The 57,252-nt window shown below is 47.9% G+C and overlaps 1 protein-coding gene across 2 annotated transcripts; it reads left to right on the forward strand.

Moving 5' to 3' along the window:
* The first annotated feature begins 20,076 nt into the window (after window positions 1–20,076).
* Gcsaml (germinal center associated signaling and motility like) lies at window positions 20,077–40,012 on the forward strand. 2 transcript variants are annotated; one of them, XM_087181022.1, is made up of 5 exons: window positions 20,077–20,224; window positions 27,618–27,677; window positions 33,054–33,103; window positions 38,076–38,104; window positions 38,959–40,012. In XM_087181022.1, the coding sequence occupies exons 1-5, from the start codon at window positions 20,196–20,198 to the stop codon at window positions 39,193–39,195; spliced, it is 405 nt and encodes a 134-aa protein (XP_087037148.1). In that variant the 5' UTR covers window positions 20,077–20,195; the 3' UTR covers window positions 39,196–40,012. The 2 variants fall into 2 exon arrangements, with proteins under 2 accessions (XP_087037148.1, XP_004841986.2); XM_004841929.3 differs by having other exon boundaries at window positions 20,084–20,224; window positions 33,054–33,094.
* Window positions 40,013–57,252: the final 17,240 nt, after the last annotated feature.

Here is a 57,252-nt window from a genome sequence, read left to right on the forward strand (position 1 = left end):
TCTCCTGAGTTCCTGGTTACAATTCACACTGTAGTTCTCATGAGTGGTCTACATTCTGCTGGTAACATCACCTACTCACTTTAACCTCTGACCCTGAAGTGACCATGGCAGGTGGGGAGACATGGACAACCTCACCGTCTTCACAGAATTCCTCCTCATGGGTGTCACAGGCTCCTGGGAGCTCCAGGTTCTGCAAGGTGTGGTGTTCTTAGTGATTTATCTGGGAGCACTAACAGGGAATCTTGTGACTGTCACTGTCATCATGACAGACACACGTCTGCACTCTCCCATGTACTTTTTTATAAGCAATGTGGCCCTCCTGGACCTCGGCAGCATCTCAGTTATTGTTCCCAGAGCCGTAGTGAATTCCATGACTGGTCATACATCAATCTCCCTGGCAGAGTGTGCTGCACAGAGTTTTCTGTTTTCCTTTTTTGCATCTGTAGAATTTGCTCTCCTGGTAGTCATGTCCTATGACCGCTACATGGCCATTTGCCACCCTCTGCACTACGGGCTCATCATCACCCCAAGTCTGTGCTTCCAGGCCGCAGCTGGCTCCTGGGCCTCTGGTCTGGTCTACTCTGCTATCCACACAGGCTGTATGTTCAGGCTTCCCTTCACCAGGACCAATGTCATCCAGCAATATTTCTGTGATATTCCTCAAATTCTGAGGATTTCATCTTCAGATGTCCAGTTTTCTGAATTTGTACTCCTTACTGTAAGTGTTTGCTTTATGTCAGTGTGTTTTGCCTTTATGTTTGTGTCATATGTTAATATATTTTCAACTGTGCTTAAGACCTGTTCAGGGGAAGCCCGTAACAAAGCCATGTCCACCTGTACCCCGCAGCTGGCCATTCTCCTTTTGTTTCTCATCTCTGGGTCAGTGGCTGTCTTAGGTCCTATTGCAAAGAAAGCATCCCTTAAGAATCTGCTGACAGCCATGTTCTACACCACGGTGCCCCCATTCGTGAACCCCATCATCTACTGTCTACGCAACAGAGAGATGAATGCTGCTCTGCGAAGAATGTTCAGTAGATATTGTCAGTTCCAAATCAATGTTTTTCTTGACTAAAACAAGAATCTCAACTCTCATTTAAAGTTGTTTATTTCATATTTGATGTATGTTCTTAAATTGGGATCTACACCTGTGGATTATGCCTTTCTAGTTGTCTGTATATTTTTGTTGTCTATACTTGTTATGATTGAGTACAAGTCTATGTCTCAAATATCTTGTACAGTTCTTGTGTATCTTATACAAGAAACCTGAAATACTACACATCTGGTACACTTTGGTAAAACGCTTTGAAAATATTTGAGATTATTTTGAGCTAAAAATAGTCTGACAACATGAAGAGCAGGGCATGATTATTTATTCCACCTTAACAGATGTCTGTGCTGTTGAGAAAACTGCAGGTCTTGATCTGACCAACCTGGAGAAGCGCAATGAGCGGTCCCCTGAGAAGACCCTGCTGTCTGCACTGTGTCTGTGCACTCACTCTTCCACTCAGGCTGGGATAAGGGACAAGGGGATTAGACAGGGACAACTCAGGCCTGAGGGGACAATGGGGCAATCACCACTGTGATCCCTTGCTCCATCTGCTAAAACCCTTTCCACATTCATTGAAAATCAAGACACAAAAAAGCTGACTTTCCAAAGACTGTAACGGGGAAGTGTTGGTTTCTCCCTGTAATCCAGATGAAAACATGCAGACCATGCTTGATCCATTCAAACTTTATGGCATGAAGAGCATGAATCAGAGTGAAGCATGGAGAAAGATAGGTATTGGCTACTGGAATTTCCCTGGAGAGCAACAGATAACGCTTATACTGTGGGGTGCATTTTTCTCATCAAACAGCACATCAACCACTGGAAATTTTCAATTTCCTTTCCCAAAATCAAATAGGGGTTATTAGAAGCCTGGCCCCCTCCATCTCCTCTGATGACTGTGTTTCCCCCTCAGTGGAACAAATTCTCCAGCCTCCCTGTGCTGATTTACATTTCACTTCTATTCCTCATCGCTTATCTCGGTTCTAAAAATTGATTCACTCAAAATGGGGTGTATTACTTTTCTGTCTCTCATGACCTAAATCTGAATGCTGGTGGATAAAACACATTAACAACAATTATGTTTCTCATAACTGAATCCCAAATTTCTGTCCTTTTCATGTAGAAGCCCTGTCTGGGAAAAATCTCAGCTTGAGGTGCCAGTGCCCATGTAGCCCCAGTCCTGCACTGGAACAACAGGCACATCTGGCTCCCTGCATCTGCATACTTACTGCTCCTCCAAGAAGCAAGTGGTGTTTGGCACCATGGACCTCCTGTCATCCAGAGCTCATATCCTGGTGAAGATTTAGATGTGTCTCACCCTCCTCTGATGCCTGAGAATCCTCAACTTTCAATGTTTCATCCCTGCTGAGCCTGCATCTGTTCTCCAGCTTTATCTAGGCATATGTGACATTGAAAATTGTGTAGTGTAAGGTTCAAATCTTGATTTGATTTCTGCATTTGTTGTGAAATATTTGCCCCAAACAACCTAACATGTCCACCTACCCGTGTTTTCAACATATATCTCTACCTGGGTCATCTGCATAACTGTTTTCAAAGAAAAGAATCACTCTCTATATCACATATAAATAAGAGTGCTATAAAGGTACACGGTTAGCATTTCTGAACCTTTGAATATTTTTGTATGAGCTCATTTTGCCATATTGTTCATTTCTACCTAAATTTACATGTAAACCTTCAGTCCTGGTTTATTTTCCTGAAGATATTTGAGTGAATAAGTAGTAGACTGATTTCTAATTTCCATGATTATTTGATAAGGTTATGACAGTCCAGTTCTTACTTGTTTTGAATTTACCTAGAACACATTATTATTATTAGGGAATTCATAAATTCTATATTGTATTTTGTCTGTATATTTTTTAGGTAATGTACTATTACCAGTTAGACGTTTTCAATTTTGAAAATCAAATCTTTTCTCTGGAGTAGTTTTTATTTCTAGAATATTTTATTTTTTGTAATTTTATGTGTTTAGTTATTGACAAAAAACAATTGTATGTATGTATGGGAAGCAGTGAGTGAGCTTCTTTGATATTATTCATACAAAGTGGATAGTTTAAATGAGATGACTTAACTGTATCACTCATTATCCTTATCATTTTGGGTGTGAAACATTTGAAATCTACTGTTTTTAGCAGTTGAAAAATATATAATGCATTATTACTGTGGTCACACTTGTGTGAAAATACATCCCTGAAGCTTGTTCTTTCTATTTAACTGAAATGTATACCTTGATCAATATTTACCCATGACCCATCAATCCCTTCTGCCTCGATCTGATAACATTAATTTTTACTCTACAGATCTATGAATTCAATGTAGTTAGCTTCCACATACAAGTGAATCAAGGAGTGTTTGTCTTTTTGAGCCTGGGTGATTTCCCATAGCAGAGTCCTCCAGGAGCAGCCATGTTGGGGCACAGGAAAGGCCCTCTGCCATTTCACCTCATTACCTTAACCCCTCATCTGATGAGGGAACCTAGGTTGCTTCTGATCTTAGCTACGTGAACAATGCCACAGTGAGGAGGGAGTGCAGACTTTCTTTCAGTAGAAGGATTTCAGTGCTTTTGGAAACACACCCACAGATGGGATTCTTCTGTCAGGTAGTAACTGTCTTTATGGTGTTATGATTTTATGTTTTGAAGGATCTTCATGCTGTTCTCTATGCAGGTTGTGCTAATTCACAATGAGGCCCAGGGTGATTTTATTCTACACTTCACCCACACTGCCATGTTCCATCTTTTTGGCAGTAGCCATCTTAAGAAAAATGAGGTGTTGTCTCCTCCTAGTTTTAACTGCATTTCCGGATGACTAATAGCAATGAGACTTTTTTGTGTATTTATGGCAACTTATATCCCCTTTTGAGAAATGTCTGTGTAGCTGCTCTGCGCATTCCAGGATTAAATTATTTGTTTTCTTCGTATTGAGTTGTTTCGGTCCCTAACAAATGTACATATTAGTCAAGTATCAGGATATTTTTTGCAAACCTTTGTCCCATTTTGTGAGTTGTCTCATTGGTCTGCATTTTTTTCTGTACTAAAAACTTTTTAGTTCAATGCAATCTCCTGTGAATTTTGCTTGTCTGGTTTCCATTTGTTTTGTGTTCTTTAGGAGTCACATCAAAGAGATTTTTGCCCAGCTGAATAATGGAGTGCAATTCTCCTATATTCTCTTTCATTTTTTACACTATAAGCTCTTAGGTGAAGTTCTTTGGTTCATTTTTGCATATCATATCAAATAAGGATGTGTTTCATTCTTCTAGTTGTGACTATTAAATGTTTCACTACCATTCTTTTTGTTTTCCTTAAATTCTTGTATTGGTACATTTTAGGTATAGAATACATTTACATTTATCATTGGGAACTTGTATCTTTACATGATGTATCTTGGTTCTTATTTTTTCCCGATTCCATGCCCTGTCTTCACCCCCTCCACCCTTCCCTATTTACAAAGACTTTATTTCCATTTTGCCCATTTCTCATCATTTTTCCTTTCCCTTCTTTCCTTTCCCCTGCCTCTCCCACTACCCCTACCCCTTTGGACCTTCTCTTCCTATTTTGCATTATCAATTATTCATTCTAATCATTGGTACACTTTAGGTATACAATATAATGACATTCATCATTGGAAATTTGCACCTTTACATAATCTCTCTTGGTTATATTTCCCCATTCCACTGCCCTCCCTTCAAGCCCTCCATTCCTCCCCCTATTTACAAAGACTTTGTTTCCATTTTTTCATTTTCTCATATTAATCCTATTCCCTTCTATCTTTTCCCCTAGCCCTCCCACTTCCTTCCTCTTTGCCCCTTTTCTTCCTATTTCACCTTACCTATTATACCTTTTAGTCCTTATTTACACTTTCAGTTTCTCACACTAGAGAAACTATTTGGTATTTATACATGTGTGTCCTATTTATTTCACTTGAGAGTATCACCTCAATGTGCACCCATTTAGCTATAAATGTCTCTAATTTCTCATTTTTTATGGCTGAGTGATACTCCATTTTATAAAAAAACAAACAAACACATTTTCTTTATCCAGACTCCAGTTGATGGGCATTTCGGCTACTTCCAAGCTTTAGCTATTACAAACTGTGCTGCTATGAACATGGGTGCACATGTATCACTGTGGTATGATTCATTTAATTCTTTGGGGAAGATACCCAGCAGGGGAATGGCTGGGTCAAATGGGACTTCCAATCCTAGTTCTTTGAGGTATCTCCATACTGATTTCCACAGTGGTTGCACCAGTCTACACTTATCAAAGATTAAAACTAGACCTATATCTTTCACCATGCAATAAACTAAAATTGAAATGGATTAAAGATCTAAATATTAAAATAGAAATACTGAATTGGCTGGAACAGAGGTTAGGTAGAACTCTTAAAGACATTGTTGTAGGAAAAGATTTTATGAACAAAAACTCAGTTGCCCATGAACTAGCACAAACAATAAACAAGTGGAATCTCTTCTTATTCACTATGATTCTTGAAGAGACCATCTTTTCTTTCTCTGTCCTCTGTCCTCAGCACTTTATATTGGATCAATTGGTTTTGAATGAGGGTTTATTTCTGGGCTCTCTCTCCTCAATTATGTACCAATGTGTCTGTCTTCTATGCTACTATCAGGGTAATTTGATCACAAAAAATTTGTGCAAGGCTTAAAAGTCAAGTAATATGATGATCATAGTTCTGCCATTTTTCTTTGATTGCTTTGAATAATTGCAACTTTTAATTGATACATAGAAATCTTAGCATTTTTTCATGAGAAATTGTTGAAATTTTGAAAAGAATTGTATTGAATCTGTAGATAGTTTTGACATGATAGACATCTTAACAATATTGATGTAGGGAACAGGGGAAGGGGATATTACCAGGACCTCTGCAGTGAGTCCTAGTCTCCTGTGAGCCACGGCAGCACACGGCGAATTACAGGAAAGGTAGACAAATGAGACTGAGAAGAAGCTGAGCTTTGGGTCTGATCAGTGCTGCTCTGGGCAGCAAAGACAAGAAGCCCTAGCTTGCCACACCTTTTATTTAGTACATCCAAAGAAACAAATGTAACAAATGAATAATGTAGATTTCAGTATCATATTGGGATGAACAAGGTGTAACAAAAGACTGGGTGGGGGCGGCAGAAATCTAAGAACAATGAGGAACTATGCAGATGAAGATTTAGTTCCTCGCAGGAACTACACAGATGAAGATTTGGTTCCTCCCAGGGCGGCTCCCACAGGTGTGGTCTTGTCCTGGAGGATTAGAGCATCATGGGATCATTGAGATCTCCCTTGTGACCTGAGGCCAAAATGGAAGTATGTCTTGGAGTGTTATTGCTGGCCTGTAGGCAGGAGAACTAGGCCTACTCAAATGATTTTTTCCTAGAATTTTGTAGCATTGCTCCCAACATATTGATTCTTCCAATCTAGGAACTCAGATACCTTTTCATGTATTCATGTCATCTATTTCTTTAAATGATATTTTACTGGCGGCCATTCCACCTTTCCTAGGGCAGAGGAGGTGAGCCAATCACAACACCCAGGAGGAGGCTCCCTGCCACCATTCCACTGCTCCTAGGGCAGAGGAGGTGAGCCGTGCAGATGCCAGCAGCACCCGCCACCCTCCCCCCCCCCACCGTGGAAATGAGAAGACACGTAAACAAGCCTCAAAAACAGACTTCCAGATCACCTACAGCAACCCCAAAGGGATGCAGCCCTCTGATGCTCAACCACCTGGACTCCCTGAACTGGCACCCAAAGAGGATCTGGAAAAAATGAAATCAGAAATAATTTCTCAGATAACAGAAAAGATTGTGCTAGTAGTGCAAGATATGATTAATAAATCTAGAGAGGACACAGATAAAAAAAGAGAGGACCTGAAGAACATGATAAAATCCCAACATAGGAAAAACATGGAATCCATAAAACAGATACAAAGAGATTTCCACCAGATTAAAAACTCCATTGAAAGTCTACGGAGCAGAATGAACCAATGTGCGGACAAAATTTCAGATATAGAAAATAAGATTGCAATTAATGACCAGGAAAAGAAAAATTGCTTTAAAATTTTAAGGGAACAGAGAAAGCAATCCAGCAGCCGCTAGACAATCCAAAGAAGAATAACGTAAGACTGATTGGAGTCAATGAACAAACAGGAGAGAGTGCAGATGACAAAAAAAAAAACTGTTCACAGAAGTGATGGCAGAAAACTTCCCAAGCAGGGGAAAAGTACTTGACATACAGATAAGGGAGGCATATAGAACTCCAAATAGCCTTAATCGAAAAAAATCTACACATAGGCGTATAATAGTTAGGATTCCAGAAATCCAACAGAAGAACACAATTCTACAAGCAGTGAGAGAAAAGAAATAAATCACATACAAAGGAAAGCCCATCAGAATCACAACAGACTTCTCAATGAAAACCCTCAAGGCAAGAAGAGCTTGGAGTGTTGTATTTCAAGCCCTAAAGGAAAACAGTCTCCAACCCAGATTGATGCACCCTGCAAAACTATCTTTCAAAACTGATGGAGAAATAAGATACTTTCATGATAAAGAGCACCTCAGGAACTTCATGAATACCAAACAGGCACTCCAAAAAATTTTAGACAATATCCTAGGAAAAGACAATGAGGATCACAACCCCAGGAAGCCCAGCAGAATGAATCGGTTGGGCATGACAAATTAAATGCAAAGGGGGAGAATCCAACAAAAAGAAAAAGTCATGCCAAGGCTTTTAAAACTTTTAACTTCATCACCCTAATGAGTGTATAATTCAATCTTGTTATTGTATTGATTAGTATTTTTCTGATTCTAGTGTTGCACACCTTTCCTTGTGCTGTACTGGATATTTATCATCGTCTTGTGTTTATTTTTCAGTTGGGTTGTCTATTAATGAGCTCTAAGAATTCGTTATATATTCTGGTCATAGGTTATATGCATTGTAAATATGGTCTGTTTAAGGACTACTTTTCATTTTCTTAATGATGTCATTTAAAGTTCTAAATTTGGATGGAATCTCATTTATCAATTATTTTCTTTTATACATCTTTTTTTTGTATACTAGGAAGTTCTTACCTACCCTAAATTCATAAACATTTTCCCTTATAATTTCTTCTTAAAGTTTCATAGTTTTAGTCTTTCATATTTAGGTTCATAGATCCTTTCAAGTTATTTTTATGTATGGAAATAAAGGGATGAGGTTAATTTTTAATATATGGACACCAGGTGTTCTAGTGCCATTTGCCAAAAACACTAACTTTTCCTCTGCTCTTGAATTGAGTTTATATTGTATAAAATGTTAATGTTAAATAATCTTTCATAACTCAGTGGACCATATATATGTGGTTCTATTTCTAGATTCTCTGTTTTATTCAAATGATCTATATGTCTTTTCTTACACCAACACTGCCTTGATTACTGTAGCTTTAAAGGAAGTCTAAAAATTAGGTACTAAATGTCTTCCAACACTGTTTTTTTTCTTTTTACTTTTCTAGGTCCTTTGTACTCCTACATAACTTTTAAATTTCAATATCCAATTCTTCATTTATAGCAAGTATATACAGACCTGAATTTTTATATATGCCTTGTGTTTTCTAATCCTGCTAAATTCAAGTACAAGTTCTAGGGGCTCCTAGAGATTTCTTAGTATTATCTCTGTAGATGATCATTTCATCTACATATAAAGATTTTGCTTCTACCTTGCCAATCCTATCCTAATTGTGTCATTTTATTGCCAGACTATTTTGGTTTAAGCTTATGTTTCAAAGCTTAATGGACAGATGAAGAGTGGGCATATCTGCCCTTGTTCCCCACCTTAGGGAGAAAGTATTGTATCTTCTCCATTCATATAAGGCTTTTTTGCTGGAAGTATGGAGTACATGTCTTTAATCTGTTGAGAAGATTCTGTTCTACCTCTAGTCTCCTGATAGCTTTTACCATGAACAGCTGTAGAATTTAGTCCAATACTTTTTCTCCAACTACTGACAGGATCATATGGCTTTTTCCTTGCCTCTGTTAAAATGATGACTTTTTGGAGGTGGATCTTCCAATGCTGAACCAATGCTGCCATCCCTATAGTAAAACCACTTTCCACCTACTGCCAGATCTGACTTCTAATAGTTTGTTTTGTTAGACAAATTTCTATCTATGTTCATATTTTTTCTTCTATTATCTTTATCCAGTTTTAGTATTAGCACAATGTTGTTTTCCTAAAATGAGGGGAGAAGTGTTCCTTCTTTCTTCTGCTTTAAATGTTTGATATAATTTATCAGTTAAAATGTATATGAGCCTGCTGTTGTCATATAGGTAGGTTTTCAAGCTAGAAATATACTTTCTTTAATAGGTGCTATTCAAATTTTATATTTCCTCCAGAGTTAGTTTCATTAATCTGTCTTCCAAGGTACTTCTTAGAAGTTGTCAAATTTATTTCAAAACAGATTTTTGTAATATGCTTTCTATATCCTTTTAAATTCTGTAAAATCTGTGGTTATGTCTCCTAGATCTTGATATTGTAATTTTAAAAATGTATAATTGATATTGTGTAATAGGAAGTAAAGGTCTAAAGGGAAGTGGGAAGGGTAGGGGAAAGGAAAGAAGGGAAAAGAAAAAATATGAGAAGAGGAAAAAAATGGAAACAAAATCTTTGCAAATAGGGAAGGGTGGAGGGGGTAAAGGGAGGGCGGGGGAAGGCGAAAAAAATAAGAACCAAGAGACTCATGTAGTGGTACAAGATCCCAATGATGAATGTGACTGTATTTTACACCTAAAATGTACCAATAAACTTAATGGGGAAAAAATAAATGATATTTTACTGCTTTCAGTATTCACATCTTTCACTACTTTGTTTACAATTATACATGAATGTTCTATTTTATGCTGTATCTATAGGATTTATATGTAATTTCTGTTAAGATAGTTTTCATTAGTGTACAAAAATACAACTGTTTTTTTCTGTTTATTTTAGAACTCTATAAAATCTATCATTCGTAACAGTCTCCTCATGTACTCTTTGGGATGTGCTCCATCAGAGCACGTCGTCAGCAAACAAAGAATTTCACTTCTTCCTTTCTTTACTTGAATGGCTCTTACTCCATTTTCCAGGCACTTTCATAGGGTTCCAGGGCTGCGCTGACTGGAAGAGAAGCGTGCACGTCATCCCCTTTCTCCAGATCTTGATGACAACTTTCCAGGTTTTCACTGTTGACTGGAGGTTTGCTGTGAACTTTCATGGGTATGTTTGTTGCACTGAGGTAAACTCCTCCTATGCCAAAATTGTTGAGAGTTCTTATCCTGAAAGGGTGTTGAACTGTGTCCAATGACTTTCTGAGTCTCTTGAGATTATCTATGAACTGTCCTTCCTATTGCTAATTTGTGCATTACACATTGCGTTGCATTAATTCAACCAAATTTGCAGCCCAAGGGTAAGTCCCCCTTCATCATGGTGAATGTTGTCTTGAATTCAGTTGGAATTCAGTTTGGTAGTATTTTGTTGAAGAGATGTCTATCTATGTTCATGAGTGATACTATCTGGCAACAGGATGTAAGCGTTCACTGCACATGTGCCCATCAGTGCTCCCACTGGTGCCTAAAGCAGCTTTGCTTTGACAGTGGCCACTAATGCTGGACACAGTGACCCATGGCCTTCTCTTGTGCTGGAGTCAATGCTACCCCATTTGTTCTATTTTTTTCACATAGCTTTTAATTCAGTCTATTTTGCATTTTCCACCTCTATCTATTTTTACATTTCTATCACTACCTTCTCTTTTGAAAAAGAAAACAAATAAAACATTCTTGCCCATAACTTAAATTCATGTAGAAAGGAATCCTAAACTTATCCATTGAGTAAGTCATGAGTATTTCAGGATCTTTCACTCTCTCAAGAGGACCCAAATCAATTGAAACAAAATTCACGAAATCACTTTGAAAACCACCAGCTAAATAGATATTTGAAGAAGAAATATCATATGAACAGTACTTGAATGGATTCCAAGTATTTGAAATACTATCTCATATCTATCACAGCTACCTCTGAATAAATATAGACATTATTAAATTGCTGAGTAAATTTAAAGTGTTTGTCTTTCACATGCCAACCACATCTCCAGAGAAGAAGGGGCAGCTCTTGAAGATGCAAATGTATCTTCACAAACAATGAATGAATGGCTTTTCTAATCTTAAATGGCTTTTCTAGGTTTGGAGACTTATGTGTAGAAGCATCCAGAAGAAGGAGAAATGAGAATGAAATAATCAAAACGAAAACAAGAACATAGAGCCACACAGGGGTGGGATGGAGCTGGGGCAAGGCTGGGGCCTGGACATCTCCAAGGGAGAAGCCCAGGGGCCACCAAGATCAGAGCCATGCACAGAAGCAGCAGCAGGAAGAAACTGTCCTGAGCCCACTCGCCAGACCCCAAGCTGCAAGCTGTGGGCCACTGCTGAGTGATGCACCAGGGCTCTTCCTGTCACTGTTGGGTGCCTTAGTGAGAGTCTAAATCCCTCTTTCATCTGCAGCAGTATTGTAAGAGAATTTGCCAAGGCCACACAGAGCCAGGGAGGGGAGGCTGAGATTACTGTGCAGCGGCCGGCAGGGCATTGCCCATCCTGGGTCCCTGCACCCCATGCCTGGAGCGTTGGGGCCCCTGGAATCCCATTCAGTCCCTTGTTGTGAAGGCCATGGGCAGCAAGACAGGATCTCTTAGACACTGCTGGTATCTGACACTCTAGAGTAAAATAGAGAGATAAAAATGACCACCTAATGGGAAACTGTCTTGTTGCCATGCCCACCGTGGAAAATTCACAATAGGTAACAGCTCAATTCTCCTGAAATTGATCTGTAGCATTACTATAATCCTAAATAAAACACCATAACACTTATTGGATGAATTGACAAGCAGGCTTTAAAAACCACTTGGAAAATCACCAGCTGCAGAATAACCAAGATAAAACATATCTTCTATCTAAGACCAAGGCTTGTTGGAAAGCCATAGTTTTCCTGTTAGGGTGGCATCAGCAAAAGCAGTGACATATATTTAAAGACATATGACAGTCAAGAACTTGATGTGTACATACACAAACATATTGACAAGAGCAACCAATCAATACAGAAAAAAATCAAATGAACAAAGTGTTGTAATTGGAAATCCATATCAAAAGAGAATTTTGAAATCTCATATAAAATTTAATTGTACATATATTATCATAAAATAGTGTAACTCTACACATGCATAATAGCCCTACAAGGGTAAGTAGTGTTTTCTAGGAGAAAGCATAAATGTCTCTGTAACTTTGACATAAGCAAATTCAGAGAAAATAGAGAAAGTGTTAAAAATTATACGTTGGACTTCACTCAATTAAAATACCTGGATTAGCTAGGATACCTTCATGCAGATTAATAGCTTCATTGAACTCTGGTTTTTACATTTAAAAAAATGTAGGAGTCTCAGCCTCCTGGGTGCTGAGGTTTTAGGTGGGCACTACCACACCCAGTGCAGAAGCTTTTTAGTTTAATGTAATCCTATTTGTCTGCTTTTGCTTTGGTTCCTGTATTTTGGGGGTCTCATCAAAAAAATCTTTGCCGGGCCCAGGATTTAGCTCAGTGGTTCCGCCGCCTGCCTTGCAAGCCAAGGACCCGAGTTCAATCCCCGGTACCAAAAACCAAAAAACAAAAATAAATCTTTGCCCATTTCACTATTCTGAAGCATTTATCCTATGTTCTCTTCTTCTTACATTTAAGTCTTTAATCCGCTCCTCTTTGATGTTTGTAACTGGTGAAAGATAGCTGTCCAGTAGCATTCTTTACATCTAGATATCTAGTTTTCCCAGAAACATGGATTGAGATCTTCTTTTCCTGACTCATGTTCTAGCACCTGATCACAGATAGGTTAGCTATAGATGTGTGGCTGTCCTTCTAGGCTTTCATTCTCAATGGCCATGAAATGTGAGCAAACTAAGTGTCCATTAATCAATGAATGAACAAAGGAAATGTGGTATTTACACACAATGCAATATGGTTCATCACACAAAAGATCAAATCCTGCATTTGTGACAGTGTGTATGGAGTGGGAAATCATGCTAAATGGAACAAATCAGTCACAGAAAGAAAAATACTGCATGACTCCACTCTTCTGTCGAATCTAAGAATGGTGAGTTCCCAGAAGATGACAGTGTACTAGCTGAAATCAGAGGTGGGGAAAGTGGAGGCAAGAGGCTCTGGAAAATTTGCTCAATGGATTCTGAGTCATATAGGAGAAATAAATTCTGGTTTTGCAATGTGTAGTAGAGTGAAAATATATATGATAATAATATATATGATAATATTTATATATATACTGTATCTTTCAAAAATGAAAAAGAAAACTTGAATATTTTAATCACAGTGAAATAATGAATGTTTATAGAGATAGACATGCACACCCTGATTTGACTATTACACAGCATTGTTATGTACAAAACATCACATGGTACCCGATAAATATTATTATTTTATGTCACGTAAAATAATTCTATAAAATGAAGTTATTTTAAAAATCTAAACACAAAGACAGACTCTTGGGAAGATGGTGGGCGCATCAGTGGAGGAGCCACTGGTTGGTGTTTTCTCGTTTGATAACTGCCACGGAAATGCCATCTTGGAAGGCAGTTTTGCAAAGAAGGGGTTCACACTTCCAAAAGCCTGGAAAACTGGCACTACCATTTCGAGGCTGGTCTACAAGGATGGCATAGTTCAGGAGGTGTAGATAGGAGAACACCTTGCAGAGAAGGGGGCAGCTGTGGACTTTGGGGGAGCAGTCCCTGCTGTGTTCAGGTTTGTCAGACACTCGGTCCCTGCCATGTGCAGGCCTGGTGTGTGCAGCCCCTGTAGGAAAAGTGCTCTTTGCTTCCCTGGCCCACTTGTGATTCCACTCCTGAGATCGGTGAGGGGCATCGCACATTGACTGTCGGGGTGCACAGGACAGGAGACCCATCTGTGTGTCCATTGTCACAGCAGCACATGGCTGAGCAGTCACCAAGCCTGACTCTGGTGCTCCTGACTCTTGGACAAGACTGTGTCTGCACCAGGTGCCACTTTGGGTGTGGTGCGTGCTTCCTGGGTGTGCAGAGTCTTTTCCTCATGGGCCCAGGGCACCATGGTCACACTCAGAATTCCAAGTCTTCCCCAGCTGGGTTCTCTGAGTGTGTGATCTGTTGTGTTTTTTCACTTTAAGATGTCTGTGTGTTGAATGTAGAGATTTTTAAAGTCATAGTATCAATACTTATACTCTGAATTTATTTTATTTTATTCTCTGTAGTTAAGACCTCTACCTTGAATTTTATGTCTATAATTATGTCTTTAAATTTTATATCTGCCTTTTGGGTTTCTGCTAAGAAAAATGTCCAAGCTCACTTCTCTTTATTTGTCAGGGGCTCTTTTTTTTTTTTTTTGCACCTGTTGAGATGATCTTGTGATTTTTGTCCTTGCTTTAGTTTATGTAATAGATTACACGTATTGATTTGCTAGTATTTTGTTGAGGAGTTTTGAATCTATGTGCAATAGGGATTGGCCTATGGTTTTCTTTTTAGTCTGCTCCTTGTCTGGTGTTGGAATCAGGGAGTTGCTAGCCCAGGGGATGACTGTGGACCTACTTCTCCTCTGTCACTTTCACTAGAGTGTGAGGAGGACTGGTGTTACATCCTCCCCGCAGGCCTTGTAGGATTCAGCACCGCATCCTGGGCCTTTCTTAGTTGCTAGGGCTGTGATTACAGCCTCAATTTCATCTCCTGTTATTTCCAGTTATTGTTTAGCATCTTTACATCTTCTGGATTCAATTTTGCTAATTCATATGTGTCTAGAAATCTGTCCGTTTGTCAAGATTCTCCAGTTTGTGGGAGTAGTTTTCATACCAGTTGTCAATGATTTTCTGGATTTCAGCGGTGTCTGTTGTGATTTCCCCGTTTTCACTCTAGATGCGTTGAGGTGGGTCTGTTCTAACTTTGGTGATTTGGGCTAAGGGTTTTCTATTTTGTTTATTCTCTGGAATAACCGGCTCTGGGATCTATTCATTCTTTATATTGTCTTTTTAGCTTCAGTTTTACTATTTTCTGCTCTGATCTTTGTTTTCCCTCCTTGGACTAGGTTTGGGTTTGGACTGTTCTCCTTATTCCTGAGGTACCTTCACAGTCACCTAGTTCCAGAACTTTTCATGGCCCCTAATAGAAAAACCTACCTATATGGATTGTGACAGCCACTGCCGTTGGCCTGCTCTCTTCAGTCCCCAGCCACCCCTCTCTGCTTTCTGCCCCTGTGGATCTCCCCACTTTAGATAGTCCACGTAAATGGAACCACACCACACGTGGCTTTGGTGTCTGGTTTCTTTCTCTCCGCACACGTTTTCCAGGTTCCACACAGTGTGGTCCACATCAGGGGTTCGCTCTGACTTTCAGCTGAGCATTTCACACTGGACAGCTCTGCCTCCTTGAGTTTGTTCCCCTCTTTGGGGGCATCATGCTGTTCCCACCTTTCTGCCTCTGTAAATGCAGCGACTCCAAATGCTCCCCCGCCGCCATGGCTTGAGTGCTTCTCTTCAGTGGTCTGGTGCACACCCAGGGCAGGGCAGCTGGGCTGTGCAGTCCTGAGCCCCGTTACTGCCACAGATTCCTCTGCAGCAGCACCATTCACCCCCACAGGCCACATGTGGTCGCCTTCCCCACATCGCCACCAGCACTTGTGACTTCCTGTTTCAATTTTCTCTCATGGCCATCCACAGACACACTGAGAAGCGCCCTGTCTCAGCCACATTCCCAGCAGTGGGACAAAATACCTGCCACCTGCATCGTAAAGGAAGAGGCTTTTTTTGTGCCTCATGGCTTCAGTGGGTTCAATCCATGGTTGGTTGGCTTCAAGGCAGAAATGGCCTGGCGGGAAAAGGCTGCTCCCATCAGGGTTAGCAGAAGCAGAGGGAGAAGTGAGGAGCCATGGTCAGTCCCAGTGACCACTGCAACAGGGTCCCACGCCCTCATGGCTCATTCAGCCAGGAACTCATCCATGGATGCCTCCAGGATGGGTACTGTGCCCGCGAGGATCTTAGGGAACATCTTCGATGGGAATCATGAGAGACCTCCAACTCAGACCCATCATGATGCTGGGTGGGCTGTCTGGAGTGATCCCATGAATCTTGAATCGTGTCTGTGGGATTCAGCTCAGGGGTTGACCCTCCTGGCCCCAGCTGGGGAGGCGCTAGGTGCCCCACTGGTCAAGCTCCCTGTCTGTGGCCTACTGTCCTTTGCCCTGGGCACCATCACTGTGTATAATGCTTCCCCAAGGGCAGTGTGAGAGGCACAGGGCCTGGCCTTCCCCGGGAGAGATTGTCTTTGCCAGTGGATGAAGCAGGAAGGAACACAGGCATGTTCACACACACAAGGACATGGTCAAAGTCATGAGCAAGCCCACCACATTCTCCACCTGTCTGGTGAAAGATTCCACATGCTCCTGGCTCGCTTCTCGAGATACACATCACGTTGTTGTCGACCACGACACCAACCTGACAGTGCAGACCTGGGACTCCCTCCTGTGTCTAAGGACAGCGCTGCTCCCCTGCCTCACGCTGTGTCCCTGTCTCCTCCGTCCTCCCCAGGATCTCTGACCCCCCATCTGTCCTCCCCAGCCGCTGCTGACTGCTTTCCAGTCTCAGCTTCTAGGAGGCCAACTTTCAGTATCGCATGCCAATCAAAAACAACATTAAATTTTAAAAAATAAAGGAGTTTTGCATACTTCTATTGTAAAGAACATGGAAGGGCTGGGTATTCAGCTTAGTGGCACTGTGTCTGCCTTGCAAGTGCAAGGTCCTGAGTTCAATCCCCAGTACTGGAAAAAAAAGAAAAAAGAACATGGAGACATTGCTGCATGGGAAGTAGGTGGTACTAATGAGGCAGGGTAGTTACAGCACTTTGATTCTGTGTCAAAATTGCCTACTCTTGAAGCCGAGCCAAATGAATAACTGAGGTTGATCCAATCAGAGGTGAAGGCACCTCCAGGCCTTTCTTACAATGTCATGTCCACTTAGTAAATGTCATTTCCTACATCATTTGATTTTCATGTAACACAAGTAGATATTAAGAAAGAAAATATAAAAACCACTATTTATACTTCTATGAAAAATAAAACAAAATTTCGTACCAAAATAATTAAAGAGGAAGTAGTTAATACAGTGACTGCTGATGAGAAGTGAACGCATCCTGGCCACGCAGCAGTGGAGTACATCCTACTGATGCTCACACGTGTGAAAAACTAAAAGCCAAATACAATTTAACTCAGTTCACATATTTACCTCAAGCCCTTCCTAAGCAGTGGGTATGGAGTACAAAACCACTTCTGAGGCGCAGCCCTGCTGCAGGGAGGGCATCCTGTGAGCCCCAGGGAAGGGCGGGTCCCAGGGTGCCAGGGTGGCCCACTCAGGCTCACAGCTGGAGCCAGGGACTGGAAACGGGGCAGAGGGAAGGGCGTCCTCAGGCCTACCCAGACCCTGTCTTCAGCCAGAAGTGTCCATGCGCACAGAGTGCCCCGGGTCTCTTGCTTGGGCCAGTGCAGGGGATCAAACCCCGGGCCTGGCAAGTGTCCAGCACCGGCCACAGCCCTGGCTTCAGTGTCACGGGGAGCTGGTGGGAAGGGTCACTGATTTAGCAGCGCTACATTAATTACTGAGCATAACGTAAGAGAAAAGAGCAGGTTCTGACAGTGTTCGAATGATAGGAACTTCCACCGTCACTTCAGAGAAGAACACCAAATTAAGATTACTAAACTCTACAGGAATTATTTTTTCTACTTACTGTTGAACTGAAACCACCTGCTTCTCAGTAGAGAATAATTTGTTGTAATAACTTGTTAATTTCAGCCTGTCAACCTGCAATCTTACTAGCATGTTATGGTTTCTACCTAATTAATTTGAATTAATCTTTAATAGACACATAATAAACCCTACATGTTTGTACAGTGTGACACCACAGTGCGTGCAATGGACTGATTCTCATCACTGATAGCGCTTACCATTTCTGTGTGGTAAGAACGTTCAGAATCCTCTCTTCCGGCGATTTTGAAACATAAAACATTACCATTCTTGGCGATCTCCCTGTGCAGCGGGACACCACACTCAGCCTCCTGACCCCAGTGAGTGTGGTGCCCCCTGGCCAGCTCCCTGCCCCGTCCCCAGCCACTGGGACCCCCACTGTCTCCCCGTGTGTGACATCCACTTCTTCGGTCAGCACACGAGCGACGCCGTGCGGATCCGGATCCGTCCTTCCGGGTCTCGCATGTCCCACTCCGCACCATGCCCTCCGGTGTGGATTTCCCTGGTCACCTGTGACGTCCAGCCTCTTTCTGTGCCCTGTTGGGTGTTTGATGACTTCCTGTAGCAGCATCCTTTCAAGTCCTTTCCCATCTCAAAAACTGAGATTTATTTATGTATTGAGCTATTGGGTTATATGAGTTTTTTTTGGTGGGGGGGTTTGCATATTTTGGAAATTAGCCCCTTCTCTGAGGCATGGTCCCAAACACTTTCTCCTGTGCGGTAAGTTGCCTTTTGGCTGCGTGGTGCCTGCAGTTCATAAGGTAGGATGCACTTACCATTTGTTAAGAGGGCAGATCTCTCCTTAAACTTACCAGAGAAAGCAAAAGCAAAAAGACGGAAAGAGGCACAGAAGGCCGTTGGAAGTGGTGGGTGTGTGCACTACCCGGACCTGGGGATATCGGCAAGAGTGTGTGCACATGTGCACACTCACAGGACTGCGCACATTAACTGTAGCATCCTCACAGGCCCAATTATACCTCACTAGTCCCGGGAAAACAAGAGGGGTCCTTGAAAACATCTTTGACACTTGGAAGGACAAGTGTGCAAGGGGCGACCTCCCTTCGGCACATTTGTAAGCCAAAGGGGACGTGTAGGGTTCTGGTGCTTAAAATATTTTTATTTTTCTTATTTTAACTGTCTAGATTTTTCTCCTCCAAGCACAGAATAGTCTAACACGCCAAAGCGCATGAGGTCAGACATGGGGTACTGGGGCCGGGGGAGCCCAGCTGGCTTAATTATCAGGGAAAATGCAAAGTGCTCTGCTTCCCAGGCTAACCAGGCCGAACTTGCCCAGGCAGGAGGGGAGGAGGAGGGCCCCGCGGGAGGCGTCACCGAGCCGGCTCAGGTCTGCGTGGGCCCGGCTGCCCCCTCCTCTGTGGCCTGGGCCAGCAGCGATGTCCCCCGAGGGCAGCAGGTTCTCAGCTCCGCTTTGCGAGCAGCACAGGCCGGAGCTCGCGCCTGGGGACCGGGAGGAAGCCTGGTCCTCCTCCAGCTCGGTTCCCGCGCGCGGCAGAGGGACACAGCCAGGAGCAGGAGTCGCGATCCCCGCAGGACCCGCCTGGGACTGAGGAGCCCTGGGGACTGAGGGGCTCGTTCCTGAGACGGGGCCTGAGGCCAGGCGCTCCTCCGGGGACCCAGCGGGATCTTGGATGCGACCCGCAGTGTGCTCCGGTCCCCAGGGGTCGGATCGTCCACAGAATGACCTCAAGTCCGAGCCGCTCCCAGGACAGCCGAGCCGCGCAGCCCCAGGAGCTGCAGGGAGGCGCAGGCCCCGGCTCTTCTGGTCCCTGCCGCCCGCGGGCGGAGGCGCCTTATCGGGGCGCCCAGCTGGGCTGCGGCCGGGGCGGGAGGCAGGGGGCCCCGGGCCGCGGGCTTCCTCCCCACAGCCGCCTGGGTGGACGCGGGACAGCGCCGCCGCCCCTCGGAGGCCCCGACCTCCTGCCGCCCTCTCCTTTCCCTCCCGGCCGGGAAGCCCAACCTCCCGGAGGAGGACGCTGCGCGCTTTGACTGCTGCACGGCCAGAGACAGTTTCTGCTGGTTCTGTCTCGTCCTGAGAAGAGGCTCTGTGTGCATCTGGACAGGAACAGTGCGCGGAGGAGCAGGGTGCCCCATCGGCCAGCCGTGCAGCCCCGGGAGGGTCCGAGCATCCTCCTGTCTCGGCCTGCTTTTCCCCAAGCGGGGCGGGCTCGCGCATGCGCGCTCTGGCCCCCGCGCCAGGCCCTCCCCTCAGCGCGCCCGGCCCCGCCTCTGACCCGGGCGGGCTCGGGGCTGCGGGGCACCGCGGCGAACCGAGGCAGCGCCTGAGCGGGTCGGAGACAATGGGCAACGCGCCGCTGCGGGCGCTCTGGTGAGCCCGGGCGGCCGGGAGGGGCGGGCCCAGGGGCGGCCTCGGGGCCGCCTTCCCTTCCCGGGCTCCCGGCCGGCCCGGCGCGTGTGTGCGGCTCACGCGTGCCCCGCTCGGCGCTCTCCTGCAGCCGCAGCTGCCTGCCCGGGCCCGGGCTCCGCTCCCCTGACCTCAGCGCCCGCGGGCCTCTGCAGCAGGAGAGGCGCAGCCGCCCAGCGCCGCGTCCCGCGCCCTCTCCGAGGCGCCTGCACGGGGCGCAGCGCTCCTGAGACCCCAGACCCGGGCACCCGCGGAACCGGGCTCCGAACGCGCGTCTGGTGGCGTGGAGCAGCCGGGGCCGCTGGGACAAATCGGTTGGCCTGGAGCACTGGCTGTCGAGGGGGGTCCTTCCCCTTCTCCCTGTGTTAGAACGGCTCCTGCCGACCCCCGGACGACCCGGGACCGCGCAGACTGCTCCTTCCGCGGATTGCTAGGATTTTTATTAGACCGCGTGCGGTCCCTAGCGAGTGAGCTCACCGTGGGGAGTGGGTGCCTGCAGGCGAGAACGTTACTGGGTAAAAGTCAGCGCGGCAGGAAGACATGCTCTGCCCGGCCCGGGAGTGGGAGTGGGGACCCGTGGCCGGGACTGGGCGACGCGTCACGTGGGGCCTCCGTGGCCGTGGCAGCAGCCCCCTCCCTGCGCTTCCCCGCGCCCCACCTGCTGTCCGGGCTTCTAGGCCAAGCGCTCTCCAGCGCGCGGGAAGCCTGCGGGCCGGGCCGGCGGCCTCTCTCTTAGTTTTTATTTTACATCCGTCCATGTGTGCAGCACATCGCCGCTGCGGTCTGGGTCTGGGTGTCCCTCAAAGGTTGCTGTGGTCGCAGGCTGGATCTGGAGGGTGTGAAGCTGGAAGTGATTCGGGATGCGATGCGGGGCCCAAGGCCCTGGGGTTAAGGGTGTGAGTGCTGTCGCCCTAAGCGGTCTGAAGGAGACCGAAGGACAGCAGAGGCCGGTGACTCCCGCTGCCTCCTGCGCACCGTGCTGTTTCTCCTCTGACGCTCCTTTGCCCTCCCAGCCTGGAGCCAGCTGGTTATGGACTGAAACCTCTGGGAACCGTAAGCTACACAAACCCTTCCCCTTCCCCTTTGGGTGTCCCGGGGCCGGGAGAAAGGTAACAAGACAGTCACCGTCCCGTTCCCGAGGGAGCTGGTGCGCGGACACAGCACTGTCTTCCCTCCTGGTCACCCTCTTCGGTCCTTAGCCCTTCTTATGTGCAAAGGCCTGTCTCCTTGCTTCCTGTTACCTCTCTTGTCCTTTGCTCTTTGTTTATTTACACTCTGGCTTCCCATCTAAGAGAAACCATGTGAGGGCGATGTCGAGGCTTGTGTGTCCGATTTCCCTTCGCATCCTGGTCTCCAGGCGCACGCACGCATCTCCCTGTAAGTGCCCTTCTTTATGGCACAGGAGTACTCCACGGTGTGGGAATACCACATTCTTCATCCTGTCACCTCCCGGAGGGCACACAGGCCTCCTGCTAGCTCTCACAGCCGTGCTGCCGTCCACGCCGGTGTGCATGTGTCACTGTGATAGGATGCCTCACGCCTCCGGAAGAGTCCCAGAAGGGGAGCAGCTGGCCAGGTGATGGTTTGACTCCAAGATGCCAGTTGGGGAGGGGGCTGTGAAGCAGATCAAACACTGCAGAGGCCGCTAGGAAACCTGAGCTTCGTCGTGCTGCTGAGGCTGTGAAGGAAGCAGAGGCTGCTGGGCTGACCCGGGAAGCTGCAGGGACGGGACCCAGGGTCACCGGCCGTGAAAGGAGAGCGCCGAGGCCACTCAGCTGTCAGCCCCCCGCCCCTGGGGCCTGGGAAGGTGCACGTGGGCTCTGGGGAGTGCGGAGCCACTGGCAGCAGAGAGCACCAGAGGAGCCAGGCTGTGGGGAGCGGCACACGCTCTCGGGTATCAGGTACTGGGCAGGGCCTGGCAGGTGAGAGACGCACCGCACGCCCTGGGCCCGGCCCACCTGGGCGGACCGGGCCCAGGGCAGAGCAGACAGGGAGGCCCGGCCACACCTGCCCGGCCACCTGTCACCCACCTTCTTCTTTTCCAGTACTGAGGATTGAACCCAGGGCCTTTGCATTGAGCTGCATGCCCAGCCCATTTATTCTTTATTTCTTGAGACAGGGTCTCCCTAAGTCATTAGGTTGCCCAGGCTGGGCAGGATCTGGCGATCCTCCCGCCTCAGCCTCCAGTTTGCCTGGTTTACAGGCGTGGAGTGTGCTGCCACACCCAGCTGTGTTAGCAGGTGTGCTGCTGAGGACCTGTCCTTGGATTCTGGGGTGAACCCCGTCGGGCTGCGGTGTGTATTGTTTTACTGTGCTTTCAGATTAGTAGCTCACCTTTCACTGGTGACTCTTGTGTCCATTTTCATCAGTGAATTGGACTTGTGATTATTGTTCTGCTTATTTAATTTTGGAATAAAACTATGTTAATTTCAGTAAGTGGCTTTGGCATCATTTTACATTTTTCCACTCTTGGAAATATCTCGTACAAGAGAGGGGGTATTTGTCACTCAAACTTTGGCAAAATTATGTACGGACCTACAGACCTTAACTTTTCTGAGTTACCACGTGTTTGCCGTCTGGCACGGCCATTACACCTGCTGCCGGGTCACAGGTCTGGAAGTCTGCAGCGCCCACTCCGCCTCATCCTCTCGTGGTCCCTTCCCTTCTCCCTCCTTGGACCCGGGCCAGCTGCCGCATCTCACCGGCCTTTCTGACATGTGGTTCTCAACCGCGCTCATTTCTGCCTGCAGTTTGTTTCCCTTCTCTTTCTCAACTCCTGGAGATAAACACTTACTTTGTCATTATTAATCAGTTGTGTTTTCTTTAGCAACTCAATTTCTTCAGAGTTTACTTTATCCTTAACGGAGTCTCACACAGCTTTGATTACTATTTCACTGTTAGTAATATTATGGTTCTTTCTTTAATGTAAAGGATTACAAATCCTCAGACAGGTTTATTTGTGGTTAAATTTTTATTATTGATCTGTAACTTTACTATTGATAGTTGGAAAAATAGTGTACAAATTATTGATTTAAGGAGCTGTTTATTTAAACTTCTATTGTGGAGTTATGACGTCATAAGTTAACATCAAACACATAAAAAAGAGAAAAACAAAGTAAGGAAAAATTCCCATAATCTCAGTACAGTGTCCTGGATAATTTTAACATTGAAATTAGTGTATTTCTACCATGATATACTATAAGCTAAATCATGGTGGCAGTCAACAAAATTTGTAGGCGACCTATTTCTCAGCATTATCTGAATTCCCCTTAATAACAATGAGACTGCATGTATGGTGGAGTTCAGTGTCCAGTTGTGTTCAGTGATATTTTATTGCAGGGGAATTCCAGCCAGGTTCCTACTAAGGTTAGGCATTGTCGAGTCCTGTTTTTGATTTAAAATACCAAAATCCCTCGGATGGGTAAGTCAGTGAATCTCTTATGGCTAAGGAGAATTATGTTATAAAATTCTTTCTTTGTGGATCAGCATAGTAAGGTGTAATCCTGAGAAAGCTGGACTCCAGAGGAGCGAGGAAGATGAGCTGGCCAGGGGTGTTTACGTTACATTTGGGTAGATTCACACTCTACACTGTAAATGGACATTGCATCCAGATTGGCCACGACTGTGACTCTTACACAGAAATCTCCTTCAGAACTCATCCTGCCAGCAGATGGGGTCCACGGAGGTGCCCCAAGAGGATATGGGGACCTTGACTCACCACCACCCCAGGAGCAGGTTCTTAGTTCACGATAGGAAAGAAGTGAGGGACTCATCGGTGAGAGGTGTGGGTAGATTTACTAGGCATAATCCAGGAAGGCCACGCTCGGGAGGAGCATGGGAGCTCCAGGGCAGATGTGCTACACCTGGGTCAGGGCTTTGATGTGGCCTTGGGGGGGGGTCTCAGGATGGTACTCTAGGGTCCACACTGTCAGCGTGCTGTTAGTGGGCTGTGTTACCATGCACACCACTGGCGCGTGCTGGATGTTTCCAGACTTGGTACCTGGTTAAGAGTGCTGTTCCCTTGAAAGTAGAAGTCTGTGGGGCTTTCGATGTATGCAGTGTACTTTGATCATATCCATCCCCCATTGTCTTCCCTTACACCTCCCCCCCGCTCCCCTTTATTCCTTTCCTCTTGTCTAATAATGGTCTCCTTTCTATTTTCTTATGGTTGCTTTTAGATTCCACATATTAGAGATAACATGCAATATTTGTCTTTCCGAATCTGGCTTCTTTAGCTCAACATGATGATCTTCAGATCCATCCATTTTCCTGTGAACAACCCAGTCTTGTGTGTTTTTAATGGCCAAATAATATTCCATCGTGTACTCTGTCTGCTGAGGGGCACATAGGCTGGTTCCATAGCATAGCTACTGTGAACTGTGCTGCAGCGATGCCTGCAGTGTGCTGGCTTTCATTCCTGGGTGTATGCTGAGCAGCGATAGAGCTGGGTCACATGGTAGCTCTAGTTTTTCATTTTCACAGGACCTCCATCTCGATTTCCATAGTGGCTGTACTAATTTGCCTTCCCACCGGTAGTGTGGACAGGTTCTTTTCCCTCATATCTTCCTCAGCATTTATGGTTTTCTGTATTCTTGATGATCAGCTTTCTGACTGGTGGGAAGGAATCTCAACCTCATTCTGGTTTGCACTGCCCTGGTGGATAAAGATGTTGAACACTTTCCATGTATGTATTGGCCACTTGCATTCTTTCCTTTGAGAAGTTCCTGTTCATTTGCCCATTTATTGATTGGGCTACTTGAGGGTTTGGTATTTTTTGAGTTCTTTATACTCCAGATATTAACTCACTGTCGAAAGAGTAGCCGGCAAATATTTTCTCCCACTCTGTAGGGTGTATTTTCACTCTGTTGGCTGTTTGCCTTGCTGTGCAGAAACCTTTTAATTTGATGCAGACCCATTTATTGACCCTTGATTTATTTTCTGTGCTATTAGAGTCCTATTTGGAAAATCTTTGTCTTGTGCTATGGCTTCAATGTTTCCCCATCTTCTAGCAGTTTCAGCGTTTCAGGTGTCACACCTTGGTCTGTGGACCTTTTCGAATTGATTTCTGTACATGGTGAGACACCAGGATCTGGTTCCAGTCTCCTCCAGATGGACAGATGTCCAGTTTCCCAGCACCAGGTTTTAAAGTGCCTGCATGTTTTGGCTCCTTTGTCAAGAATCAGGCGGCAGTAGTTGGGTTTGTTTCTGTGACCTCGGTTCTATGCCACTTGTCTGCGTCTCCCTTTTGTGCCAGTTCCACGCTGTTTTGTTGCTGTGGTTTGTGGTATCGTTTGAAACCAGGTGTTGCGGTGCCTCCAGGCTTGCTCCCTTTGCTTAGGATTGCTTTGGCTATTCTCGTTCTTTTGTGTTTCCTTATGAATTTCAGAATTGTTTTTTCTAGATTTACAAAGAATTGCCATAGTATTTTAATGAGGATTGCATTGAATCCATTTTTTGGTGATATGACATTTAGCAACGTTAATTCTGCCAATCCATGAACAATGGAGGTCTTTCTGTCTCCTAGGGTCTTCAACTTCATTCTCAAGTGTTCAGAAACGTTCACTGTAGAAGTCTTTCACCTCCTTGGGAAAATGGACCAGTAGGTCTTTTTGTTTTGTTTTTGTTTTTTTGGAAGCTATTGTAAATGGGCCTGCTTCCCTAACTTCTTTCTTGGCTATTCCATTATGGCATATAGACAAGTATGTGATTATATATCCTTTAACTTGCTGGATTTGTTTATTGGTTCTTAAAGTCTTTTGGTGGAGTCTGTAAGGTCTTCTAAATACAGGATCTTATCAGCTGCAAACAAAGATAATTTGGATCCTTCTTTCCTCTTTGTATCCCTTTATTTTCCCTCCTTTTCCCTAATCGCTGTAGCTAAACTTCCACAACCATATTGCTGTGATGAGTGGAGATACTTGGCTTGTTCCTGATTTTAGAGGAAATAGTTGCAGATTTTCCCCATTGAGGTTTATTGTAGATGACCTTTACTATTTTGGAGAATGATCCTTTCGTGCCTTGTTTCTTCAGGGCTTTTGTGTCTATAAAGGCAAGTTGAATTTTGTCTACGGCTTTCAAAAAAGTTTTAATGTTTTGAAAAATTGGGGAAGGGGACAAAAATTTCGGAGAGTGGAGTAGAGATCAACGCCGAGGAAATGTCTGCCCTGAGAGCTTCCAGGGAGCAGGAGGGAGGCTCAGAGCCTGAAACCCGGCCCAGGCAGACTCAGACTCCTGCAGAAGCAGCGAGGCCGGATAGCGACAGGAGAGTGAAAGCAGGAGCAGCGGAAGATCCTGCTGCAGAGATTTTGGTTTATATTCACAGTTGAGGTCACATCTGGGTGTCAGGATTAACTATTAGCATGGACTGTAAACCAGGCAAAGCTTAAGACCATTCGGAGAAACGCCGTGGGAATAACTGGCAGAGCAGAGAGCTGGTGCCTGAGGCAGGCTGTGTGTGTCGCTAACCAGGAACACTGGGAGATCTGCCCATCTCATCTCAGACCGTTTCCTGTTCGCTTGGTTGTTATCAGACCATGATAACTGACGGAGATCACGCGGAGGGAGAAGCACAAGCCAGGCCTGCGGGGCGCAGCCACGGTCTGCACGGCAGCGGGGTCTGCACGTGATGCCCCCGGCGGGCCGCAGAGCCCTGGGCAGCGCCTCCCTGGGGCCAGCCGGCTCTGCTCCCTGGGATCTGCGCTGGCCGGGGCTGCCGCACCTTCCCTGGGAGGATCCACCTGTGGGGACCTCGCACCTCTTCTGAAATTCAGGAAGCTTTCACGTCTGAGAATCATAAGCCCCGGCCCCGGGGCCTCAGGGTTTTAAATACAAGGCTGAGAGGCAAAGGTCAGGCCACCGGCTTGGTTGGTTGGACCCTAGAGTCTGAGGCCGCTCTCCGACACGGGCGGGCTCTGCATCTGCGCCGCCTGGGTGCTGGAGGAGCGCAGCCCTGCCCTGAGGAGAGACTTTCTGTTACTTAGCAGCACAGCACGCGTTTGCAGCACACAGCTTCCACCCCGGCGTGGAGTCGGCGCCTGCGCACAGTGCGTCTCCATTCTCTCTTCTCGCCTCCCGGGCTGCATCTCTGACCCCTTCCCCTTGGGGAAAGATCCGTCTCCCTGCTTCCCGTCATCTGTCTTTCATTTTGCTCTTTATTTAAGCTGTGTGTCTGATTCATTCCACATAATTATGGTCTTGGACTAATATCTAGAATATGTAAAGAACTCGAAAAATACAGATTCCCCTAAATAAAAGACCCAATCAAATATGGTCAAGAAAAGATTTTAATGGTTGGGAAACTTAAGCAGGGGGTGAAAATTTTGTAGAGTGGTGAGAATACTTCTTTCTTCCCATCCAGTTGCGTGGGAGCGAATGCAAAGAAGAACGGGAAGGAGAGTCTAGATGTGAAAAGGACACGGTAAGAGAACATTTCCCTCTGAGAGCGACATCCAGACTCCGCCCTGAAAGAGCTCAGCCTGGCGCGGCAGTGCCAGGGCTCCGCGGTGGTTTCCTCTGACTTGGAAGCAGGTTCGATGGCGCCCAGGAGGAACGGCATACATCGTGCCCTGCTGTCCTCTCTTGTTACTGAGCGAGGGTAGCAGTGCGTGGCCAAAGTAAAGGACGCCTGGTTTGGTGGGCTGCTTCCAAGGGCCACCCCTTAATCTGTTCCTCCAGAACAGTCCTTGGGAAAGCTAAGTCTAGCCATGCCTTTTCCTTGCTCAAGACCTTTCTGTCGGTTTCCACTGCATCCAGAATAAGATCCAAGCTCTTCCCCGGCACCCTAATCTCGGGAGGATTGGTTCTTCACACCTCTCCCCCCTGCTCCACACCCATGCCCTCACCAGCCACCCCCAGGCCTCCTGTTCTCAGGCTCTCCAGCCCCACTATTGGGGCCGCAGGACATTGGCACGTGCTGCTCTTTCAGCCCACAGCCCCTTTCCTATGCCTGGGGGATGGTGCCCATCCTGGAGGGCTGCCTGTGCTGCTGTCCTGGGACAGACTCGCCTGCTAGGCCATGTAGGGACTTTGCTTCCACACCAGGGCTTTCTGCTGCTGCACCCTTCTCACATTTGTGCCGGCCTTGGTCTCAACTGCAGCTCCATGGTCATCTTCGGCCTTCACGGACATGAGCTCCAAAGCGCTAACTGTGTCTGTTTAACTTGCCAGGCTCTATCTGATGCCCAACCCTTCCAGAACACTCAGTGGAAAAAGGAGAAAAAAGCGCAAACATGCCGGATGTCTGGACTGAATGGCAGCCCTGCCGCGATGAGCAGGAATGCTCTGCTGCACTTGCTAACCGCGGGCTTCATGTCTGCACTCAGCCCCCTCCTGATCCTTCCACCTCAGGCTCCAGGGCCCCCCCCCCCGCCCTCCCTGGCCCCTCCCCTCCCTTGTTTTTCCCGCTCCTCTTTTCCTTTTGTGATGCTGACGATTGATCCATGGTGCTGATGATTGACCCTGAGCGCCACACTGAGCTATATTCCCGGTCCTTTTTATGACTCACTTTATTTTTTGAGGTAGGGTCTGGCTAAATCACTAATTTTCCCAGACCGGGCTAGACTTTGCACTCATCCTGCCTCAGACCGTGCCGAGTCTGCAGGTGAGGGCTTCCTGCAGCTGCCTCTTGTTCCCCGCAGGTAGAGGTGGCTGGCTGGCTGCTAGATGCTCCGGGAAAGCACTGTGCTGCCCTGGGCTCTGCAGCCCCTTCATGGTGTGCAGCTGGGGAGGAAGCTGCAAAGACCCGAGGATGTTACTGAACCCAGACTTTCTTAGCCTCCAGAGTGGGTTCTGGTTCCTGTCATTTAAATTGGGCTTTTAATTTAGCATTTAAATTAGATAATTAATTAGCCACGAACTTGGAGTTGAATCGGGTTTTCGTGAGATCTGGGTTGGAGGCACAGCTCCACGCTGAGCACCTGCCTGGCAGGTGTGACCTTTGGTTCCACCCCCAGAACCACAAATAAATAAGCAAATAACCAGAAACAAGTGGGGTCTGCATTAGCAGTTATTCTCAAATTTCTTGCTGAAGAACGGAAGTGTTAACATCTTCACATACCAGAAAGTCTCCATGAGAAGCAGACAGTGCTGAACAGGAACCTGTCTCCGGGGAGATGTAAGCCAGGCTCGAGGCCCCGACCAGGCCAGAGCAGGTCTGCCTCCCCCACTGCCCCGTCAGACTCAGCTTCCTTCCCGGCCCATCGCACTGGGTGGTGCTGTTTGAGGAAAGACACATCTTCTATATCGCCTGAGCCAATTTTTGTTTCTTTATTTTTTACCAGAGCATTGTTCTTTCGATTCATAACTTAACAGGCCAGTGGGACTCTTTCAACTTGTTTAACTTTTAAGTGTAGATCTGCAGCTTTGTATGCGGTGAAGTTCGTCCTCGCATGTGCCTGGTTTACAAGTGCAGAAAATGTCCCACGTCACGGAGCTGCAGCCTCGAGATAGGCACAGATTCCATCACCCAGCCTCGATAACGGATCTCATTTCTCTTTTCCCTTTTGTCAGATGCCATAAGATGATTGCTTTATCTTCAGCGAAATCATATTTTCACTCTCTTCAGTTTTGTCTTGTTCCTCTTGTAGGTTTTGAATGCAGGCTCTTTTCTGTGCAGTTTCCTGTGTGGGGACAGGACCACCTAAGAGCAGCAGCTTTCCTCTAATGACTACTTTATTCATGTGTGCCCAGCTCTCATCCCCGCCTGGGACGTAAAGATGCTGCCCTGATGGCCGGAGAGAGTGGGCTGCGGCCCTGGCTGGCAGAGGGAGGAGGCAGGAGCAGGTGGGGAGGGTGGGTGACCTCAGCTGGACCGGAGGGCGGAAGGGCAGTGGGAAGGCCCAGCCGGCAGGAGGTGGGAGACACTGGCGGAAGCTAGAGAACGGCGGGTGGTTGCCACAGTGGGGTCGTGGTTAGGCCCCACGGGCTGCCCTTTTGTTCTAGGAGCCTAATTTTTTGAGTTTCGTGTTAGTCCCCATCTGCAGTTCATGGTGAGTGCTCTCCTCGTGGGGAGCGTGCAGTGTGCATTGCATGCTCGGTTGTTTTCACTGCCACACCCCTCCTCCACGTCCCCTTTCCCTGCTGAACGACTGCTCCCTGCTCCCTAGTATCTATCCTTTATTTTGCCCTTAATTGCTTATACTTTGGGGTTCAATGTAAGAGAAACCATGCATTCAAGCTGTGTGTCTGACTTACTTCACAAAACATTATCAGGATCATAATTTTGAAATGTACTCATTAAAGAAACTCCATTAATCACATTTCCGATATTTCCCGTCCTCGTGTTTTTCCTTCTGACTGAGACAAATTCAGCCCCTGTTCTTCCATTAACTTTCCCATTTTCTCTTGCGTTGCTCTGTCTGGATCCCAGGTACTTTGGTGCCATCGCTGCCCACACAGCTGGTTTCCTCCCTCTCCTGCAGCCCTGAGAAGCAGGGAGGGCTTCCGCTCAGGGCCTGGCCTGCAGTGCGAGTGGCCCGGGCAGTCCTGCTGCCCTCTCGATGCTGCAGGGTGGAAGGAGCTCTCCTGTGGCCTCCTCTGGTCCAGCACCCACTCTCTGCACACCTGAGTTTCCCAGGGCGCCACAGCCAGGGCCAGGGCCTGGTGCTCTGCAGCAGAAACTTTCCTTCTCCAGCTCCAACGCGGGAGTCTGGGGTTGGAGTGAGCAGCGGAGTCCTCCGAGCTGCCTTGGCCTGCAGACTGCTGCTGCTTCCTCTTCATTCGTCTCCTCCTTCTGTCTGTGTCCCTCCCTGCTCCTAACAGGCACACAGGTCAGGAGGACTGAGTCCTCTCCCAGCCCTGTTTTGACTTCTTTACCTCTGCAAAGCCCCATCTCCTTCCACGGCTGCATTGTGAGGTCTTGGGAGGAAGACTTCCTTCTTCACCTGAATTTCAAGTGGGCACAATTTAATTCAAAACACAAGCCAAGAAAGCCCAGGGCAACTCCTGGGAATTCTGGAATTGCTGCCACTGCCTGGAAGTGATCCCTGGCTTCAGGATGCAGCCTGGCCCTGCTGTGTTGGGTCAGAGGGGACCAGAGCAGGTGTGATGACCGCAGAGCAGGCTCGGACTTCGGCCGACTCTGAGGGCTGAGCGCTGAGCCACGTCCTCCACTTGTGTGCAGCACAGCTTTGCGTGCCCCAGAGTGCAGATGTGGGTGTGCAGCATCTGTCTGTTTCCTCCCAGGGAGCTCAGCGGTTTGCACCTCTGAGGACCACACTTTGAGCTTGCTCTCTGGGGCTCCTGGGTCGGGCTTCTCTCCTGAGGCTGCAAATGCAGCCCATTCTCAGGTGCAGGTCCTGGGCCGACTGAGATGCCCTTCAGCGAGGCTTGGTTTTATCTTTTCCTCACTGATGTGCTAGGAGTCATCATTTATTTTGTCCCCTCCAGAATCCTAACACTTTACTTTTTCTATGTCTTTATCTTTAAAAATTGCAGAATTTAGAGGTGTAAGTAATAGTAAAAATTGTGCAGTGTGGTGTTGTGATGTATGAGTATGTTGTGACACGATTGCTAGACTCGAGCTCATTAACCAGTAGAAATGTCCTCCGTACTCGCTGCAGGTCCACTGTGTGAGCGAATCTCAAGTGCACAATGCACTCTGTTCAGCTGCAGCCCCTGTACCTCAGCAACCCACACAGTTTCCTTTTCTTCCCTGTGAAATCAACTTTCAGATTCACTCTTTACTTCACCCCTTTTTCTCTTTATTTCCTTGAATGCTTTCATTTGTTTGGTTTTCATTCCTAGGCAAAGAAGTTATGTGTGCATTAGCCTTTATTTTTCAAAATTATTGTCCTTTCTCTGACCATTCTAGCCCATTGTTTTCTGTTATTTAATTTTCACTGCAATGATGCTTAAACATCACTCTTTGATTTTAGAGGAATTCACTTTATTAACTGAAGCTTTCGATGTTGCTCCAATTTCTCTGAAGATTTCACGACTGTCTTCCATTGTTTCACTGATTTAGGCCAGCCCATTTTTCTCCTCCTCCTCTTATTATTATTATTATTAATTATTATTGAAAGATATTATTTATCTCCTCGATAAATTGTTTTTGATTTGTTTGTTTATTTGTGTTATCCAGCTCACCCTTGTAACTTTCACAGAACAAGGACCATTTGTGTATAAAACTGTACGTGTGCAGTGTGCATGTGTGTACATGTATGTGGGTGTGTGTACGTGTGTTTGCGTGTGTGTTGTGTCTTGGGCGGGTGCAGAGGAGAAAACATTTCCTTCCTTCTGCCTGCCCCTCTCTGTGCCCTGCAGTGGGGGCAGTCGCTGTCCTTTGCACCTTCTGTCGCTCGCGTGTCCCCTATGTTTAGCAGAGCTCTGTGCTTGCACCCCTTGCCCCTCCTTCCCGCTGGGAATGCGCCCCTCTCCGTTCCTGTCACCACCTCCCTGCACTTCTTAGTGTCGACCGTGAAGACAGCGCAGGACTCTGGGTCTCCAGGGACCGTGAAGCTTCTGCTCTCTTCTGAACAGCAGGGAGCACAGGACTCCCCCACCCACCCCCCACCCCCGGACTGCCGGAAGTGCCCTCAGGCTGTGTGAGAGGTCGGGTCAGGTCGGACCGGGGTAGCAGTTCCTGAGCTCCGCCCCTGGAGCTGGTTCCCACTCCTCCCTGCCTGGCTTTCCTGGGTTGTTCAGAAAGTGCCGAGGAGAGGGCCGAGTGTGCCCACCCTGGCCTTGTCCCTCTAACCCTGACGTGGAGAAGAGCAGCCCGATGCTTCCCTGAAGTCCATTTTCAGGTTCAGAGAACCAAGGAACCTCACGCTACCATCTGTCTCTTTCTTTGCAGGCAGGAAATGACCACATCTGAAGAAGAACTTCAAGGTCAAGGTAAGAAAAGTAAGTCCTTGCTTCCTAAGGTTCTCCACACCAGGGCAGTGTGAATTTAATGCCCCAATTATCGGTCCTTCTCTTGACAGGTTTGTAAAAAGACCGGGAAACATGTGGTTTGTGATCTTCACTGTCCCATAAAACTGGTCACATTACTTTTGTATTACAGTAATATTTTATATGATTTATTTTGGACAACATTCAGTACATTTATGGGGAGCAAATGAACCCAACTCCTGCTAGCTTTGCTGAGGTATAAAGGGCCACTTTGAATATTAGCTGATGGTAGGAAGAGGGTTTTTCCCTTTCGTGCTCTTTCCCCTTCTCCCTGGGCACCGCAGCAGTAATTACAAAATTCCTCCAAATGGGCAAGGAAGATGGCACCCCTTGTTCCCTGGGGAAGGTTTCTTCCTTCCTTGCTAGGTTTTTGCAGTACAGTTAGCAAATACAAATCATATGTGAGCAAATTCCATAGGCTACACAATAGAGTTATGTCACCAGATAGCATCGCAGCCCCAAGTGGAATAATGTATTTAGAAGTAATCGTGGTGCCCCACAGATAAAGTAGTCATGGGACATAGTGATTTCAGCTCTGTGGATCCCTACGTGGTCACACTGCGCTGTGGAGTAAAATGCACTTCTGTGGATGATATTTAAAAATGTAAAGTGCACTTCTCAGTGCTAACTGCTGACTTCCGACCTTCAGGTCAGTGTCCACCTCAATGTCACTGCCCTGTCTTTTGCTGTTGTCAGCTTTGCTCACCATTTTCCTGCTGGAAGTTTCTCCTTCCTCTGTCAGACAGTCGCCTTGCTCTCCAGTTTCTGACTCCTGAGTGCCGGCCTCTACTCCCTGGCACTGATATTCCCCCGTGGAATCTGAGGTCATGGCGCTCCTTAGAGAGCTGTCCTACCTATGTTTTGGAAGGTTTGAATGTGATTGATCATTCCTCTGCTGATCTTCAGTAGAGATTCGGGGTGAGCCCGTCCAGCAGGATGGCATTTATTGTGAAGAAGACTTTTTATGTACACAGGAAACACTTTTGTAGTGGTGGACTATGCCTAATCTCTCTTTCATTTGGTCAACTTTACATTTTTTGTTAAATTTTTCCTCCAATTAAAATTTGAAATCTCTAAGCTCAGAAGTGTTCATCATACCTTCTTTTTATTTTTAACATATGGTGTTCTGGAAAATCATGTAAAGAAATGCAGGGAGACACAGAATTCGGGTAAAATAATAAAAGATTTACTTGCACGCAGGCAGGACCACCAGAAACTGGTCTGGTCAGTGTCCACGCCGCTTGTTGTTCAGTGTCTCCTTTCTATATCCTTTTTGGCCATTTTCTCATTCCTGGTGGTCTTTGATGTGTAAATACAATTCCACTTCCTATTTACAAGCAGTTCCTGTTCATGATAACAGTCACAGACCCATGATAAGCACAGGACAGTTAAAACACCTACATTGTAAATTTACCCAGGCATTGCAACCTTGTTTTTCTAGGTTAAAATGTTATCTATTATGAAACTACAGATTAAAGAGTCAGATAACCATCACCTTAAACATCAAGAGTTATGGGAAAAGCAAACCTTAAAGGAATACATTACTTATTTTGCTTCTACAACTACCTTAATATTCAATTACTAAGTTATCTAAAACTTTTCCCTATCAGTGGTACTCGGGATCAGACCCAGAGTTGTTATTTTTTATTTTGAGACAGGATCTCAATAAATTGCCCAAGACAACCTCAAACTGGTGACCCTCCAGCCTCAGCCTCCCCGTAGCTTGAACTGTAGGTGTGCGCCACCATCCCCAGCACTTCTTCTGTACTGGACTTTGCAGGATCCATCACGACACCTTTCTCACGCCTCACATTGTTTCTGTGAGCCTGTGTGCACACGTGTTTTCCATTTACTGTTTTATTGGTTACTTGTTGTTTTGATGATGGTGATGGAGCCCAGAGGTGCCCTCGCCATGCAGGGGCAGAGACCTGTGTGTAAAGGAGTCGCATGTTGGATGTTTGCCAAGTGGCTTTAGTCACTGAAGGGACCTTGGGTGCAATAATTAATGCAGCTCAAGTGGCCGTCTAGGGAAATCTGTGAGTGTCTTAGCCCCAGCCGTCCTTAACCCGGTCTAAAAAAGGAAATTAGAAGAGGATGCAACCAAAATCATCACCTTGAGCATCAACTAAATAATTTCCTGACTTCTGCAGGACATGTGTTGCTTTTCTTTCATGATTTCCCATTTTCTTTGGGCCACCCCAGCAGCCCAGAGCAGAACCAGTGTGGTGCTGTCCTCAGCTGGTCAGGGCATCTGTTCCTCTCATGCCTCCTCGTCCTGGTGAAATTCACAATGTCCGTGCCAACCTATGCAGCCCAGAATGGGAAACTTCCCAACATTTGCCTTGATAGTGGGTAAGACCAGAGCAGATGTTTTCTGGGTAGTTTGCTTGGTCCTGGCTCAGTCCTTGACCCACATGTTGGCTGTGCCTGCTTCCTGCTGCCTGCTCTGTGCTCTGGAAGCTGCCGGGCCACAAGCCAGGTCCAATGTCCTTCCTCTGTCTTTGGGGATCTTTGGAGCCATGGTCTGGGTGACCACTTTCCTCCGGGTGCCCAAGGTAAATGTCAGTGGGCCTTTGCTGGGTGTGCTTTGGGTCACTTGGGTCCTGTGTTTAATGTTAATGACATCTGCTCAAACTCTGCATCAGTCAGGGGCTGTGACCTAGTCCAGTCCTCATATCCTTAGGTTTATTCCCATAAGCAATTCCTGGCACCAGCTTTTCTGGTTTAGTCACAATTGTGTTGAGTTCCAGAAAAGCCATCACAGTGCTAATGCCTTACAAATCATAATAGGTTTTTTAGTTGATCTTACAAAGTTCAATTTGCATTTCAGAAAACTGTGTATTTCATGGGCTGGGAGAAAGGTTTTCTTGGCCATTTTAACAGGCTGCTTTAGTGTATTGCCTTTAACCTTCCTATGCTCCTGCATGTTTTGATGATTTCTGCTTTTGCACATAAGAAATACAAGTGTGGTAGGCAGAACAAAGCCAGCAACAGATATCCAGGTTTGGTTTGTATCTGGCTTCTGTGGATTTGGCTTATGCACTGACACAAGGCACTTTACAGATACGATGGAGTTAATTAAGGATCTTTGGGAGGGGAGATCTGCCACGTGAGCAACAGCAGTGATCTTGGTCCTTAAAAGGTGGGAAGGGGATGAAGAAGGGGAAACATCAGAGCGATGCCCCTCAAGGACTCCCCAGGCTGCTGGAGTCTCAAGGCTGGCCTTGCAGGCAGAGCTGCTGTGAACTGGAGCTGATGGAAGCTCTGCTTGCTGGGGAGCCTAGAGCTGGGGCCCAGGTCCTCCAGGCAGTGGGTGGTGCTGACTCACCTTGGGTGGAGCCAAGGCACTGGAACAAATCTCTATGGACCCTTAGTTCTCACTCAGTCTTGGGCTGGGTCCAGGAAGCTCTTTAGTACAAGGAAGAAGCAGAAGAGTTTTACCAATTTCCATGGACCTGGAGGTGTTCAGAGCGAGACTCGAGGTGCTTTCCACCCACACTGCAGGGCACAGGACACAGGGCTCTCCAGGGGAGTGGAGGGGCTCTGGAGCATTGCTGGTCCCCACTTAGCACAGGAACAACAGCCTCCCACAAGAGCCTTGTCACCTCCTAAAGGGAGGGAGAGTCAGGTGCACAGTTCTGCTTCTTCACTCCTACCAGTGTGGCCTATTTCCACAGGGCAGGGCATGCCTGGGACCCTTCAAAACTGTTTCACAATTCTAATCTCCAGAGCTCTAGACTACTAAATTTGAATTTTAAGCCACTGGGCTTCTGGAATAGTGACCAAGAATACAGATAGGGTGACAGCAATGCCAGTGGGGACGTTTCCCCCGGGCCACTCCTGAGATGTTCCCCACCCTTCCAGAGCTCTTAGCTCCTTCAGCTGTGACCTTGAGCCCCGATTCCAGTGACACAGGGGCAGGGAGACTTCAGTCCTGTGATGGGGACGCATCTCCCTGAGTGCCCAGGACACTCCGGATCCCTCAGTAACGAGTCCTGCCACTGAGTCTGCCCTGCTTGGCTTGGTCTGGCAGATGCTGATTACTGAACGGGGTGGATATTCCCTTTCTGCACTAGAATCTCTGGAGCACACCTGGCCCTGTATCTCCTTCTGGTCTCTGTAGACCCATGGCTCCCTGGTTAGGCACCGTTCCTGGCTTCCCTTTGACGCATGACTTCCGCAGGGTTCAAGGGCAAAGCTCAGCCTCCAGGGATGGAAGGGGACTGGGTTGGGGGGGAGACGTGTCAGAAGATGGGGTTCAGAGAACTGAAGTCCCCAGTACTTATGTCGCAAAAACATTACCTATGGCTACACTTATAAAGATGTATAATACGGACATATGTAGCGTCCCATTTTGGAAATCAGTTGTAGGTTTCAGGGTCAGGCACTTTCTATCTTTTAAGTAGGGATGGTGGTCACATTTAGTATTCTGTGACTTCCGTACTTCTAGCTTGTTTATTAACAAAGTGTTAGTAGTAGACTTCATATTATTATGCAGACGCATTGCTTCAGGGTTCACAGATAGAGCCGCCCTGCATCTGCATATTTGTGTTTAGAGGGAAATGATCTTGTTATTTTTGTTCCTATTCTATAATGATCGTCCATCTTTAGAATTGTAGAATTTTCCTGGGATAGTTTTATAGAATTCCTCTCTTATACTTACACTCTGATCAGGCATCATCCATGGCTCTCTTCCTTGCTACAACGTGTGTGGACAGGGTTTTACCACCGATACAGAAGCCTGCACGGTGCTTGCCACTCCCGCCAGCACAGGGCCCAGCGTGTGTTCTGTCCCACTCTGGAATAATCCCGGGTCCAGACAGCCGCCTCCTTGGGGTTCTGTCAGCATGCTCTGTCCTCCATCCTTTCCCAACCCGCAGTTGAAAAGTCTCACATTCTTTTCCTTTTATTTTTTGTCCTCCAGGTAAAGAATTTCCATGCTCTTCTAATCAGGTAACTGAAAGTCAACAAAATAAAGGAAAACAAAAACCAAATTACCTTTCTTTACATTTTTCTCAGGAATGTCAAAATACAGATGGTTTTATTTAAGAGTAACTTCTATCTTCCTATACTTGCAACTTCTAAGTACACTTTGAGAAATCCTTCATATTTTAAGTAATTTATTTTATATTCTAATGCAAAAATGGAAGGGAATAAAAATTCCAAAGTATTACAGTGATCTAATGATTAGAAGGTTATTGCTGCTGTAGTTCCAATTCTTCTGATGTATATTATTTAGTTTTCAAAGCTATTATGACAAAAACAGGCAAAATCAAATAAAACTACAATTAAATCTGAACACCAAAAACATTAATTCTTTTCGCTTTGCACATTGCCTGCCAATGTGTATTCCTAGGAATTAGCATTCACATTTACAAACAGGATAGAAGTCAGTAACACACGGAAGCCCCTTCTCTTTGTGAAACTACCTCATGAGGGTCTTGTGGATTTAATTAGTATACATTGTTTTATTTTTTCTTTTCTTCACTATGTGTAGTGGAAAGTGTGTGAAACCCTAACTGTTAGTGTTAGTATTTTGTGTTAGAAGTCCCTTGTTCTGCGACTTGGTCGGTTCCATTTCGAGGTCCAGCTGTTGTATGCATTGCAGCTGGATTTGTGGAACCTGCAGCAGGTGCCTGCTGCTGCCTGTTCTCTGGCTGCCCGCCCGGAGGTGGCAGGGAGCAGGCTGAGGAGCGGCCTGGGGCCTGGGCGGGCTCCTGAGCCGGACGTGGCCCTGGTGAGCAGGGACCCTGAGCTCGAATCTGCCCCGGGCCCTGGCTGTGATTTCTCTTCTCCGTGCCTGGCAGGACGAGAGCAGCAGCGGCTTTGAGGATGTGTGCTATACCGTCATTGACCACACTGCCCGCTGCCGGCCGTCCCTGAACTCCAAGGACCACAGCTATGAGAACCTGGACGCCGCCAGGAGGGGAGGCGGGTTCCGCAGGGAGGCGCTGGAGACGGAGTACGCCCTGCTCAGGACCTCGGGGGTCGGCTCCTCTTCCTACTCGCCTGAGCCAGACTACGAGCTTGTGCTCCCGCGCTGACCCGAAGGCCGCGGCCACCTGCCGGCCCGGAGGTGCAGGAGAGGGTCCTCACTCGAGCTGGCCTGGCCCTCGCTCTGCCCCCGTGCGCTCCCTGTGGCTTCGCTGTGGTCTGGGGAGGGCACAGACGCGGACTTGGTGGCTATGGGCTCTGGGCTGCTCTGTAAATGCTGAGGGTCTGAGCTGCTGAGGACTTCCCCGGGCCAGAAGGACGCGCAGGTCCAGCTTCCCCGTCGGCCTCTCAAATTCAGACGCCAGCATCTCCTGTCCAGGACGCGCTTCCTTTCTGAAGTCTAATAAACTGTAAAAGTATAAGGCCAGGGACCAGACTCTGCTGCCCTGTTGATTAATTTGTCTTTTGTGTGGACTGGAGAATCTTATTTTGTGGTCAAAGTTCAAGAATCCATGTTTTTAGCATTGTCCTTTCTGAGAGGAGGCACTGAATGTGTCACGGGGAGGAAAGGAAACCCCGCCCACCCTCACCTTTCCTGTCTAGTAGTTAACTGGAGGATTCTGTTCAGATTAGCAGAAAATGAAAAACAGAACAAACTTGTACATGCAGCTTGGTTCACAGTGTAGCGTTGATTGAACTTGTGATTAGATACCTCTTCTGAAGGAAGAGTGTCTGCTTGTAAAATTCCAGAAATCTGGTGACTAATCCATCTATTTTTACTGTCCCAATGAATTTTTAAGTTATATTTGAACTTCCTAGGAAATAAGTACCCAAAGGCCTTAACAGTCAAAGCATTTGTGATGTGTTTCTGTGTAGTGATGAGGATCCGTCAATAATATAAATAAATTTGAACCTTAGGTAACGCAATTGCGGTGTGCAAGTGTTGACTCTTCTGTTGCCTCCAAGTTTTAGCAAATTCCTGTGCTTCCCATGGTGCAGTGGGTGTGGGGAAAACTTAACAGAAATCCTGTAGCTCTAGGAAAGCCATCCTGCCAGAACTCGGCCGGCCCCAGGGCGGGGACAAGCTGACGGTTCTGCACCTTGTGGTTGTCTGTGATGTCTGACAGTGGGGCACGTGAGATGTAGGCTGGGCCAACTGGCGGGCTGTGGCCGGCGCGCTGGAAGCTGGTGTTGGGTGGCATGGGAGGAGGACTGGGGACCCCTCTGCTGGCAGGGCACAGATGTGAGGGTGCCAGGTAGCGTGACATGAGTGCTAGTGGGTGGCATCTCCCTCCCTGCGCCGTCCTCACAGGGTGGATCTGAGCAGTGCAGCCGAGGTGGGGTGGGGGCCCAGGGGCTTCTCTGCTCCATGGCTGACCTGGCAGTGGCTGCTGCTGAGGCCTGTCCTCAGGAGTGGATGCAGACACGGAGCCCCAGGTTCCACCTTGCCCAGGGAGCAGCGAGCCACCAGGGCAGGGACCGTGGGCAGGGTCCACTGACAGTGGTGCCTTCCCTGCACACTGTACCTACCACAGAAGCCCCGCAAACCCAGACAGCCTCACCCCCCTCTGGTCTGCCCAGCTCCACTGCTCAGCCAGAACTCGCTGCACAGCCAGTGAGGGTGCCGAGGGCCCTGCGCTCGGAGCTCCCTGCTGGCCCCAGCGTCCTGAGGCAGTGGACTCTGTGAGGCTCCACCTCGGCGCAGGGGAGGGAGGAAATCTTCCCAGGGTTGAGATGGGCTCCTAAGGTGAAACAGAAGCTCTGGATTTTGGTCCAATCTATGGGATTCTCAGGGAGAAAAGATTGACCAGCCCGGGCAGGAGGCGAAGGCTGTCAGGGGAGCGGCCCCCACATGGTTGCTTCTGGGACTCACATACACTGAGAGGAGTTTTCTATGTCCTGTCCCAGTCCTGGACCTCTGCAGGCCTGCAGGACAAGGGACACAAGGCTGAGTGCAGTCAGTTGGCTTTCTTTTACTCAACATAAAGTTTTTAGGACATATCTCCATCGTGTGACTTACTCATTTCTCTGCTTACCAAACTACTGCATGAATATAAATTTGTTAATCCATTCTTTGTTGACAGAGGTGTGAGCTACGGATGGAGACCACCCTGAGCAAGCTGAAAATTCATAAACTGGCTTTTTACATTAAACGTCTGAGTCTGCCTGTTGGCCCACGACGTCTTCTCTGAAGAGCCGGAGTTGGTGTGTGGGAACAGAACAACTCCCACCACTGGGCACAGCGGAGGTCCTGTATCAGGCGGAGAGAGGTGCAGAGTCTCCACAGTCCTGGGCCTGACTCTCCAGATTACGAAGAAGGTTGTGGAAGAATCAGATAGAGACCGGAAGTATAGAAACAAAGTTGTACTTTAATTCAGCGAGCATGCAAGAGTACAGCTGCCTTCTCTCAGAGAGACAGGCGAGGGTGCCCGAAACGGAGCCACTGTTGAAGGGGGGCTCAAGATGCTGGTTTTATAGCTGGGGGTCTATCCTGCCTCTGGGCTGAGGACTCCCCTACTTGATTGGTTAATGATTAACTTGGCTCATTACTAGGGACAACAAGGAAAAGTCTATTCAGGCCCCTTTTACATCTTAGGGCCAAGGTTCTTCTTCCTTCTGATCTAAGCCAACCAAGCTTTGCAGGGTACAGCATGAAGAAGAGGTGCAACTGCAGACTGTCAGTGCTTCACAGGTGGTTAGGCCTGTTCTGCCAGCTGTCTGAACTCCTTGGAGGGGGGGGTGTCCCTCATCTCTCCATCCCTACATTCTCAATGATCCCTGACACTATGAAGTCTCAGATGGCAGGACAATACTGCAACTTAGGGCAGCATGACTCATATGCAAAACTTCCATAGAAGCAAAAATTAATCTATGGAAAAACCAGATTTCCCATTAATCAGTGATTTGTTCCTGGCAGAATGTCTCATTCCCTTGTTGCTAGGACCCTGCTTGAGTCAGTGCTCTCCACGCCACTGTTTCCTACACTGCCCCTCTCCCCTTGCAGGAGCTGTGTGCTCAATAAATAGTGGCGAGCTCCAGGAGAGTGTCTTAGCCTGGTAAGAGCTCTGACCATCCCGGGCCCCCTTGTACAGTAAAGATCTTGTCTTTTCTTTTGTTATCCTGCTGCTATACCCTTGGTCACATGGTTGGGGGTTTGATCAGCATTTAGCTACCTTACATATAAATATTTTTTGCCTATATTATTGTGGACATAGTTTTCATTCCCTTTCAGTTAATCCCTAAAAATAGATGAGCTACCCTTGGGATTTAGCTCAGTGGTTCCACCGCCTGCCTCAAAAGCGCAAGGACACGAGTTCGATCCCTGGTACAAAAAAAAAGAAATAGATGAGCTGATCAGAGCGCAGGCAAATGTGTTGGTCAACTCTCTGTGACAAGCAAAATGCCTAGGATGATCACTTTACAGAGAGGAGAGGCTGGTTTTGGCTCATAGCTTTTGAGGTTTCAGAGGACAGCTGGCTGTCCCTGCTGTCCTGAGCTCTGCGGTGACATGGTACGTCCGGTGGGAGGTCCTTCTGGAAGAAGCCTGTTCACCTCATGGCTGAGAATGGAAGAAAGATGGGGAGTCCAGCACCCCTCAGTCTGCTTTCAGGGTCCACCCCAATAATCTACAACTTCCCGCCAGACCCCGCCTCTCATGGGCTCCACCATCTTCCCACAGCCTGAGCTGAGGACCAAGCCCTGAACTCAGGGCCTGGGGCATCCCAGGTCCAAAACAGCAGCATGTTTTTAGGGTCACAGGAAACTGGCGAACTTAGCAAAGGTTGTTGTATCATCTTTCCCCCAAACACAGAGTGTGAGTTTGCTGCACATTCTTGCCAGCATTCACTGTTGTTTTTCTCCTTAAGCAGAGCAACTAAGGAGAGTGGGTGGATATCACTTTGCATTTTTAATCTTTATTTCCCTGATTACCAGTATCACCGAGCACATTTCATTGACATCTGTCCTCCCCTGCCGGTTGCTTACTGCGTTGCTCTTTTTGTTACAGTGTTACAGGGTTTCTTTGAGTATTTCTGGTGCAAGACCTCTGTCAGATGTAGGTTTTGCCAATATTTTCTGAGCCTGTGGTTTAGCTATGTATCTTGTTAATGGATCATTTGATGAGTAAATCTTTATCATTTTGATGGAGTTGGGCCAGGGATGTAGCTCAGTGGTACCATGCCTGCCTCACAAGTACAAGGTCCTGAGTTTGATCCCTGGTACCACAAAAAAAAGAAATATTTTTTGGAGTTAAAAATCACAAGCTAACTATGATGTTTCGCTTTCTGTGTCCTACCTACCTTAAGTTATGAGCATGCTCTCTTACAATTCTCTCTTAAACCATATGATTTTAGGTTTTTCGATTAGAACTATGATGGATCTCAAGTCACTTTTGTTCATAATGTGAAGCAGTGGAATTAAATTATATTATAGCGTATTGAAATTCACCCATTTGTGGAGACTTTCCTCTCTACATCAGATTGCTTTTAGGACTCCTGACAACTGATGACTGCATAACAGTCACAGTCATATCAGTACTCCCCTATTTGGGTACAGAAATTTTAGGGTAAATATTACTAAAGTTTGGTATTTTAAGTGTTCACATTATTCTTTTTTGCTTACTTGAGATGAGGCCTTGTTATGTCACCCAGACTGGCCTTGAATCCTGGGCTGAAGCGATCCTTCTGCCTCAGCCTTCTGAGTGGTGGCAACTCCAGACACTGGGTCAGCTAACGTGTTTTGTAAAGAGTTTGTTGGGTGTATTGCAGGTGCACTGGGGCCAGGGTTTTTTGCCTGACCACACCACTCCCTAGTGTGCTTGTTCACTAATCTGGGTCTGTGTTGTGTTGCTTGGTTTGTGTCCTGCAGTGCTGGGGGTGGGTCCCAGGGTGTGGTGCGGGCCAGGCAGGAGCTCTCTGCCTAGAGTCTCAGGGAAGCCCAGTGTGCAGGCATGAGTGATGGCATCTCCTGCCCTGGGGACAGGGCTGGCCCCTGAGCTGCCTGTTCTCCCTGGCATCTGCACATGGGCTGTGCTGTTGCCTGGGAAGAACTTCTGTCCCTGGCCACAGCCACTTACCCTGAGGCCGGCTCTGCAGTTCATCTCCTGCGCATCCCCTCCCAGTGGACTCTAAGAGTGCTGCTTTTGTTCTACTGTGACAACGTCCTTGGGGCTGGGGTGAAGCCCAGGCGAGAGCCCTGGCCTAGCTCGAGAGAGGGCAGGTCTTGTCTCAGCACCTCGGGATGCATTCACATGTGTGTGTGTGTGTGTGTGTGTGTGTGTGCGCGTGTGTGTGTGTGCATGCATGTGTGTGCGCACACCAGAAGAAAACCCCCATAAGAGCTTCCTCATTTCTTCTCTCTTCTTTGCAAGAAAAGGTCGGAGTCATTTTTACTTGCTCACTTGAACTCATCTTCTTCTTGTGATTCTTATTTTTCTGCGCTGGGATTGAACACAGGGCCTTCCCACCGAGCCACACCCCAGCCCTTTCTTCTGTTTCTTTTAGGAGACTCTTGTTAAATCGCCCAGGCTGGGCCTATTCCTGTGATCCTCCTGTCTCAGCCTCCCCGGTGCTGGGATTACAGGCATGCCCATCACACCTGGCTTCTTCTCGTTAATTCTCAAATCCCCGGCACCACATTTTCCCTGGCAGTCCAGTGTTTTCCTGAGCGTTTCCCAGGCAGGGCTGCTCCTTTTGGCAGAGACACTCTTCCGCTGGGAAGCCTTTTTCTTGCTGAGCTTCCCCCATGCTCTGCTTTCTCAGGAAGGGGAAGTGTTTGGAGAAATTTTGTTAGTTGGTACCTTGAGACCATCAATCAACTCTGGAAGCTTTAATGTTAAGACAGTTGTCCATGTGTTTGGGTTTTAAATATCTTGATATGGAATCACACACACTCAGGTTAAAGGAAATAATGACATCGACATGAATTCTGCTTAGGGTGTGAGGAAGCTGCCAGGCACGTGTTCTATCCAGAGCCACTCCTGCTCTGTAAGCCCTAACACTGCAAACTCAGCTTTCTCTGTGTCTTGTCTCATCACAGTGCAGCAAGGTGTGGGATGGTTGTGCAGCAGCTCTGAGAGAGCTCTGGGTTTGGAAGATGAGATGCACCTGCTTGGCCGTGGCTGGACGGGCTCAGTATCACATAGACGACATGATCTGTAGTCAAATGATAGTGGCCAGGAGCCAGCAGGAGAAGATCAGATGGGAGGACAGGATGGTGCTGAGCACGTGGAGGGAGGCGGCTGGAAAGGGGCTGCTGAGCAGAGCCCTGTCATGTGGCCTGCAGCCAACAATCAGACAGCTTCCGCACAGCAATGAAAACGACCAGCAGACTGAAGAGAAGACCTGCAGAATGGGAAAAAATGCCAACTATTCCAGGACAGAAGACTAATATCCAGAATATATAAAGAACTAAAACAGATCCTCCAAATAAAAGACATAATCAAAAAATGGGCAATTTAAATGAATAGACACTTCTCAGAAGAAGTAAAAATGGCCACTAAGTATATAAAGAAAGGCTCACCATCGCTGGCCATTAGAGAAACACAAGTTTAAATAACAGTAGGATTCCATCGTACTCCAGAAAGAATGGCCATCACCAAGAGATCCAATAATAACAAATGCTGGTGAGGATACAGGGGAAAAGGAACTTTTTTACACTGTTGGTGGGAATGTGGACTAGTACAACCACTGTGGAAGTCAATAAGGAGATTCCTCAAAAAATTAAAACTAGAAAACTCATTTGACCCAGGTGTACCACTTCTGGGTATCTCCTTGAAAGAGTAAAATACATCATATGACAATGACACATGCACTTTCCCATTTACAGCTGCACAATGCATAATAGCTAAGTCTTTGAAGTGCCCCAGCGGCCCATCAACAGAGGGATGGATAAAGAAAATGTGGTATTTACATGCCATGGAGTACTACCCTGGCATAAATAAAGATAAACTGGAGTCATTTGTAGTCAATCACCTTGAGACCATATTGGTAAGTGAAATAAAGGACACAGAGGAGGTTAAATATAGCATGGTTTCTCATATATGAGAAACCTAAAGTACAAATAATTTAAAGACAAAATAAAATATAGATGATAGGAAACAGGATGGCAGAGCATGTGCAGATGAAAAGGGGATCTGAGGATGAGAGAGACAGAGCGATGGAGGGGAGGGAAAGGAAAGGGAAAAGAATCAAGATGCCGATGTGCAGGTACCCACTCCCGTAATGACGGTCACCCAGAGCAGATGTGCACTGAAGGGCCTGCTGCTGCTGTCTGGGGTTGCTCTGTCAGTCTCAGTGTTGCTGCTGAGTTTAACTGCCAACTGGTTCAGAGGACCACTGTCTTCCTTCAGGCCGGGAGGAGCTTCTCATGGAAGCCGAGCTCGTGTGAAGATTATTTCATGTTGAAGATGTCTGAGAAAAAGAGAGCTTCTTCGAGCTCCTTGTCTGGGAAATTAGGAGCTGAAAGCCCCGTCTTCTGAGTGGCTCTGCTCCAGGAGAGGGGAGAGGAAGAGAGGAAGCTACTGGCACAGAAAGCCCTGCCTACCCTCTCACCGCAGGCACATACATTATCACACATTTTCTCTGTGTTCTTCTCAAATCCCAGCTGTCTTTCCTAAACAAATGCATTTGTTCTTTTCCCCCTACTAAGTTACAACCTAAGTGGTGTGATTGAAACATATGGTGTGTGCAAGTTTTAAAAAATTACAGCAGAACACGCATTGCTGTGCATCCCCCTCAAAACCTCCCCCTCACTTCAAACACATTCACCCCATGGTCCTCGCCACTTTCTGCAGCAGCTCTGGAGTCCTCTTTCCTGAGGGTCTTTAGTTGTGCTGTCCTGGCTGCCTCAATGTCCTGAATGGATTCAAATAATTTCCCTTCCATGGTCGTTTTGACTTTGGGACAGAGCCAGAAGTCACATAGTGCCAGATCCAGGGACTAAAGTGGATGTGGACACACTGCAAGTGTTCTTATGAGCTGCTTTTTACTTGGATGCCATGCAGCAGCAGCAGTCACCAAAGTTTTGATCATACCATATATAGATTCTCAGAAAAAATGACTTCTAGAAAGGCTTCCTAAAGTGGAAAGAACAATGGGATAAGCGTGTTCAAAGGGGGAGTTTTTGAGGGGAACAAATGGCAATGTGTCTTTTACTGTAATTAAAAAAATTTAAACATTCCCTGTCCTTTTTATCACCCTTGTATCTATAAAATGAAGTTAAACTAAAAAGTGAAACCCTTGTGTACGCTTCCTATCTGATGGATGGACACTCTTCCCAGAAGTAGGTCCTTGACTAGGTTGGCATCCGCACTGACCCCCTTCCCAGCTGTGGCTTCTCCCTCGGCTCCACAGAGCGCCTGCCCAGTAAGCTGGCCAATGATAAGGATGCACACCAGGGCTTCCAGAAAGGCTGCTTACAGCTCTGCTGCTTCATTTAGAGCAAGGAGGTTTGGAGGGATTAGGAGAGAATGTGAAGGACAGATCCCGAGCTGAGCTTTGGGAGCTTCCAAACTCCAGGCAACCCCCATCAGGGAACCTGGGAGCTGTGGCTGATGCCTCCCTAGAAAGCGAGACAATGGCCCATCACTCAGACATCCTTTCCCCCAGTGACCCGCAGCTGTCCCCAGGGAAAGCAGGGAGATCATTGCTTCCTCTGGGACTGGCCCCAGTGACCCCAGCCAGGTAAACATGATGTGCTCACTCCTCGAGGCTCCCTCAGCGTCATTCCCTCAGAGAAGAGAGGTCTGCTTCCATCAGGACACACGCACTGGTCTCCCTGGCACCTGCTCTGCCACCTCAGGTAAAAGCCCTCTGCCTTCAGGTCAGGATGCAAAAGGCTGAGGGCAAAAGGCTCCACGGACAGGAGGGCGACTTCTTTTTCACTCATTCAAAATAAATAAATAAATAGTTCTGTGATTAGATTAAAGGAACATAGATATAATTGTTTTATTGTTTTACCAAATAAACATGCTCCCCTTATGTGAACTGAGCACATAATTTTCATGGAGGTTAGAAACTTCCGGTTCACTCACTGCATCATGGATAAGGTACGACTTGGAAAAGCCCGAGAGAACACTGTGAATTGTTGCGTCCCCTGACACCACATTGTGTGATTGTGTTGTTTTGTTTAATAGGAGCGTGTGCAGAGCACTGCTAATTAGATTAACTTCCAGGAAACATGAATCAATTTTTTTAAAGGGTATGAAGAAAAGAAAGCTTTCACTGTGAACATCCTAACCTCATTAACTTTTAGAGACAGAAGTGGGCTCATTCTCCTTCCTCCTCTCCTCATCCTATTTAAGTCACCCTCGGGGCAGACACAGCCTGCTGGCTGGGACAAGCAGGAGCAACCTCTCCAGGCTCCCAGAGGTCCGGTGTGTGGATTTCGGTAGGTGAAGGCCTTCCGGGGCATCGGGGCTCACACGGGTCACGAAGCGGTCACTCGGGCCGCCCTACTGTTCAGAGGACACATCCATGGTCAGAATGAGGGAAAGACGAGTTCTTCTTGTCATTCAGTCTTCAGAGCTGGGTTCTGGGAATGGAGGCTGAGGGCCAGGTGTGGGTGTGTGGAGTTTCGGTGGGTTACGGGTGGTGGTTGGGGTGCTGAACACGTTGGTAGGAAGGAGCTTATAAAAACAGAAAAGGGGTGAAAGCATATTGAGGTAGAGGACGACGGCAGGCGCCGACGCTCAGCTTTGGTGTAGTACTTGTGCATCTGCTTGTATTTCAGCACAGCTTCTGTTCTGTACAAAGGTCTTGGTGCTGGGCATTTGAAACACATTGATGGGTCTTTACTTCCAGGAGCCTACAGTCTGTGTGACAGAGCCAAAGGGAAGATGTGTATATTCAGGACACAGCTGGTGTGGGATGAACACAGCAAAAGCATCAACAGAGACAACTTAGAAGCTCAGAGAGCAAGGTGCACATGATGACAGTTTTGGTTTACGTCTTTAGTGAGCTGAGAGGTGTGTGCAGAGTTTGATCTGGGAAGGATCACCCATCCATTGGCCACATTTCAGTGTCTGGTTAGGACCTGAGTCACAGGGGGGAGCTGAGACAGGGCTGCTAGGGACAGGAGAGATGAAAGGAGAGGTCAGATGTTCTGAATTTCCCTCAAGGTGTGGAAAGGTGGGATCTGCTACTAAAGTGGTCGGTGTGAGCGCTCCACTGGGGACCAGGTCAGCATGAGACGTCCTGACACAGGGGCGTTAGAGCACACGCCGGCGCGCACAGATACACTCGAAGAGAGCTCTGAGTCAGCACTGACCAAATCACCGAACACGCGGCCAGGGTGCCTTCAGCAAGCAACAAAATGAGGTGATCTGATTGGGTGGAAAAGTTGAGAAATATTTACAGAACGAGCAGAAAAAAGCATCAAAAATTGAGAACCCCATAAGGAAGAAGAGGAAGGAAAATAGAGAGAAGGATTGCGAGTAAGGGTAGAAACAAAACACGGTGGGGCCCCCAAGGAGGTTGCAGGGTTGGGTGCACCTCTCATTCTTAGTGCTCAGTGACAGGAGTCACCCGGTGCACTGGAGGGTGGAGAGAGAGGCTAACACACCGCATGAGGAAGAGATGTCCTGCTCGGGAGGGCGGGTCCGCCCAGACGCCCACACAGCGGAGCTGACACTGCTTGCGATCCACCAGAGAAATCTTCAGATGGGACCGCGACCTAGAGAGCCCGGGTGGCAGGAGGGGAGGGAGGGCAGGCCAGAATAAGGAGGTGCTGCGTGCACGCAGCAGCCCCCATGGGGCGTGCGATCCTGAGCTGCGGCACACAGGATAGTGCACATAAATAGTTACGAAATAAAATCGCGACGCTGATGAAAAGATGGGGTGTGGGCGCCGCACAGCTCTGCAGGCTCACGCGGGACCACAGGCTGGGGTCTAACAGCACTGCTGTTCTCAGTCGGGGAAGGCCACGGTGAAGAACGGGAGGAGCGACACTCCTAGCGCCGTGGGGGCCCCAGAGGAAGGGGGCATGGGACAGGGAGCCCTTCATACCGGGGCGAGCCCTGCGGCTGAGGGCTGTGCTTGCTGTGCCTCTCAGGTGGGCTGCGGGAGCGCGACGGGCGCGGGCTCCGGCCTGGCTCCGCCCAGCCGGGCGGCGATGCAGCGCAGGGCCAGCGTCTGCCCGCCTCGGCTCCTCTGCTGGCCTCCTCCCGCTGGGCTCTCTGAGCGGCCGCGCCGGAGAGGCCTCTGCGTCACCGTGGTCCTGCACGCGCGGACGCTCTCCTGCTCCCCGACTTACCTGTTCCTCAGCCCCTGTCCCTGACGGGCCTTGCTACGCGGCCAGCGCGGTCCCCGGCTGCTGCGGACCCCGCGGGCCCCCGGGGACGTCGCGTCCCGAGGCTGGGTCGGGCAGCGCTGCGTGCCGCCGCCCGTGGGCTCCAGGGGCCGTGGCGGCTGTGGCCCGAGCGTGCTGCCTGCCGGCCTCTGCACTCCGCCGCCGTCCGCCCCGTCCACGCGCCTGCTTGCAGCTGGCGGCAGCGTGGAGCGCGCGGCGCGGGAGGCGCTCGGTAGAGCTGCGGCCGCCCTCGACCCCTGCCCGGCCTCTACGGTGCGGGCACCGCCGCTCTGAGCCCTTGGTCCACACCCTGCGCAGCAGGGGCACGGAAAGGGCCGCGAGGGGCCGCGGAGAGCGGAGCGCGGAAGCCAGCGGCCGGGGCGCCACGCCCCCGCTTCTGAGCATGCGCACTCCGAGGCCGCTCGGGCGGGCTCCGCTGTGTCCGCTGTGAGCGCTCGGTTCGGCCCCAAGACGGCGCGGACCCGCTTTTCAGTCGCTCTGAGCCCGGCTCCGCAGAGGGCGGGACTGCGCGTTCTCCCCAGGGCGGGCGACCGCACTTGGACGCGGGCTCTCACTATACGGTTTGTTGTTTTAAGATTTCTAAGTGACAGGATGCTAGATATCCTTAACGTCTTGCTCTTTTTCTAAATTATTATTAAAAAATCTTCCATAAATACATTTTGCCCATCAAGTTGCTTCATATGGATATAGGGAGGTGGGCTGGGTTCCTCCTCTAAATTCCTGCATTCCTCCTACCAGTCACCTGACTTCGGAAGGGGCTGGAGTTCCTGCAGGTGGGGTGGACAGGAAACCGGCCCTGGGCCCTCGGGCAGCAGGGATCAAGTGGGCATCAGAGCTCATCCCGCCTCGCTGAGGGGCTCAGCCAGACCCTACAGCCCCGAGGAATGGGGCGTGGCCATGGTTTCCACCCATGCTAAGCGAATTAGCAGAGCATGTCCCCGGCAAGGCACACCAAACTGAAATAAGTAGGCACGGGGTTTCCTCCCTCTGCCTGGTTTGCGGACAGACATGACCAGGCACCGCTGCCCCTTCTTCCCCTCAGGTTCCTCACCCCGTCAGTCCCGTGGTGCCAGGAAGCTCCTGCCTAAGACCTCTCAGCTAAGTCTCACAGCATTTCTAGTCTCCCTTAACAGAGTGCCCTTTGCTTAAAGTTTGCTGGGTAAATACTTATGGAATAACTAGATCCATCAAATTAATAGTGATTAGGTTGCAGTAAACTGACTGGGTAGAAATTCCGTGCAGAACAAACTGCTATACCTGCAATAACAAGTTAAAGATATAACTCATTCAATTAACTGTTTCATGATTTTTGAATTGTGCATCAATTTTTCCCTAATTTTATAATATTGACCAAGAACATTGAAAGTCTTTAGTAGTGTCAGTGATGATATGAAGCCAATATGTTCAAATTTTCAAACAAAAGTGACATTCGAGGTAGATTTTGGCAATAACTCCTAATAAATAAGGAAACTTCCTTTTCACTTCTACTTCTCTAAGTTTATAAAAACACAAACTGTTATGAAATTTTACCACATACACTGTATTTACTCTTTCAATGGTTCTGCATGATCATCATCTTGTTTGTGTTTGTTGGCACTGACAAAGAAAGATACCTGTTTTTGCTGTTTTAATGTTGCCCTTCTTTCATAAAGAACCTGCTTTATGACTGTAAGTAGGACGGCGCCTCACGTAGACCACTCCTGCAGGGCCTGTGCTGTGGTCATCATCTTCCATCTCCTGCAGCTGCTTTCCTGTCACACTCACCGGAGAAGACAGCGGAGCAGTCGGGAGCACCCCAGGGTGTCTTCGTGACCTGAGCCGTCTTCCTCCTCCCCACACTCCCCACTATCCCCAACTCCTACCCCCAGCCTCCTTCACAAGAGCACACAGCTCCTTTTGCTCTGGGGCTGGGGCTTTCTGAGGCTCAAAGCCCTGGGAATCATGATGAAGCCAGGGAGAATTTGATGTCCACCCCAGCAGGCAAGCCTGCACCGTCACTCTGAGGAGAAGCAATCCTCACCTCACACAACAAGCTCTGCAGACTGCAGTCACCCTGCTCAGGAGCTGCAGTGAAGAAGCCGCATTAGGAGGCAAAAAGAGAACTTTGATATTTGAAGGAGGCCCTGCAGCTCTGAGTGGGGACTTGGCATATGACCAAGGGCTACAAGAATTTGAAGACAAATTTCCCCCCTTACAGTATTGTTTAGAAATATCACCTAAGAAATCAGTAGTGTCTGCCCTGCTGTCTGCCCTCTCTCTGGCCCTACCATGGGCCGAGGCTGGTCTTTCAAAGCTTGCGGCTCAGCAGAGGTCACAACAGGCTTCAGCTGTCCATCTGGCTGGGATTCGCACCCAGAACCACGGACAGTCGACCTCCATGACCCTAAGCCCTAGAGCTGTCCTTTGCTCCTATGGAGAGGCAGTGAGGGGCTGGTTTCTTCAAAACTGCAAATGGGATCTGGATTACAGCCTTCTTCATCAGCCATCCTCTTCCTCTACATTAGCAACTTCTGGACCAGCTCCCCGTCATGGAAAGCATGGCAGTCCGTGAAGCCACCCACCCAGCTCCCACTTGTACTAAAGAACGGCCTTGTGCAGTGTCTTCATTTTCCAGAGGTCTTCACATTCTGCCAAGGCTTCCTCTAATTCCGAGAGCGGACACACTGGACGGCATCTTGTTTGGTATCAGCAGCCCACACTCTCGGCGAATGTCCACTCCTTCCGCTCCCTCCTGCCCTGGCCTAGTGGCCGCTGTGGCGCAGCAGCCGTGCCAGCCAGCCAGGTCCTCTGCTCCCAGCGCGGCTTCTGACTGGGCCAGCGTTGACTTCTCTGTGCTGTTTCATGACCTGTGTCACAGGTTCCTTCATTTCTTCCCAATCCCCAGCTTTTCTTGTTAAAGCCCTCTGCTTTCACCCTCACTCCCGGACATGTGTCACCAGTGTGCTCCCCTGGCCCTCACAGAGCCCTCTCTGTGCATTTCCTGCTGCCTGGGCTCATTCAGTTCAGTCCAGCCTGGTCTCCATTCTCAGGACACTGCACGGCCCAGGCCAGTGCTCCAGCAGACAGACAGACAGACAGACAGGCTCCCGAGCTCAGGCTTCTGTCCCTCGCCAGGAGGCTCAGAACCAGTTCAGAACCACCCCAGATTAGCTGCAGAAGGCCCCTCAGGGAGTCCATGCGGAGTGGCCCAGTATGACGTGGATTGTGTTCTTTCACTCACACCATTGACTCTGCTTTGTAAAATGGGATAAAACCTATCAGATCACAGTTTTTAAAGGTATATTTGTTTGGATTAAATGAATGTCCCATTTATGAGTTTTCTGTTGGTGTTTGTAGTGCTCCTAATTGTTTTGAATTAGTACTTTTCTAGAAGTATAATACCGATGGTCAATGAAGAATACCCTAGAAGATTCTGAAGACAGTCAAAAACAATTAAAATGGCAAAAAGGAGAGAGAAAGAGAGAGACAGAATGAGAGAAACAGAGAGAAGAGAGAGAGACAGAGAAAGAGAGAGACAGGGAGACATCACAGTGAGTTCTAGGTGCCGGAAGTGGCAACACTGAGATGCTCCCAGAGGAATCCACCTGGCATCAGCTGTGGAGGAGGAGGAGGACAGGGTGGCTTGGGGTGGCTGGGCTTGTTGTTTCAGGCAGCTGTCTGGCCTGCGGTGGCCCCCTGGTTCGCTGAGGATGGGGTGGGTGAATGGGGGTCCTGCCAGGTAGAAGTCACGCTGGCTGCTTAGGTGGGTGGCTTAGATGCTGCACATGCACCCTGTTGAGCAGGAGCCTGGGGTACAGTAGGACTCGTGAGGCACCCAGAGGTCACCAAGGAGGGAGGTGCATGTTCCCCTTTGAGCTGGGGGGCGGGGAGGGAAACTCACCAAAGGGAGGGAGGGAGCTTGGTAAGTGTTGCCTGCTGCCCGGGGGTGGTAGGTGCTGGCCAGGCTGGCAGAGACTTGGGAGAGCAGAGGGGACGCCGACTCTCCTGTACTCTGCTTTCTGCTCTGCTCTTGCTGCCCTGGTCATGGGACCTGCTCTGGGGCTCAAGCCAAAGGCACCTAGGGGTTTCCCCCCAGGGGGCCCCCAGGGAGCAGGGGACTCTGAGGCAGGAAAACAGTCCTGCCCGCTCACAGGTCCTCACCCTCGTGGTTTTCCTTCCGCCTGGTGGGGACATCGCGCTCCTTCTAGCACAGGCAGGACTCAGAGGGGAGGAGCACAGAGACTGAGAACAGAGCTGGGGCCTCCTGCGGAGACCTCCTGGGGTCCCAGGCCCGAGGGGCCACCTCCCTCCGGGTTCAGCCTGGGCCAGGGCAGCAGGTGCCGTGACGCTGACATCACTCCCGCCCGCTGGGCTGGAGGAGCCAGGCTTCAAGGAGGGCAGGACTCCAGGCCTAGGAGGCGGAGGCGGCCCTTGAGCGGCCTGGGGGCAGCCTCAGGAAGGTCGGGGGTTCAGGGGGGTGGAGCTTGATGGAGGCTGGAGCTGCTGGGCTGCCGCCCTGAAAGGGACCCGGTGGAAAGGCGAGTCACTCCTCAGCCATCAGGGAGCGTCAGTGGAGGCAGCAGGAGCCAACACTTAGCGCCTCTTAAATCCTGGAAAATGGCATGAAAAATATAGACACAGAATAGACTTGTCATTGCAAATTTTAATGTCACTAATTCAGAAAGATAACGGAAACCTCAAAAAATTTCCCGGTAGGAAAATACTCTGCTCAAGACTAAAAAGTAAGCACTAGGCCTAGTGACGGGCCCTAGAGAAACCTAATAAAACTGACAGATGACGAAACATCTGCCGGCTCTCTGTCCGCCTGAATTTCACAGGAGCTTCGGGAAGGGCGCGCTGTCCTGCAGAAAGTTGCATGGCCCACCTCGAGGGCTCCGTCGGGGACACCTGCGGTTTGTGGTCCAGGCTTCTCCTCGGAAGGAGCTGCCTGGGAGTGGGGGTGCTAGGAGAGGTGCGGGAGTGGCGAGGGCCCAGGGCCTCCAGCCGCACCGAGGTGACCTTCCCTCAGCTCCGTGCGGGCCTCAGTGCCCCCAGCTGTGACTGCTGCCCGACTCACATCTTCGAAGGGTTCGTGCTGCACAGTCCCGTGGGACCTGCCTGGCGCTGGGGCTAGACCCAGATGAGAATCCCTGTCTCCCACGGCCCAGAGTAGCAAAGGCCGAGGAACACTGCATCCCAAAGGGCGCCTGAGGACGAGGCACTGGCTGGATCCCTCCCTGGCTATCGAGAATGTGCAAATCTCCTCAGTGGCTCCAGGCAGGACAGTGGGTGAGACAGGCTGGCCTGGAGTGCAATGGGACAGGGAACAGGAAGGGACCGTGGTGGGGCAGAGCGCAGAGGGGATGCGGCTCAACTGCTTTTTGATGAAATATATCTTGCTTTCTTTATTAACAACTTCATTTTTATTTAAAAAGTTTTAATTATTATTTTTAATAATTATTTTTCACTGACAAATAATAATGTAGAATGAGAAGTTTTGTAAAGATTCAGTCTGGCTAATTAAAAAATCCAAATTATTTTTTATTCATTAAGTTGATTGGTACATTTTAGGTATACAATGTGACAACCTCCATCATTGGGAACTTGTACCTGTACGTGACGCATCTTGGTTCTTATTTCCCACCCCCTTCCCCTGCCCTCCCTTCACCCCCTCCACCCCTCCCCACTTACAAAGACTTTCTTTCCATTTTTTCCTTTTCTCATATGTTTTCCTTTCCCTTCTTTCCTTTCTCCTACCCCTCCCACTTCCCCTTCCCCTTTGCCCCTTTTCTTCCTATTTCACATTACCTATTATACATTTAGTCCTTATTTACACTTTCAGTGTCTCACACCAGAGAAACTATTCGGTATTTACACATGTGTGTCCTATTTATTTCACTTAAGAGTATCGCCTCAATGTGCATCCATTTAGCTATAAATGTCTCTAGTTTCTTCTTCTTTATGGCTGAGTAGTACTCCATTTTATTAAAAAAAAAAAAAAAAACACACATCTTCCTTATCCAGCCTCCAGTTGATGGGCACTTGGGCTGTTTCCAAGTTTTAGCTATTACAAACTGTGCCGCTATAAACATGGGTGAGCATATATTGCTGTGGTAGGATTCTTTTAATTCTTTTGGGAAGATACCCAGCAGGGGAATAGATGGGTCAAATGGGACCTCTAATTCTAGTGTTTTGAGGAATCTTCATACTGATTTCCACAGTGCTTGCACCAGCCTACACTCCCACAAATACTGGAGCAGGGTTCCTTTTCCCCCACAACCCCACCAGAATTTGTTATTGGTTGATTTCCTGATAGCAGCCATTCTTTCTGGGTAAGGTAGAATATCAGTGGTGTTTTCATCTGCATTTCTTGGATGACCAGTGATGTTGAACAGTTTTTCATATGTTTATTTGCTATTTCTACTTCTTTGTTTGAGAAATGTCTGTTCATTACAACTACCCATTTTTGGATTGGGTCTTTAAATTTGGGAGGTCAGATTTTTTTGAGTTCTTTATATATTCCAGATAGTAGACCTTTATCTGAGGAACAGATGATGAAAATTTTTTTTCCCAGAACGTGGGTTGTTTCTTCACTCTGTTGGTGTTATTATCTTTAATAAGAGATCCCATCTCATCTTACTAAATAGCTTCTGCACTACAAGAGAAACCACCAACAGAGCTAAGAGACAACCTACAATGTGGGGAAAAAAATTGTTAGCAGCTGTACCTCAGACAAAGGGCTACTATCTAGAATATATAAAGAATTGAAAAAAATCAGACCCCCTAAATTCAAAGACCCAATTCAAAAATGGGCATCTGAAATGAACAGACATTTCTCAGAACAAGAAGTAAAAGCAGCAAATAAATATATGAAAAAATGT

Source organism: Heterocephalus glaber, unplaced genomic scaffold (genome assembly GCF_053883595.1).
Source record: "Heterocephalus glaber isolate CG9 unplaced genomic scaffold, H.glaber_assembly_v1.0 deba00001466, whole genome shotgun sequence".
In the NCBI taxonomy this organism is placed as follows: Eukaryota; Metazoa; Chordata; class Mammalia; order Rodentia; family Bathyergidae; genus Heterocephalus; species Heterocephalus glaber.

Coding starts and splice junctions, on each gene's coding strand:
- Gcsaml (XM_087181022.1), top strand. CDS start 20,196: ATGGGCAACGCGCCGCTGCGGGCGCTCTG. Junction 27,678..33,053: donor CTAGATGTGAAAAGGACACG/GTAAGAGAACAT, acceptor CTTTCTTTGCAG/GCAGGAAATGACCACATCTG. Junction 38,105..38,958: donor TTCCATGCTCTTCTAATCAG/GTAACTGAAAGT, acceptor CGTGCCTGGCAG/GACGAGAGCAGCAGCGGCTT.